This window comes from Ornithorhynchus anatinus, chromosome 5 (assembly GCF_004115215.2).
Source record: "Ornithorhynchus anatinus isolate Pmale09 chromosome 5, mOrnAna1.pri.v4, whole genome shotgun sequence".
Classification (NCBI taxonomy): domain Eukaryota; kingdom Metazoa; phylum Chordata; class Mammalia; order Monotremata; family Ornithorhynchidae; genus Ornithorhynchus; species Ornithorhynchus anatinus.
Window position 1 is genome coordinate 91820873 of NC_041732.1, and position 60948 is coordinate 91881820.

Genomic DNA, 60948 nt, shown 5'->3' on the forward strand with positions numbered 1-60948 from the left:
GGGAAACTGAGTTGAAAATAATACCACCATCACCAACAGCAACAATTATAATAATAGCATAATAGTATTTAAGTGCTCACCACGTGTCAAGCCCAGTACTAAGCGCTGGAGCACATTAAAGATTATGAAATCACAGTCCCTGTCCGACACGAGGCTCACTGTCTAAGTGGAAGAACAGGTATCGAATGATCGTTTTACGGATGAGGAATCTGAAGCGCAGAACGGTGAAGTGACTTGCCTGAGCTTGGGAGGGAAGCAAGAGGTGGATCCAGCATTAGAGCCGGGCTCCTTCCACCAGGCCACACTGCTTCCCAAACTTTCTGGTTTAAAAGCCATGGAAACACGGGAAGGGCTTACCGGAAGTCCAGCCTGGGGCTCCAGGGCCTAAATGTTGGCTGACCGGCAAAATCCCAGCCTGTTTTCAATACGATTTCCTTGTTTGTTAGAGGCTAGGATTACTGGAATAGCCTCGAGGATTAGGACCGGGACTAATGAAACCCACGTGCAGTGACTTTAAACTGGTCGTGAGCAGAGATCGTGTCTACCAGCACTCTTCCTTCCTTTCCTTCCTTTCTGTCCTTTCCGTCCTTTCCGTCCTTTCCGTCCTTTCCTTCCTTTCCTTCCTTCCCTTCCTTCCCTTCCTTCCCTTCCCTTCCCTTATCCACTACCTCGTGTTCCTTCCCAAGTGTTTAGTACAGTGCTCAGCACACAGTAACGTTCAGTTAGCACCACTGATTGATTGACACACACACTGACATTCCGGGCTGTTGGCTCGGGGTCATTGACACAGCGGGCGTATTTCCATCGGATTTATTCTTTCTGCCCACGAGAGAGGATCTTCGCCGGTGAAGGCTGGGCTCAGCAACCACGCGGCCACAGTCCTTCTGTTCCTTTGCCTTTCCTCACAGAAATTTGACACCCCCCGGGGGGGTGGAACCCACCCCCGTTCGTGGGGCCAGAGCCAGCCAGTCAGCGGTCAGGCCGAGGGGCGGGGAAGGGGGCCCGCCTTCACCCGCTCCCCACGCTGAGCCGTGCCGGTCCTACGGGCGAAGCGAACAAGGACAGCGGTGGTGACAGAGGGCCTCCGACATCAAATAACTCCCCCCCACCACAGTCCGGTTACCGAGAGCTCGCCGGGGGCAGGGACTATCTGTCTGATGCCGTACTGTCCTCTCCCAAGTGCTTGTTATAGTACTTTGCACACAGTAAACCCTCCGTAAATACGATCGAACGAATACGATCGGTCCGGGAGCTGCCGTTCTGTGGTCATCGGAGCCGTAGACTCCGCAGAGCGTCGTTCCGTCGGACGGAGGCCTACTGGTGCCACAGAATGACCCCCCGGAGATCGACGTCCCCTCTTCTTCAACAGCAAGGATCTCTAGAGCCCCTCTTTCTCTGACCCTTTTCCCACAGAGTTGACCGCTCCGCTTTGAAGGAGAGCTACGTCGGCCAAAGTGTGGAATGCCCCTGCGGATCACGATCCCTCCTGCCGTCCGAACCCGTCGATTTCACCCGCTTCCGATTCTCTGAGGTGCGATTAGTCGATGGGTTAGGACCCGTTCACTCCTGCCGCTTTGCTACTGCTGCGCGACTGGGAATTCGCTGGCACTGGCCGTTTTTAATAACAATAATAATAATAATGTTGGTATTTGTTAAGCGCTTACTATGTGCCGAGCACTGTTCTAAGCCCTGGGGGAGATAAAGGGTGATCAGGTTGTCCCACGTGAGGCTCACAGTTAATCCCCATTTTACAGATGAGGGAACTGAGGCACAGAGAAGTGACTTGCCCACAGTCACACAGCTGACAAGTGGCAGAGCCGGGAGCCTCCGAAGCCCATGTTCTTTCCAGTTTGTCCCCTTAGTGAATGGCTTAGAACAATAGTAAAGGTACCAAAATGATAATAATCATGACGGCTGTCACCTGGGCTAAATCTACCACTTAGCTCCTGGAAATTTTGACTAGGAAATGCTGTTTCCTAAACCTGACTGTTCTAAAAAGGTCCAGGGTTCAGAGATTCCATTAAGAGAGACCCATAAAAAGAGTAGTATTTCTCAGAGAGGCTGCAGGCTTATAAATGTTTAACTTTCTCTCGTTCAGTAACAGGAAAAACCGGAAGCCAAATGGAAAACATTATTCTTAGCACGAAGGTCAAGTTTCCGATGCTTGCCTCTCAACGACTCTCGTGACTGAACTTGATTAGAAAGTGAACACACACTATGGCAGACATATAGTGACCCGGCAGGCGAGGAAGGAACATTTGATCCATTTTGAAGACCCCAAAAGAGGTTTCCACCAACCTGTTTGGGAGTTGGGTTGAAAACACGGGCATTCCTGAGCAGATCCTGCCGAGGAAGCAGCGTTGGCGTAGCGGATGGAGGACGGGACTGGCAGGCAGAGGACCTGGGTTCTAATCCCGGCTTCGCCACTTGCCTGCTGGGTGACCTTGGGCAAGTCACTTCACTTCTCTGGGCCTCAGTTCCCCCGTCAGTAAAATAGGGATTAAAACTGTGAGCCCCTTGTGGGACATGGACTGTGTCCAATCTAGTAAGAATGATAATAATCGCAGTAGTTGTTAAGCGCTTACTAAGTGCCAAGCACTGTTCTAAGTGCTGGGGTAGATATAAGGTAATGAGGTTGGATGCAGTCCCTGTCCCACATGGGGCGCTCGCTCTTAATTTAACAGATGAGGCAACTGAGGCCCAGAGAAGTTGAATGACTTGCCCAAGATCACACAGCAGATACGTGGCGGAGCCGGGATTAGAACCCAGGTCCTTCGGACTCCCGGGCCTGTGCTCTAATAATAATAATGCTGGTACTTGTTAAGCACCTACTGTGTGCCAAGCACTGTTCTAAACGCTGGGGTAGATCCAAGGTCATCAGGTTGTCCCACGTGGGGCTCCTAGTCTTCATCCCCATTTTGCAGATGAGGTCACTGAGGCACAGAGAAGTTAAGGGACTTGCCCACAGTCACACAGCTGACAGGTGGCGGAGCAGGGATTAGAACGGGCTCTTTCCGCTCGGCCACACCGCTGATTAGCTTCTCTCTACCTCAGCACTTAGTACAGTGCCTGACGCGTAGTAAGCACTTAAATTCCATAATAATAATAATAATAGTCATAAATAATGATAATAAAAATCAGCCCTCACCTGGGGGCAAAACTTCCATGAAACCAATCTTATCCCTCTCCCCTGAAGTGAAGAAGCCTCTGTCCTTGCTCTCGTCCAAAGAGTTCACAGCCACAGCAAGAAACTTTCCAAGGTGGAGCCTGCTTCCTTCAGCAGGTCGAAGCGGGGTCTGTTGCCCCGGGGTCCGGGTTGAGTGAGGTGGAAGTCGGCCCCACTCCGTGAGGAGCCAAACATCAGGCTTCTCGGCTCGAGTCATCCCTTCTACGTTCCTCCGCTCTGCTGGGGGAACGAAACTTGACTTCGCAGAGACCGCGAGGGGCTGGGCTGGGTTCCCGATCAAGCTACCGGAAAGCTCCGTCTACGTTGAACTCGCGGGATGCGGTAGACAGGTCCCTTCCTCCCCTTGAGGCTTCTGATGGCAAAGCCACGACTTCATTTCTTGGCCTAAGATAAAGCGAAGGGCGGACCCGGCTCTCCCAGGATATCCTTAGCTCCCCTGGCCCCTCTCCTTTCCAGGGCCCCCGGTGGGGCTGGCGGCGGGGGGCTCCGAGGACGCTCAGACGTCGGCGCGAAGCGGCGTGCCGAAGGCGGTTCCTCCAGAGAAGCTCTTATTTCCGTTCTAGCCCGGCGATGTTTCTGATTCTGGAAGAGCCTGTACCGGGGGAGGAGTTCGGGAGAGAAGCAAACGGCAGAGGCCCCCGAGGGACTTCGGTTCCGTTGGCAACCGGAGCTAAGGGGAGCCCTGATGGGACTGAGCTCGGAAACACCTTACGGTAGGGTAGCTCCAGGTAGAGGCGGAAAGAGGTTTTTGGTTTTTCATCGGTGATCACATTAAATAAGCCGTGAAACCGGGGAATCACGATGCAGATCTTCGGGCCGGTTGAAAGGATTTTCGCCGTCCTTGGAAAGCGAGAGTGATGGTGCTGTTCCAAGCAGGTTCGCAGGCCTTGCCCCTAGGAGTTTGATGGACAGTCTTTTTTTTTTAACGGTATCCGTTAAGCACTTACTATGTGCCAAGCACTTTTCCAAGTGCTAGAAAATACGAGTTCATCAGGCCGGATACGGACCCGTCCCATTAGAGAAGCAGCATGACTCAGTGGAAAGAGCGCGGGCTTAGGAGTCGGAGGTCATGGGTTCTAATCCCGGGCCTGCCGCCTGTCACCCGTGTGACTTTGAGCAAGTCACTTCGCTTCTCGGTGTCTCGGTCACCTCGTCTGTAAAATGGGGATTAAGACTGTGAGCCTCACGTGGGACAACCTGATCATCTTATATCTCCCCCAGCTCTTAGAAGAGTCCTTTGCACATAGTAAGCGCTTAACAAATACCACCATTATTATTCGATTAGACTCACTGGGCGGGGATTGTCTCTATCTGTTGCCGAATTGTCCATTCCAAGTGCCTAGTACAGTGATCTGCACATAGAAAGTGCTCATTAAATACTATTGAATGAATGACTCCCCATTTTGCAAACAAGGGAACTGAGGAAAAGAGAAGCGAAGTGACTTTGCCCAAGATCACGCAGCAGATAAATGGCAGAGTCGGGATTAGGACCCAGTTCCTTGGACTCCCAGGCCCGTGCTCTTTCCGCTAGGCTGCACTGTTTCTCTGCTTGACTCCACTCTTTGCTTCCTGATACTTAGCGGAGTGGGTGGGTGGGTGGGACAGCCGGAACCCTCCAGAGAGGATCTCCTTCTCGCTCTGGGCCCGACGTGACGCAAGGAAGCCGGAAGGGTGCTGTTGCACCCCCAAGGCATCCCGTCCCCAGGGGACCATTGCCAAGTTGGAGCTTTGCAGGCTGGGAATAAATCATCTCCATCAAACCAACCCCCATCACTCGACAGCTGACGATGGTCAGGATCCAAAAATCCAATTTGACCAAAGATGAAAAAGTCCCCCAGTTCAGCGGTCAGTCCCAGGCCCCTGCGGAGGGGGGATGGAACCCTGAACCCCACAGGGGACTAGAACCAAGGCCCAAACTCACCGAGGTGCCTGCGGGGGAACCCCAAAAGAGATCGACTCAATGGGGTCGGACTGTGGATCTTCAGAATTTCAGCGAGGCTGAATCTCCAGCCGTGAAGTACCGGGGTGCCCCCACCCCGGCTGCGGGGAGAACTCCTCCTGGCAATCACAGCTCACCGTCCGGATGGGGGATGGCAGGAGGCTGAGAGGAGCAGAGATTCCTTTCCTGGCACCATCGTGCCAATCCTGGCCCGAACAGCTCCCCGCCGCGGTCCGCGGTGTCCTGACCGTTCCCCGCCGGGACCCTCCCGTGGCGGCTCTCCCCGGAGGTTTTCCAGGATTCCCGGCGGGCGGCCCCAGCGCCGGTGAGGAGAGCGGGGCCCCCACACTGGACGAATGGTTCCGTTGGGAATAGGGTAACTGATGCTGAAGCCACAGGTGTCGGTCTCCCCGATGAACGACGTAGCTGATTTGCTTGGGATGTTTTCCTCTCTGTTGGAACTTGCCATCTCCATGGTCAGTCAGTCGTATTTACGGAGCACTTGCCGCGTGCAGAGTACAGTACTAAGCACGCGGGAGAGTACAACACAACGGAGTCGGTAGACGCGTTCGCTGCCCACAACGAGCTTACAGTCAAGAAGCCAGGAGGCAACCTCCCGGGCCTTCGCATCAAACGTCGAACCTGCCCCCTGCTCGGCGGCTCTGGCCGGGGCCTTGCCGGCTCCCTCGTCGCCCAAGCTGCCGGTAGCCAAGTGAGCCGGGGAGCGTGGTACGGGGCTGAGGGTCAGAAGGACCCGTGTTCGAATCCCCGCTCCGCCACCCGTCTGCTGTATGACCTAGGTCGAGTCACTTCGCTTCTCTGGGCCACGGTTACCGCATTTGAGAACAGAGGACAGGCTGCCTGGGCACTCAGTTGGGGGGGGGGTCTTTAATGGACCCATCTCAAGAACTTGGAGGAAATAAGAAGAATCGGGGCAGATTAACGCGTGGCTTCCGCGGTTGCGGGCTAGTTTGCCGTTTGAAGAGAGGGGCTGTGGGAAATTGGTGTTTTTGGTAATGATAATTATGGTATTCGTTAAGCTCTATGGGCCAGCCACTGTACTAAGCACCGGGGTAGATACAAAGTAATCAAGTTGGACACAGTCCATGTCCCACACGAGGCTCACAGTCTTAATCCCGTTTTACAGATGAGGTAACTGAGGCACAGAGAAGTGAAATGACTTGTCCAAGGTCACCCAACAGGTAAGCGGCGGAGCCGGGATCAGAACCCAGGTCCTTCTGACTCCCAGGCCTGTGCTCTATCCACTGAGCCACACTGCTTCTGTTTCCTAGTTTCCCCTGCAAATGTTGTTGGTTTGGCTTCTTCTTGTCCGCCCTTCTTTCAGTCCCTTTACTTTGGCTCCCTGCTCAGTTAATACTAACAACAACAATAATAATAATTGAGGTATTTGTTAAGCGCTTACTACGTGCCAGGCACCGTAGCAAATGCTAGGGCAGAGACAAGATCAGCGAGTCCCCCCATGGAACTCACGGTCTAAGTACGAGGGAGAGCAGGTATCGATTCCCCATTTTGCAGATAAGGAAACTGAGGCCCAGAGAAGCGAAGTGACTTTCACACAGTAGACAAGTGGCAGAGCCGGCATTAGAACCCTGATCCTCTGAGCCCCAGGCCCATGTTCTTTCCACTAGACGACGCTGCTTCTCTGCCTTGTCCCCTGGGCTTTTTTGGTATCCATGTGACAACTGATGAAACTCCTAGAGGGGTCAGTTACGGTGTCTTTCATTTGCTGTATAGCCACATCTTGCTTCATATCCTGTTGTCTTCTCTGCCTGGCCCCTGGAGGTTACATGGTAACCACGTGATGCTGACGAAACTCCTAGAGGAATCGGTGAGGAATCGGTTCCAACTTCCTTCACCTCATCATCGATTGGGGACGTTACCATCAATCCAACAGCGGTATTGATCGAGCGCGTACTGTGGGCAGATCACTGTCCTTGGCACTTGGGAGTGAGTCCAGTGCAATAAAGCTGGCTGACTGCCTCCTTGGGAGACCGCTAGCTTATGGCTATATTCCCAGAATTCGAGCCCGCTGCCTTCGTTTGCTTTGCTCGTTGGTTCAGTGGTCGACGACGAGCTGCTGGGTGAGAATTCAGTGACCGCTATCCGCTCCGTGTCCCCTTTATGCCCGTTTTCCTGGTGCAGGCTGGTGTCTGGCCTCTGCCTCTCTCAGCAAAGTGGCCCTGGAGGGTGACAACCGCCAGTTCCCGAAAGAGCTGCTCAAGATCTGTTGATGTCACAGTGAACCAAACGGGAAGCATTCCTCAAGCGCTCAGTGCCTGCTTCCAGCTTCTTCGTTGTGCCCGTGAGGGGGACTAGAGAAAATACTCTGACTGAAACTGGACCTGTCATCACCACTTTCTTCTCAGGTAGGAGACCCGATTGGAATGGATTCCCCGGATCCCCCCTCTAGACTGTGAGCTGGTTGTGGGCAGGAATGTGCTGTTGTTATATTGTACTCTCCCAAGCGCTTAGTACAGCGTTTTGCACCCAGTAAGCTCTCAATGAATGCGATCGAATGAATGAATGAATTGGACTGGGCCCCAATCATTCTAACATGGCAACCCCATCATCATGTAAGAGCACAGTGGATTCACGGCGGGGAGAATCACCCACTAGTCCACAAGCTCCTCGAGGGCAGGAATTCTGTTTACTAAATCTATTGTACTGTACTCTCCCAAGCGCTTAGTACAGTCCTCTACATGCAACAGGCACTCACTAAGTGCCATTGATTGATGATTAATAATTACCAGTTGCATCAAACTACGGAAACTGTACCCAACCCTTGTCTATTTTACACCAAAATGTCTACGCTAGACTACAAGTGATAGTAACACCCTTCTCTATCACAGAACACATATTGTTGCAGTGGAGAAGCAGCCCGAGAAGAGGCCTCGAATTTCCCTGGTCCAGTGATATTTTTGCCATCCCTGCCCTAAGCAGAAAGTGGAATAGGCCTCCGCAACTGACTGCACATTTCTAATGCTGTAGGCATTTGCCGAATAAAAGAAAAGACAGACAGGCCCTTCCCGCGAGGCAAGAGTGAAAATTTGAGATCCTAAAGCGTTTTGTGAATATAATAATGTTGGTATTTGTTAAGCGCTTACTATGTGCCGAGCACTGTTCTAAGCACTGGGGTAGACATAGGGGAATCAGGTTGTCCCACGTGGGGCTCACAGTCTTCATCCCCATTTTACAGATGAGGGAACTGAGGCACAGAGAAGTTAAGTGACTTGCCCACAGTCACACAGCTGACAAGTGGCAGAGCTGGGATTCGAACTCATGAGCCCTGACTCCAAAGCCCATGCTCTTTCCACTGAGCCACGCTGCTTTTGAATATGAAATAAAGCAGTCTCAAAGTGGACCTTTATCCATCCAAGTCCAAATGAAGCCTGAGCCCTCAGAAAGTAATGCTATTTGTTGGTCCGGGCGGGGGGAGGGTGACCGGTAAGTGTGTGTTTGTGCACACGCTTGGGGATGGAGACGGGGAGGGTGGGAGAGAAGAGGAGGGTGTTCTTTTCCGTTGTCTGGTTCTTGGTAGAGTCATGCAGGCTCGCTGTCCCGGAGCCCTTTCTAATTAACCTCCGCCCTCCCTCAGCTAGGAATATTCCAGAGGCTCAGCCCTGAAAAGCTGAATGGGCACAAGCTTTCACTCCCTCAACAGCAACCCAACCGGCCAGTGGATTTACAAAACAGATCGACAAGTTCAGAAAATGCCTTTCGGTTTGGGAAAGACACCGACCGCAGCCGCGGTGCCGGGAGCGAGGGGCAGGATGCGGGGAAATGATTCCGTGGCTCTGAGAGGCACGTGGGAGAGCATGGGAGGGGAGGGAGGTGGAGAGGGGAAGGGATGGGAGGGAATGGAGGAAACATTGCTGGCTTGGTTATAAACCCCCAACTTTTACTTTGAAAACAAAATGTTGAAGAATGTCCACTCAGCACATTGTTTTTTTGGCTTCCACCCGATTCTAAAACTGTAAATATGCAAAACAGCTTGCACAAGCTTGCCTGGCCAATACTAAAGGATAATTGCTGCCATATCTATTCTTCAGTTCAGTTTTTTGCTTTCTGGGCTTTTTTTTTTTAAGGTATTTGTTAAGCGGTTATTATCTGCCAGGCACTGTTCTAAGCACTGGGGTAGATACGAGGTAATGAGGGGTTGGACATAGTCCCTGTCCCACATGGGGCTCACAGTCTTCATTCCCATTTTACAGAAGAGGTAACCGAGGCCCAGAGAAGTTCATTCATTCAATAGTATTTATTGAGCGCTTACTATGTGCAGAGCACTGTACTAAGGGCTTGGAATGGACAAAACGGCAACAGATATAGTCCCTGCCCAGTGACGGGTTTACAGTCTAATCGGGGGAGACAGACAGGAACAATGGCAATAAATAGAGTCGAGGGGAAGAACATCTCATTAAAACAATAGCAAATAAATAGAATCAGGGTGATGTACATCTCATTAAACAAAATAGGGTGATGAAGATATATGCAGTTGAGTGGAGGAGTACTGTGCTGAGGGGATGGGACGGGAGAGGGGGAGGAGCAGAGGGAGATGGGGGGAGAAGAGGGTTTAGCTGCGGGGAGGTGAAAGGGGGGGTAGAGGGAGCAGAGGGAAAAGGGGAGCTCAGTCTGGGAAGGCCTCTTGGAGGAGGTGAGCTCTAAGTAGGGCTTTGAAGAGGGGAAGAGGATGAGTTTGGCGGAGGTGAGGAGGGACGGCGTTCCAGGACTGCGGAGAAGCAGCATGGTTCAGTGGAAAGAGCCCGGGCTTGGAAGTCAGAGGTCAGGGGTTCGAATCCCGGCTCCGCCGCTCGTCAGCTGTGTGACTGTGGGCAAGTCACTTCACTTCTCCATCGCCCCTGCCCTCCTACCTTCCTTAACTTCTATTTTTAACCACTCAATCTCCAATGGCTCCTTCCCCGCTGCCTTCAAACATGCCCACGTCTCCCCCATCCTAAAAAAACCCGCTCTCGACCCCACTTCCCCCTCCAGTAATCGCCCTATCTCCCTACTACCCTTCCTTTCCAAAATCCTAGAACGAGTCGTCTACAATCGATGCCTAGAATTCCTTAACTCCCATTCTCTCCCGGACCCCCTCCGATCTGGCTTCCGTCCCCTCCACTCTACCGAGACTGCTCTCTCTAAGGTCACCCGTGACCTCCTTCTTGCCAAATCCAATGGCTCCTACTCCATTCTGATCCTCCTCGACCTCTCTGCCGCCTTTGACACCGTCGACCATCCCCTCCTCCTCCATACCTTATCTCACCTTGGCTTCACGGACTCCGTCCTCTCCCGGTTCTCCTCTTACCTCTCTGGCCGATCATTCTCGGTCTCCTACGCTGGAGCCTCCTCCCCCTCCCATCCTTTAACTGTTGGAGTTCCTCAAGGGTCAGTTCTCCGCCCTCTTCTGTTCTCCATTTACACTCACTCCCTCGGTGAACTCATCCGCTCTCACGGCTTCGACTACCATCTCTACGCAGATGACACGCAGATCTACATCTCCGCCCCTGTCCTCTCCCCCTCCCTTCAGGCTCGCATCTCCTCCCGCCTCCGGGACGTCTCCACCTGGATGTCGGCCCGCCACCTAAAACTCAACGTGAGCGAGACTGAGCTCCTCATCTTCCCTCCCAAACCCGGTCCTCTCCCGGACTTCTCTATCACCGTGGATGGCACGACCACCCTTCCCGTCTCTCAGGCCCGCGATCTCGGTGTCATCCTTGACTCGTCTCTCTCGTTCACCCCACGCATCCTATCCGTTACCGAGACCTGCCGGTTTCACCTCTACAATATCGCCAAGATCCGCCCTTTCCTCTCCACCCAGACTGCTACGGGCTCTCGTTACATCCCGGCTAGACTACCGTGTCAGCCTTCTCTCTGACCTCCCTTCCTCCTCTCTCGCCCCGCTCCGGTCTATTCTTCACTCTGCTGCTCGGCTCATCTTCCCGCAGAAACGATCTGGGCGTGTCACTCCCCTTCTTAAACAACTCCAGTGGTTGCCTATCGACCTCCGCTCCAAACAAAAACTCCTCACTCTAGGCTTCGAGGCTGTACATCACCTCGCCCCTTCCTACCTCTCCTCCCTTCTCTCTTTCTACCACCCACCCCGCACGCTCCGCTCCTCTGCCTCCCACCTCCTCGCCGTCCCTCGGTCTCGCCTATCCCGCCGTCGACCCCCGGGCCACGTCCTCCCGCGGTCCCGGAACGCCCTCCCTCCTCGCCTCCGCCAAACTGATTCTCTTCCCCTCTTCAAAACCCTACTTAAAACTCACCTTCTCCAAGAGGCCTTCCCAGACTGAGCTCCTCTTCTCCCTCTACTCCCTCTACCACCCCCCCTTCACCTCTCCGCAGCTAAACCCTCTTTTCTCCCTTTCCCTCTGCTCCTCCACCTCTCCATTCCCCTCCCCACAGCACTGTACTCGTCCGCTCAACTGTATATATTTTGTTAATGAATTGTACATCGCCTCGATTCTATTTAGTTGCCATTGTTTTTACGAGATGTTCTTCCCCTCGACTCTGTTTATTGCCATTGTTCTTGTCTGTCCATCTCCCCCGATTAGACTGTAAGCCCGTCAAACGGCAGGGACTGTCTCTATCTGTTGCCGACCTGTTCATCCCAAGCGCTTGGTACAATGCTCTGCACATAGTAAGCGCTCAATAAATACTATTGAATGAATGAATTCTCTGGGCCTCAGTTCCCTCATCTGTAAAATGGGGATGAAGACTGGAAGCCCCACGTGGGACCACCTCATTACCTTGTATCCACCCCAGCACTTAGAACAGTGCTCGGCACATAGTAAGCGCTTAACAAATACCAAGATTATTATTATGTGGCCCGGGGGTCGTCGGCGGGATAGGCGAGACCGAGGGACGGTGAGGAGGTGGGCGGCGGAGGAGCGGACCGTGCGGGGTGGACGGTGGAAAGAGAGAAGGGAGGAGAGGTAGGAGGGGACAAGGTGACGGAGAGCCTCGAAGCCTAGAGTGAGTTTTTGTTTTGTGCGGAGGTCGACAGGCAACCACTGGAGATTTTTAAGAAGGGGAGTGACATGTCCAGAGCGTTTCTGCAGTGACTTGCCCAAGGTCACACAGCAGACACGTGTCAGAGCTGGGATTAGAACCCAGGGCCTTCTGACTCCCAGGTCCATAATCTATCCGCTGGGCCATGCTGCTGCTCTAGCTTAGAGGGAAGAAGCCGGGCCTGGGAGTCAGGGGCCCTGGGGCCTATTCCCAGCTCTGCTACTTGCCTGCTGTGGGACCTCGGGCAAGTCACTGAACTTCTCCGTGTCTCTTTCCTCTTCTGCAAAATGGGGACTCGATACCTCTTCTCCCTCCCACTTAAATCTGTAAACACAGATTGATGATGATGATGGCATTTGTTAAGCGCTTACTATGTGCAAAGCACTGTTCTAAGCGCTGGGGGGGATACAAGGTCATCGGGTTGTCCCACGTGGGGCTCACAGTTTTAATCTCCATTTTACAGATGAGGTGTGACTGAGGCACAGAGAAGCGAAGTGACTCGCCCAAGGTCACACAGCCGACAATAATAATGTTGGTATTTGTTAAGCGCTTACTATGTGCAGAGCACTGTTCTAAGCGCTGGGAGAGATACAGGGTAACCGGGTTGTCCCACGTGAGGCTCACAGTTAATCCCCATTTTACAGATGAGGTCACTGAGGCACAGAGAAGTGAAGTGACTTGCCCACAGTCACACAGCTGACAAGCGGCGGAGCCGGGATTCGAACCCGACCTCTGACTCCCAAGCCCGGGCTCTTTCCACCGAGCCACGCTGCTTCTCCGCAGTCCTGGAACGCCGTCCCTCCTCACCTCCGCCAAACTCATTCTCTTCCCCTCTTCAAAGCCCTACTTACAGCTCACCTCCTCCGAGAGGCCTTCCCAGACTGAGCTCCCCTTTTCCCTCTGCTCCCTCTACCCCCCTTCACCTCTCCACAGCTAAACCCTCTTCTCCCCCCATCTCCCTCTGCTCCTCCCCCTCTCCACTTTCCACTGAGCCACGCTGCTTTTCTGGATCGGAAAGGGATCATTTCTGATGCGCTTACAGGTATCTACTTCAGTGTTCAGCACACAGGAAGGACTTGAACACCACCATTACTATTCAAGTAAAGTCTATCAGTTCAGCAGACCCGATAATGGCCCATAACGTGCCCGTCTTGGCAGTAGCCTGGGTGGCCCACTCTCCTGAAGAATTTCAACTTCATTTACGGCCCTCTCCTCTCCTAAGCTTTGAAAAATGAATGACTCCCTCATGAACTCTGGGTTGGTTTTCGCTGATCTACAATTCAGCGGCAGAGCCGGTAAACGTAAGATTTTAAAAATGAATTATTCATTACGAGAAAGATACTTCCGATGACGTGAGCCCTTAGAGGGGGTTTTTTTTCATATTTTCATACTTTATTTTTCCTAGTTTGTATTTTATATAAATATGGTTACAGGACCCAACAGAGAACCAGGGTGGCCTAGTGAAAAGAGGAGTCAGAGGATGGGGATTCTCATCCCGACTCCACCCCTTGTCTGCTGTGTGGCCTTGGGCAAGTCATTTCACACCTCTGCCTCAGTTCCCTCATCTGTAAAATGGGGATTCGATACTTGTTCTCCCTCCTACTTAGACTGTGAGCTCCAAGTGGGAACTGAGGATCCTGTAGAGAAGCAGCGTGGCCAGTGGAAAGAGCCCAGGCTTAGGAGTCAGAGGTCATGGGTTCTAATCCCGGCTCCACCACCTGTCAGCTGTGTGACTTTGGGCGAGTCGCTCGACTTCTCGGTGCCTCGGTTACCTCATCTGTAAAATGGGGATTAAGACTGTGAGCCCCAATTGGGACAAGCTTAGCCTGTACCTACCCCAGTGCTTAGAATAGTGCTAAGCGCTTAACAAATCCCAACATGATTGTTATTATTATTATTACTTGATAAGCACTTAACGAATAGCACAAATACAATTATTTACACCTTCTGGGTGAGGAATGTGGCCCTGGCCAACCCAAGTCGTTCTGTCTCTTTAAGCGGAAGGCCCTCCCTGGAAAGAGAAAATAGCGTTCGCCAAACGCTATTCCGTCTCAATTCATTTTCATTCCTCTCGCTTTTGCACAATCCTGCCAAGCTGGGTGAGTGAAATTCCAACAACATCTTGTTCCTTGAGCATTAAGCAACCTCCTGCCTGTATTTTACCCATTGTTATTCCACGGTAAAACTGCCAACTCCAAGCGGCATTGTGCTGCAGAATGCCAGTTTCCTTTGACTCAATTAAAATCCATTTCCTGCTTTGAACAGGAATAGGATACCACAAAAATGAGCACAAAAGGCCTCTAGCTAAGTCTGGTTTTTATACCCACTTATATAAGTGTTGATTTGCGAGGGGCCGTTGGACAGGGAGGCCGCTCAGTGACGCTCCGACGCCATCTCATTGATTTTAATAACTTATTTTTCTGGAAGGGAAATGTTCTCTGAAAACCGGTCTGCAGAACTGACCTAGATTTTAGTCCCATTTCATGCGCAGAGCTCAGAGCGACGTCTTCACCGTCTTAGAAAATTACGGCGACTTTAAGAGCAAAACAAGAAACGTCAAAGCCGAACGGTGGAGCAGCAGTGCGGGCCCCAAGACGCGAAAAGTTTACGTCCGCGCTTTGATTGTGCTCGGTTCCTCGGCAACCCTAAGCTCCACAGTAACAGATGCTCTCCCTGTTGTTCCTGTGGGTCACGAAGCCTCCTGAAGACACTCTTGCCCGTAGAATTATCTACGTATTCTGAAGAAGAAATGTGCTAAGAATACTAAATTGAAGTGCAGGAGTTTCTAACCGGATGTGTTCTCCTCAACTTGCCTTTTCTCTATTTTCAAGGAGAAAAGGTGATACAGGACCTTTTCGGCAGCGAAGCCTAGTGGAAAGAGCCTAGGCCTTGCGGTCAGGGGAATTAAATTCTTAATCCCAGTATCGTCACTTGCCTGCTGCGTGACCTTGCCCAAGTCACTCAACTTCTCTGGGTCACAGTTTCCTCATCTGTAAAATGGGGATTCAATACACGTTCTCCCTCCCCCATGGACCGCGAGCCCCTCGTGGGGACAGGGACTGCATCCGACCTGATTATCTTATATCTACCCCAGCGCTTAGTACGGTGCTTGGAACGGAGTAAGCATTTAACGAATTCCGCAATTATTTTCCACACCTGATGACCACGATGCTTTGGTTTGGATCTCCGTTCTCACACCCAACCCCAATGGACTTGAATTTATAGACAATTGAAAAAAGGGAAAATTTGAGCTAGCCAACTTTACTGTACGTATTTTTGAGTCAAAGGAGGCTGCTTAAAGATAAAATAATTGAGCGCTTACTGTACGCAGAGCACTGTACTAAGCTCTTAGGAGAGTACAACACAATGATAAAACAGGCACATTCCCTGCCCAAAACGAGCTCGCAGTCTAGACGATCCCACTCGGCCCTTCTGAAGCCCAGGGATATAAAAGTTTCAAGTCCCTCATCTTCATGGTGGTGCGAATCTCAGGGTGGGCACACTCATTCATTCATTCATTCATTCGTATTTGAGCGTTTACGTGTGCACCGCACTGTGCTAAGCGCTTCGGAGAGTACGACGATAAACGGACCCCTTCCCTGCCCACGACGAGCTTTCAGTCTACAGTTTTGTCGGCAGCCTAGCTGAAATTTAGGATCATCTTCCTGAAACGTTGCTCAACATACATCCCTCCACTCCTCGAAAACCTCCAATCAACTGCCCGTCTCCGAGTACGTCTTGAGTGCTTACTGTGTGCAGATGGGAATTAGACCCAAACCCTGTCCCTCAAAGGGTCCCCGAGCTAAAAAGCCCATTTTAGGCAGCGGCTTTCTTCCCCTAGTAACTCTAACCCCGCTCTCTTTCTTCACATTCTGTTCCCTTATCCAGGCTGTTCCCCTGGTACGGAATCTCCCCTATCCAACTGCCAGATCTCAGTCCGCCCCACTTTCGAAGGGCTCCCGATGATTCCCCTCGGCGACTTCCACTGATCCTGCCCAGAGTCATCTCCAAGCTGGCAGAGCAATACCATAGTGACCTCTAGTGCTAGCATTTCTAAATTTAATACTCATCCTTAGCCCTCGTGTGTTCAACTGTACACTCAATTATGTATTCTGAGTTTACATTTTGTAATTATTGTTAGATCCGCCTCCCCAGAGTGTGATCCTCTTGAAAGTACTTCTGCTGTACTTTCCCAAGCACCTAGACCAGTGCATTACACTCAGTAGATAAGCAATGTTATTAATCGATCAATGGTATTTGTTGAGCACTTACTGTGTACAGAATGCTAGGCTAAGCACTTGGGAGAACTCGATATACTACTACTACTACTATTGTGCTGCTCCTCCTTCTCCTCCAGCCTCCCTGGCCTCAGGATATTGTAAATAGAGATTAGATTGCTCTAGCACAGTTTGCTGATCCTACGGCTAGGCCAGTTATTTCCTAGAAACTTATTCATCAATCAATCCATAACATTTGAGTACCTGGTGTGCGGAGCATTGAATTGAGCACTTGGGAGAGTACAGTACAGTAGAGTTGGCAGAAATGATCCTTGCCCACAGGGAATTTACAGTCTAAAGGGGGAGATGGACATTAGAATAAATTACAGATAGGGGACGTGGGAGCATATAAGGCTTTGTCCTGAAGTATCAGGGGCTGGAGTGAGGATCGAGTGCTTGAGTGGGTACAGATCCAACAGTATATGCAACACAGGAGGGAGGGCGAGGAGGGGAAATGAGGGTTTAATCAGGGAAGGCTTCTTGGAGACGTGATTTTAGGAGGGCTTTGAAGATGGGGAGAGCAGTGTGCTGTAGGATATGAAGGGGGGGCGTTTCCAGGACAGAGGGATGACACGAACCGCGAGAGAGATGAGATCGAGGTACAGTGAGTAGGTTGGCGTTAGAGGAGTGAAAGGTGAAAATCGGGTTGTACCAAGAAATCTGCCCTCTCACAGTCGCACCGGGGGAGTTTCCAGTCCTCTACCAGTCTCAGCTACGGGAGGGAGAGTCAAGCAGAGGCCTGTCCATTCCATTCCTAGCTCGGGCAGTGGCTTGAGAGCGGAAGGCCATCTGCTACAATCCAAACTCACCCGAGCTGGACAGCAGCGGCACGGGCGAGAGTCGAGGGCGGAGACTCAAGTTGACTGCGCGGAAGGAGGCGATGGCAAACCACTTCCATATTTTTACCAAGAAAACTCCTTGGATCCACTACCAGAACGACTGCAGATGGAGAGCGGGGGCGTTCTGGGAGAGATGCGTCCGTGGTGTCGCTGAGGGTCGGAAACGACGCGACGGCATGAGACCAAGAAATCAGCGAGGTAAGGTAGGAAGGAGAGAGCTGATTGAAGACTTGCTTCAAAGCCGATGGTAAGGAGTTTCTGTTTGATAAAGAGGTGGATGGGCAACCATCAGAAGTTCCTGAGGAGGGAGGAGACGTGGACTGAAATTTTTTTTAGAAAAATGAGCCGGGAAGTAGAGGGCACTATGGACTCGAGTGGGGAGAGACAGGAGACAAGGAGATCTGCGAGGAAGCTGATGCAGTAGTCAAAAAAATAGGATATGGGAAATGCTTGGATCACCATGTTAGCAGTTTTGAAGGAGAGGAAAGGGCAGATTTTAGTTTAGACTGTGAGCCCGTCACTGGGCAGGGATTGTCTCTATCTGTTGCCGAATTGTACATTCCAAGTGCTTAGTACAGTGCTCTGCACATAGTAAGTGCTCAATAAATACTACTGAATGAATTCTAGATTCTTATGCTCGTCTAGGTATTCGTAAATGATTTAGTCATTTGTTCTAGCATCTGCCCAGGCATTAATTTTAAGCTGGTTGGCATTTAATTATATCAGGGTCATCCTTCATTCATTCATTAGTATTTATCGTGCACTTACTGTGTTCAAAGCACTGTACTAAGCGCTTGGGAGAGTACAATAGGCACATTCACTGCCTACAACGAGCTCACAGTCTAGAGGGGAGACAGATATGAATATAAACCAATTGTTGACTCTCTCATTCCTCAAGGACTCCAGTTTCCCATGTGGTCTCAAGAATCACAGCTAGGGACTTGGGTTTGGGGAATTTAGTGGGAAGGGCTTGTTGGACAAAATGGGTTTTTAGGAGGGTTTCGAAAATGGGGAGAGCTGTGCTTTGTCAGAATAACTTTAGGGGAGGGAGGTCCAGACTGGTGGGACAATATTGCCTGGCGCATAGTAAACGCTTAACAGATACCATAATTATTATTGTTATTGAGTGAAGGGTGGAGGTGAGGCAATCAAATACAAGGTACGACTAAGATGCATTGAGCAGAATGAAGGAAGCTGGAGAGTAGTTGGTGAAAAGAGTTGATAATGCTGCCTTTTTTGTTTTCTCGGCATCAGGCTAAGCATAGACATTCTTCTTTCCCCCCACCCCCATGCAACCAAAATGAGAGTTCTTGGTTATTCCAATTACATTATATTTCAGGTGTGAATTAAAGGCACTTTACGGACTTTTATTGTACTGTACAGAACACAGTAAGTGCTCGATAAAAACAGATGAATGTATGAATGAATGAATGGACAACCCTGATATAATGAAACGCCAATCAGCTTAAAATTAATCCCTGGGCAGGTTGCTAACTGGTCCTGAACTTAAAGCCTGTTTGTTCTTTCTGTTTATTTAATAATCGATAATGATAATTATGGTATTTGTTAAGCGCTTACTGTGTGCCAAGCACCTCTCTAAGCGCTGGGATAGATACAAGATAATCAGGTCGTGTCACGTGGGGCTCACAGTCTCAAACCCCATTTTACAGATGAGGTGACTGAGGCACCGAGAAGTTAAGTGACTTGCCCAAGGTCACGCAACAGATAAATGGCAGATCCGGGATTAGAACCGATGACCTCTGACTCCCAAGCCACTCGGCCATGATGCAAGTTGTTTAATATGTTCAAACCTTTGATTTGGTCAAGGTGTGGGCCTTCTGGTTGCCTCCTTGGGAGGCAATTCTAGAATTCAGTTTCGTAGTCTTCAGCTTTATACAACCGGACCACTCAATATCAAAACCGAAGGGCAAAGAAAAGAGGAAGAAATGGCTGACTCTTTGGTTTAAAAGCCCCTCAGAAAAAGTCACAACTACCTTTTGAATACAAAATAAGACGAAAGTTTTTTCCCCTCACTCTACCAAAGCCCGAAAGCACAATGTCCCAACAGTTCCACCCGCTGGAAGCTGTAATAAAAGTCTGTACAGTGCCTTTGATTCACACCTGAAATATAAACTACTTTCTGAACATCCACTGAACACCAATTTTCCCATTTTTCCATGTTAACAAGTTACTACTTCAGCCAGCTGTTTCCCCACCGGCAAAGCTTAGTCCTTCCCAAGAAATCATAAAAAGATGGAAATGTCATCCGTAACCAACCCTATCAACATTTCATACCAACTAAAAAAATCCAGTACCAAACTGGGCTCCACCTTTAGACTTTTTTCCCCAGAGGTGTGTTTCTAATGTACCTAGGGAGTCTTCCAGACCTCCATCAACAGATTGGCCCAAGGGTTAATTTCTTCCCCACACCATACCACCTTTTCCAACCCCAAGTAGTCAAATCTCGAGATGGAATATGACGTGTGAAGCTCTACACACTCTGGATTTTTTAATGGTATTTGTGCTTACTATGTACCAGTCCCTGTAACTAAGTGTGAGGGTAGAAACAAGATAATCGGGTTGGACACATCCCCTGGGGGCTCAGTCTTAATCCCCACTTTACAGATGAGGTAACTGAGACCCAGAGAAGTTAAGTGACTTGCCCAAAGTCACACTGCAGACAAGTGGCGGATATGGGTTTAGAACCCAGGTCCTTCTGACTCCCAGGCCTGTGCTTTATCCATTAGGCCACGCTGCTTCTCACCCCAGACCCTCTGCTTGGGGTGACCCAAATCCAAGGGTCTTGGGAAACCCCCGTGGGGATCGGAGGGAACGGCTTTGGACTTCAAGACCTTAATTATCCCCACGGGGTCTGTACCAAAATAATTCTGAGAGGTTAACGTGCTCAGCGAGACAGAAAGTGATCCCCTCCACTGCTCCTTCAGCACTCCTGCAGCACTTGGCTACTCACCCCTCTCCCTGCACTGCGTACGCATCATTATACTCTACTGCTTCCTCCTACCCGCATCTATTTTATTGTCTGCCCCCCCGCTAAACTGTAAACTCCTTTGAGAGCGGGGATCTTGACTACCAACTCCACTGTACTCATCCAAGCACTCAGTGCAGTTCCCTGCACGGAGAAAGTGCCCCAAATCGATACTACCGAGTGAGTACCGTGCATAAGCGCTCTTACGGAGACTGCCCTGAAGGGGTTCGAAGACCAACTCGCCAGGCTCGGAAGATGTCCGAATCTCTTCTGTATCAGAAATGGAGTTCCCTCGGAGAGGAGAGATGCGGTTTAATTAGGTCTGTAGTCCTCCGAGGCCCCACAGAATGGCCTGACTGAGGAAGTGGTGGAAACAGGCTACAAGTTTAAAGTGGTTCAGAAACCAGGAAAGGAAAGCTAATAACGAGGGAGGCGGAAAGTGGGATGGAAAATGAACATAGGCGAATTGTCCAGAACACGGGACTAACGGGAACCGGCACAACGCCATCTCCGTGAACAGACGGTGGCTTCTGTACAGAACACTTACTTCATTGGCAGACCGTAGGATTTGGCGCCTAAATATGCAAGGCTAGGAATTAAGCGCTTAGTACAGTGCTCTGCACACAGAAAGCGCTCAATCAATACGATTGAATGAATTTATTTTAGGTTGAACCACCAAAACACACAAGATCTGGGGAACAATTTACTAAGAAACCATTTATTGGACAATATTTACAGCTGCTGTTACTGAAGAACATAGGGCAATAGTAGACCGCTTCCTTTGTGATATTCCCTGGAACTGCAGGAAACAGCTGCCATTTAGATAAATGTAGTCAGGGAATCCAATCTGCTTTTAGGCTTTTTAAATAGTTGTACATAGGTACTCTCTATTTTAGAGTTCGGGGTCTCGTGTTACTCTTTTTCTACCAGAAACCATCAAAAAAGTGCAGGTGGAAGGCCACTTCCAAAAAGCAGCCTCCAAGAACTTGGTATTTTCCACTTCGGAGGAGCAGCCTTGGGATCGTTGCTCTGCTGGTTTAAACACAAAAAAAATATTAGATTTTCAATCTTTACTGTTAAAATCCATTTTCATACCCTCGAGTTCGAAAACCCGGTCTTATTCAACTCCCCTCCCGGCCCACTTCCAAGTCAGATCTGAGAGGGGAAAACAAAAAAGTGCTAAAAAAAATCCTATTCCTAAAGGGAACTGGGCTCTCCTCTTCTATGGCAACTAGAGATTCCTATACAAGAACTTGCTTCCTGGCTTTGTCTCCGAAGGGAAACTGGGAATCTCAGAGAGCTCTCATTTCAGCGTGGCTCAGTGGAAAGAGCCCGGGCTTAGGAGTCAGAGGTCATGGGTTCTAATCCCGGCTCCGCCACCTGTCAGCTGAGTGACTTTGGGCAAGTCACTTAACTTCTCGGTGCCTCAGTTCCCTCACCCGTAAAATGGGGATGAAGACGGTGAGCCTCATGTGGGACAACCTGATTACCCTGTATCTACCTCGGCGCTTAGAACAGTGCTCGGCACATAGTAAGCACTTAACAAACACCAACATTATTTCAGTCTGGTCCAAGGAAGGTTCAGCAGGCCAGACGCCTTGCTCTTTGGCAACTGGACCCATACAGAGTTGCAAAGAGTCCAAGGAGGGTGGTTCCCTTCACCAAGTCCTGGACAATGGTCGCACAGATCTTTTCGCTGAGGACTCGAGACAAATGGGACACCGTGTCATCTGGTTCAAAGGCTCAAAGCAGAGGACTTTTTACGTGCAGAGCGAGAATCAAACCACGGCCGAGCTGCTTGCCCAACCTTCCCCTCAACCCCAGAACTCTGTGGTGGGGCTGTTCGGAATGAACCACCAGTTTTTATTTTTAATGGTAAGCGCTTACTATGTATCAACCACTGTTCTAAGCACTGGCATGGGTATAAGTAAATTAGGTTGGACACAATTCCTGTCCTACGTGAGGTTCCCAGACGAGGAAGAGAAGACCCCATTTTACCAGTTAGGAAACTGAGGCACAGGGAGGTGGAGTGACTTGCCCAAGGTTACACAGCAAGCAACTGGCAGAGCCTGGATTAGAACCCAGGTCCTTCGATCCCCAGGCCCAGGCCTTGCTGCTTTGAGGGCAGAGGCAATTCCGACGGACCCACCAGGGAATCCGGGCCTCCAAGAGCAGGTACGCTCTGTTTAATAAGTCAACGCGTAGCGCGGGCCTGACCGGGTGGTCTCGGAGAAGAACCTCAAAGATTGCGGACGGATCATCTTAATGAGATCCAACCCTCACTGGGGACCGAGTCAAACCATCTGCCTACTGAGTGCAAACAGGGTTGTCTGTGCTGGACTCCGCTGCTACGGTGGATCAAGTGGAAGCCAGATACCACCGTGCCTTGTGGCTGACTGACTAATAGAGAGGCGCACACTGAAATACAGAACTGCATTTTCAACAGAGGTGCGATGCTTTCACGTCAGGCCCAAAAACTAAGTCATCTTAATTACTATAGATGTTTGACACCTATTTCTTCTCCAGCTGTTTGCCGTAAATCACATTTTTCCTTAATATCTCAAAACCAAATTGGATTTCTTTGGCTTCCCAGAAACAAAGCTTTGGTTCCAGAAGAAACTTCAAGAGTAGGCACGAATTCTTTCCCTATGGCAACAAGAGAGAATCATTGGCGAGGAAAGGTCTCATCTTGAACTCCATTTTCAAGGTTTCAATGATTTCCAGCTATGAGCAAGATTCGTGGCCAACCAGTCTTTAATGTGCAGGGACAGAAACAGAGCCCAACACTGCATGCTCCAGCTTCAATACGGTGAGAGAGCTGTAAGCCCACACGACTCGGGGAACTTCTAGCCAGCACAGCATTCATACCACTTGTGCTGGCAGGAGGGACAAAAGGGAGAAGATGCTTCGCAGCCGGATTCACCACGAGCCCCGGGGCAGTGTTTTTCTCCAATTCAGATCCTGGGGCCCTGCCCTAGAATCCAGTGGCTTTCTAGGACTCTCACCAACCCACCCCTAAAAGCAAAACATCATCTTTATCCTAGCCCCTCAGGAGGTGGAGGTGGCCAGCTCTGCCTGTTTAAATAGCCTGAGCTTCCTTCTGCTTCTACCGAATAGCTGTCTGGAGCTCTGTGACCCCTCTGGAAACCCGACGCCCTAGGCCCTGGCTTAGCTGGGAAAAAGTAAAATAAATGCAAAACTAGTAAATCAAACAGCTTTCCTGTCAACTGTCCTGCTTCCTTCTCTGTCAGAGGTATGGCTGGACTGAACTACTTTTCATGAATCGAGCCACTGCCCCAATTTATAAATGAGATTTTATATTACTAATCTCCTCGGAAGTGGCACACAGAGACGATAAATGAAGACAAACCATGCCACAAGGTCAGAGACCTACAAGAAAGAGCACTCACCGGAGTTTTGAGGACCTGCAGCCACTCATTGAGATAATTGGCCAGATCAATCGCGTCAGGGATGTTGTCTCCTTCTGAACAGAATTTCAGTAAGATAGCCATTTGTATTCCTTCTGAACAACTAGAACAAACAAACACAAACCACTCAGTCGATATTATTCCACTAACAAGTCCTCGGTGAAAATGTCTGTTCTAATCCTGGCTGTGACCCTGGGCAAGTCACTTGGCTTCTCTCTCAGTTTCCTCATCTGTAAAATGGGGATTGAGACTGTAAGACCAATGTGGGGACAGGGACTGTGTTCAACCCAATTACCCTGTATCTATCCCAGCATTTAGTACAGTACCTGGCACATAGTAAGCGCTTAACAAATACCAACCAGTCAGTCAGTTTATTTCCTTGCCTAGCCTAAGGTGTCCACTTATCTGGTTTTTGGCCACCCAGAAACTGAACTTAAAGCCACCGGGCTAAATATCTCTGCTAGCAGCTGTCCCTCTTCCATTTCAGGGAGGTGGGCAGCTGCCTGAGGGCGAGGGTGCCGTGAAGTGCTCCTCCGCTGAACCATCCGCAAAGGCAAACCTTAGGGCCGGGACCGCGCCCTGCCGGACCCTGCTTCGGGAAGGCCTGAGTGGAGGGTGGTCAGTGCCACGCTTTTTGACTTATAATCAAAAGAGGTAAGGAAGGCAAAGGAGAGAGAAGGCCAGGAGGGTGGGACTGAGCGTGGGGTAGGGAAAAAAATGGACCGGTGCAAAGATCCACCACAGACAGCAACCGTTACTGAAATCAGAACTGGGAAAATAAGTAGAAATTTATGACCTTGAAACTCCAGTGTAAATTTTTTTTTAATGGTATTTATTAAGTGCTTACAATGGGCCAGGCACTGTACTAAGCGCAAGCAGTGTGGTTCAGTGGAAAGAGCTCGGTCCTGGAAGTCAGAGGTCATGGGTTCTAATCCGCTCCGCCACATGTCAGCTGTGTGACTTTGGGCAAGTCACTTAACTTCTCTGGGCCTCACTTACCTCACCTGTAAAATGGGGATTAAGACTGTGAGCCCCACGTGGGATTACCTTATATCCCCACCACCCCCAGTGCTTAGAACAGTGCTTGGGACAGAGTAAGCGCTTAACAAATGCCATCGTTATTATACAAGATAATCAGGATGGATACAGTCTACGTCTCACATGGGGCTCACAGTCTTAATTCCTATTTTACAGATGAGGGAACTGGGGTCCACAGAAGTGAAGTGACATGCCCAAAGTCACACAGCAAACAAGTGGTGGAGACAGGATTAGAACCCAGCTCCTCTGTCTCCCAGGCCCAGGGTCTTCCCACTAGGCCATGCTGCTTCTCAGGGACAACCATACTTCACTCTGCTGCCTGGATGATTTTTCTAAAAAAATGTTCAGCCCATGTTTCCCCTCTTTTCAAGAATAATAATAATAATAATGTTGGTATTTGTTAAGCGTTTACTATGTGCAGAGCACTGGGGTAGATACAGGGTAATCAGGTTGTTCCGCGTGAGGCTCACTGTTAATCCCCATTTTACAGTTGAGGTAACCGAGGCACAGAGAAGTTAAGTGACTTGCCCACAGTTAACCTCCAGGTGGTTGCCCATCCACCTCTGCATCAGACAGAAACTCCTCACCATTGGCTTTAAAGTCCGCTCCTTTAGCCACAGTACCCCACTTACCTTAGTTTTTGTCTTTATGTTGTCTTAGTGCCTTATTTCACCTCTCTTTATATGGCTGAAACCAGTCCCTTCTCCCTCTTATTTTTAGATTGTAAACACCCCGAGAAACGGGGACCAGGTTAATTCCCAACTGTGTATTCCTTCCCAGAGCTTAGTAGAATGCTGTGCACCCAGCAAGTGCTCAATATGGTTACTACTATCAAGGAACTCTACTACAAAGTTGATATCCATTAATGCAGCTACGGGAGTGACAGGTAGCCCAGCTGCCCTGTTGAGCTTGACTGACTGTACATCAACCTGGGACACGAGTCCTGACGTGGCAAAGGTGGTCCAGAGGCCTCTTTAATCAATCAATCAATGGTATTTACAGAGTGCTTACCATGTGCAGAGCACTGTACTAAGAGCTCGGGAGAGAACAATACAACAGAATCAGTGGGCACGTTCCCTGCCCATAAATACCTTACAGTCTAGAGGGGAAGCAGTTATTAATATACAGAAATAATTTCTAATACCTGGCTTAAAAACCCGGATGCCAGGGGATTGGGCATTTTGAGTATCCGTCAAGATTCAGTGGAGGGAAATGTCACATCTTAAAAGAAAGTGCTTGTCTTGCTATTGTAATATTCTCCCAAATGATGATGATTACTAATAGTAGCATTAAAATAATAACCGTGGTACTTGTTAGGTGCTTACTATGTGCCAAATACCATACTAAGCATGGGGATAGAAAAGAGCTAATCGGGTTGGACACAGTCCATGTTCCTCATGGGGCTCACAGTCTTAATCCACAGAAAAGATAGTTGAATTGCCCAAGGTCAAATGGCAGACAAGTGGGGGAGCCAGAATCAGAACCCGGGTCCTCTGATTCCCAGGCCTGTGCTCTTTCCCCTAGGCCACGCTGCTTTTCTTAGTATTCACAGCACTTATGGACATATCTGTAATTTTATTTATTTGTTTTGATGTCTGTCTCCCTAACTCTAGACTCTAAGCCCTTTGTGGGCAGGGAATGTGACTACTGCTTTATTGCACTCTCCCAAGCGCTTAGTACAGTGCTCTGCACACAGTAAGTACTCAATAAATACGATTGAATGAATGGTCTATTATGTAATTAGGCCCTTAATAAATGCCACTGATTAAGTGATCCCAGCCCAATATTTGGTCTAAATATGGCAACAATGGATGCCTAGAAGAATGAAGTAATAGTTGTTTTTTCTTACTATGGACTCTTATTTATTCAAACCCTTTTTGAACATATTATTTGGATCTATTGGCACGAGTTCTGGGGAAAAACAGTCCGAATCTTTACTACTTTCGATGCTCACCTGAGCTTGTAGAGTAGCTTTGTGATACCTCCTCCAGGAATTTGAATACACATATCAGAATCCTGCATTTCGGGAAAAGATAATGTTTCTTCCATTTCCTTCCAATTCAGGTACTGGATCTGATTCCCAATATTCTTCTGCAATTCAGGGGTGAATAAATACCGGAATGGAGTACTGGAAACAATGAGAAAACTGATTCAGACAAACATGAACCCTCATTTACCCTCCCTTTGAGAGAGACTCAGACAATCTCTCTCCCCCATCCCCTCCCCCCACTCAGTGACATTATTTGGCCATTTTTTTTTACCTAGTCATTTTTTAAGAGGAGAATCAACAGTGTTTTCTTTAATGTGGACGCTTTATTTCTCCTTTTCAACCTCAGCCCTAATTATGTTTTGGTCTCTTCCAACCCCGACACTGCCTTTCTTTTTGGATTAATACACAATCTCAGAAAAGACTCATCTTTGAGTTTGATTTTAGGCATTTCCCATGCCTTGAGCGGACGATCGCCTGGCCAGGGCCTACGGGACCACCTTTTTCAACACCTCACCTGGCATGGGCTCTGCCTTAAAACCACAGTATGTAATATGAGATTGAAAATGAAAACAGAAACACTCTGAACTGGAGTTAAGATTAGCAAATGCTGTGAAAATTCCAGCACCTACACGTGGAAGTTATTAATGAATCAATGATTACACAACTACTACTCAAAGGCATCTCTGTTTTCCCTGATGAATCGTGATGGAATGGAAGCAAACCTTTTAAGCCTCCCATGCCTTGCTGATGCTTACCTCTGCCATCTGAAAGCCCTTGGGCCAAGTGTTGCCATTGCTAACTCTCAGGATTTAAGGGGTAAGGAAATAAATCATTTACAGATCATTTTTTTTTCACGAGGCTTCACATAGCATGTACTTAACCACTCAGGCATCCCAACTGTACTGTAAAGCAGAGTGACTGCAGTTATGGAAATGAATGCCAATGGCAGTGTAAGCCTCTAGAAAGACTCCAAATTCTCTATACACCCCGTCACAGGCCCGATTAAATTCTAAGGATCAAAACCCCAAACAACACCGGAATAATCATCCTAAGACATACGTGTGGGCACACAGACCTCTAAAATTTACTTTAATTTTTGACTTCTCCAAAGGGTGCAATAACCATTCCTAAAGAAGATGTGTGGCCTAGAAACATACCCCTGAAGCTGTTGATCGTCCCGCCGGTAAGCATGGCTGCTTGAAAGAACAAGAACTCTGGTGCACTTACTGCTCTTCACCCAGGAAAGGAGGGCTTCACAAAATGACCTGGATTTGTACTTTGAAACATCATGGAAGGAAGGAAGGATAAGGAAATACAAGGACCAAGTTAGATCTCTCTTACACTGTAAGCACAACCTCTCAGTAGCTTCAAAACAAATCACCAATCTGGTACATCCACAGTTTTTTTTTTAAAGTTCTGGATAAATTTAGTGGTTGCGTGGCATTATGACGTTTTCACCTCCAGAGCTTTTAATAAGTACTGAAAATATAGGTCCAGATCTAGAGTGAACCTATTTCTTTAGTCTGAAGTTTACCTCTGAACGAGGCACGACAAGCTGTAAATCCTAATTTTTACCTTCCCCGTTAGCCGTCGGCCCCATCACAAAAAGGAACTGCATCTAAAATCCCGTGAGATATTGCCCGGTTCGTGCATATCTTAAAATTATGATTGAGAATATGATTTTTAGAACTTAATTTTAAGCGATATTTGTTTCGGTATTTTCTTACTCTAACTTTTAATAAATTTAACAAGGCCAGTTGGCTAATATACAGACCTTAATAAATGGTGATCTTATTTGGAGAACAATCAGATTCTTTGAAGGCAACGAATACACTGAGGAAAAAAAAGAAGAGAAAGAAGCTGATTCGGAGAAGTGGGAAATCAATGACAAGGCTGGTGAGGAAATGTATTGAAATGCTTACGATGGTACAGCACTAAAGTTCAAACCCAACAATTCCTGAATCTAGCATTCTTTCTCAATTATTAAATGAAGAAAATAAGCTTGTGTGTACGCATCCTATGTCAGCACAAAGCAGCAGAGTGGCCTAGTGAAAAGACCGTGGGCCTGGGTTCTAATCCCAGCTCTGCCACATACCTTCTCTGCAAACTGGGGCAACTCACTTAACTTCTCTGTGTCTCATTTCCCTCATCTGCAATACCTAAGGGAGCTTCGTGTGGGACCTAATTAATGATCTTATCTCTACCCCAGTGTTTGGCATATAGTAAGCACTTAAGAGATACCACAGTTATTATTATTATTACTGCTGTTTATTCAAATAACCAAAATTTTCCAGAGAAGAGTGTTACTGATAACGAGCCAGAGACACTGGTCTTCAAGGCATAATGAGGCAGTGGAGACAATACAAATCCGAAGGCAGTTGTTGGCAGTCAAGAGTACAGGAGATCCCCAATGGACAGTCATCTGAGTTCAGACAAATGGCACTCATGTCACCTTTGAATTTTCCCCATTTCTGGTTTTTGACACCAGGCTGTAAGGTATGTAAAATATATCTGTGCCCCCTTCTGCCTCATTTTTCTTTTAAGGTATCTGTTAAAATTACTAGAAGCAGGCACGGTACTACCATTGAAGCAGCATGGCTCAGTGGAAAGAGCCCGGGCCTGGGAGTCAGAGGTCATGGGTTCTAATTCCGGCTCCACCACTTGTCAGCTGTGTGCCTTTGGCCAAGTCACTTCACTTCTCTGAGCCTCAATTCCCTCATCTGTAAAATGGGGATGAAGACTGGGAACCCCACGTGGGACAACCTGATCACTTTGTATCCCCCCAGCGCTTAGAACAGTGCTTGCACATAGTAAGCGCTTAACAAATGCCATCATCGTTATCATTATTACTACGTGCAGAGATAGATACAAGCTAATCAAGTTGGACCCAGGCAAAGTCCCACAGGGGGCTCACAGTTTTAATTCCTATTTTACAGACGAGAAAACCGAGGCACAGAAGAGTGACTTGTCCAAAGTCACAGAGCAAACAAGTGGCAGAGCCGGGATTAGAACCCGGGTCTTCTAATTCCCAGGCCCATGGCTTTCTTGTTTGTCTTCCCTGTCTTCCCTGTCCCTCCACACCTGCGCCTCTCCTTACTGTCACTGCTGCTGCTGGGCCCCTAAGGAGCCCCTAAAACCGCTGGCCAGAAGGGTGGGGCTGGGTAGGGAGCTGGTGGTGACTCTGAGATTTTCCATGAGACCCCCTTCCCTTCCCCATTGCTGCTGGTGATGGCCAAATCAGTAGCAGTAGCTGCAGAGCTCTCCGAACCAGGGGCATGGGAGTCAGAGGACCTGGGTTCCAATCCTGGATCTGTCACTCTCCTGCTGGATGACCGCTACAAGTCATTTCACACCTCTGTGCCTCAGTCTGCTCATCTATAAAACTGGGATTAAAGAGCTCCAATTTAGGAGGTGAGCCTGATGAGGAAGAGGGTGTCTGTCTGATTGGATGATTCTGTATAACCCAGTGCTGGGTGCAGAGTAAGTGCTTAACAAATTCATCCATTCAATTGTATTTACTGAGCACTTACTATGTGCAGAGCAGTGTGCTAAGCGCCTGGAAAGTACAATTCGGCCGCAGATAGAGACAATCCCCGCCCAACTACAGGGTCACAGTCTAGAATACCACAAATATAATTATTCTCTTCTGTGGGTCAGCTGACAGGAACCATCAGCTAACGGGGAGGGGGTGGGCAGACACAGCAGGAGCTCCTGGCCGGACCGGTGTTTTACTCACTGGGTGGAGGAGGCATTTGATTGAGAACAGTGGGCTCCAAGGCTCTCTCCTGCCACATTTACAAGCAAGAAAACAGCTATTTTGCTGTCTTTCGGATCCACAGGCTGTCCTCCTACCTCACCAATCACCTCCTCAGAAACCTGAGCTTCTCCACTTTCCCCTGTCCCCCACCCCTGTGCCTTTCGGAAAATCGGCTCCAACATCCGCCCCCGACCGTCCTGGGAGTCACCAGGAGCAAAGACAAGCGAAGCCTTTTGATTGACTCAAGTGGTAGGGGGTGATAAGAATCCCTTTAGTGGGTGGCCAATGGTGCCTGGCAAGAATGGAAGCAGAAAGAACACAGGCCTGGGTGTCAGAGGACCTAGGTTCTGGGTTCAAATTACGATTCTGCCATTTGCCTGCAGTTTGACCATGGAAAGTCACTTCTCTGTGTCTTGTTTTCTCATCTGTAAAATGGGGAATCAACACCTGTTCTTCCTCCCACCTAAACGGTGAGCCCCACGTGGGACAAGGACTGTGTCCAAGCTGATTAACTTGTATCTACCCCAGTGCTTAGTACCTCCCTCAACTCGTATCTACTCCAGCGCTTAGTTCCACCCTCAACTCTGGTTCCCCAGAACCTGCCCTCTCTCTCAACTTTCTAAAAAACACAACCAGGAATAAAGCTCATTTTTTATTACTAACACCACACATTCACACACACTAAAATGATGTAGAAAGAAAAAGGATGAATGAGTGAAACAAATCCAGGTCAGAAAGAAATCTCTCTCTCTCTGAAGTGCTGGACACTTAAGGGGGTTTCTCCCCCTCTTTTCTGCCTTCTCACCTCACCCCCCCCCCCAATGCTCTAGCTCCCTCACCCAGTAGCTAACTACTCAACTCTTGTGAAAGTACACAATATCATTACCCTGTGAGATGGGATTATGGTGAGATAATAATAGTAATAATAATGTTGGTATTTGTTAAGCGCTTACTATGTGCAGAGCACTGTTCTAAGTGCTAGGGTAGACACAGGGGAATCAGGTTGACCCACGTGGGGCTCACCGTCTTAATCCCCATTTTACAGATGAGGGAACTGAGGCACAGAGAAGTGACTTGCCCACAGTCACACAGCTGACAGGTGGCGGAGCCGGGATTCGAACTCATGAGCCTTGACTCCAAAGCCCGGGCTCTTTCCACTGAGCCACGCTGCTTCTTGAGCCACACTGAGTCTTATATCATCTTCCCCTTTAGACTGTAAGCTCCATGTGGGCAGGGAATCTGTCTACTAACTGTTGTATTCTCACAAGTGATGATGATGATGATGATGTTGGTATTTGTTAAGCGCTTACTATGTGCCGAGCACTGTTCTAAGCACTGGGGTAGACATAGGGGAATCAGGTTGTCCCACGTGGGGCTCACAGTCTTAACCCCCATTTTACAGATGAGGGAACTGAGGCACAGAGAAGTTAAGTGACTTGCCCACAGTCACACAGCTGACAAGTGGCAGAGCTGGGATTCGAACTCATGAGCCCTGACTCCAAAGCCCGTGCTCTTTCCACTGAGCCACGCTGTACAGTGCTCTGCCCAGAAGATACCTCTGATCTGACTGATATCAAGCAGGCCACCGCTCTCCCCACCTTCAAAACCCTTCTAAAATCCCATCTCCTCCAAAAGGCCTTTCCTGACTAAACCCTCTTCTCCCCGACCTGCCCTACCCTACATGTCACCTACACCCTTGGTTGAGTCCTCGTTAAGCGATTTGATACTCACCATAGCACTTCTGTGCAAATCCTTATACTCTATCACTTCACCTGTCTGTAATTTCTTTTCACGTCTGTTTCTGCCTCTACACTGCGGGCTCCTCTAGACTGCCTACCAATTTTATTGAATTGTACTCTCCCAAGCACTTAGTACAGTGCTCTTCCAACAATAAGCACTTAATAAATACTACTGATTGACAAACAGACCTTGATTCAGATTGACGTCTCAAATTAAGACATAAATTCAGGAACTAATTGTAAAATAAATCCAAGTAATTACTGAAATCTCTTTGTATCACAATTAACATTCACAAAATGTGAGTGGGACTCATTTCTAACTCAGTGCTTGGCAATACCTAACACGTGGCTGGCGTCTGAAGCGTAACAGTGACATCTTAACAAATACCATCATCATTATTATTATAACCGAGACATTCACGCTGGGAACAGTCTCACGTACCTTCAGCATTTATACTCAGCTCTGCTGAGTTGTTTTCTGTAGTGGCATATGGATTGTTTCCAACCATTGGCACGAGGCAATCTGTGTAAAAGTAACCCACCTTGGGCATGTTCAGTGTAGAAATAATTAGATCCGTCGCAAGCTGGCCAACATTCCCCACTGACACAGCCGGCTGAAATCACAAAAGAATCATACATTAAAAACCAGCTCGCAAATGAACAACGGCTCCAATGACAAGCAAGCGAGCCAATCATCTGAAGTCAGTAAGTAACAATAATTAAGTACTTGTAATTAGTGAAACATTAAGTATAGGATATAACTCAGACAAATCCTGGGCTACAAAGTCTTCTCTCAGGTTGGGATGGGGAGGTGTTCAAGAGGGGTGGGGTGACTGCTGGCAGCGTGGCCTACTGGAAAGAGCACAGGCCTGGGAGTCAGAGAACCTGGGTTCTAATACCACTCCGCCACAGACCTGCTGTGCGACCTTGGGCGAGTCACTTAACTTTCCTGTACCTCCATTCCTTCAACTGCAAATTGGGGACTCAATAATGTTCCCTGTCCTACTTAGCCTATGAGCCCCACGTGTCATCTGCATAGAGATGGTAGTTGAAACCATGGGAGCGAATACTTCTCCAAGGGAGTGAGTGTAGACCGAGAATAGAAGGGGACCAAGAACTGAACCTTGAGGGACCCCCACATTTAGGGGATGGGAGGCAGCGGAGAAGCCCACAAAGGAGACTGAGAATGAACGGCCAGAGAGATAAGAGGAGAACCAGGAGAAGACGGAGTCGGTGAAACCACGTTTGGATAACGTTTCCAAGAGAAGGGGCTGGCTCACGGTGTCAAAGGCTGCTGAGAGGTTAAGGAGGATTAGGATGGCGTAGGAACCGTTGGATTTGGCAAGAAGGAGATCTTTGGTGGCCTTTGAGAGGGCAGTTTCAGTGGAGTGAAGGGGACAGAAGCCAGATCGGAGTGGGTCCGGGGGAGAAATGGAGGAATTTGAGATAGCGGGTGTAGACAACTCGTTCAAGGAGTTTGAAGAGGATGGGTAGGAGGGAGATGGGGCAATGATGGAGGGAGCTGTGGGGTCGAGAGGTTTTTTTAGGATGGGGGAGACATGGGCGAGTTTGAAGGCAGAGGGGAAGAAGCCACTGGAGAGTGAATAGTTGAAGACGGCTGTTAGGGAGGGAAGGAAGGAAGGGGGGACAGTTTATATAAGGTGTGGAGGAATGGGGTCCGATGCACATGTGGAGGGAGTGGCATTTGAGAGGAGGCAGGAGATCTCCTCGGGAGATACTGCTGGGAAGGATGGGAAAGTTGAAGAGGAGACCAGAAGAGGGGAGGGACTGAGGAGGGTCAGGGGCGATTTTGAGGAGCTCACACCTGATGGGGTTAATAAAATTCTTAATAAAGTAGATGGCCAGATTGTTGCGGGTGAGGGACGGGGGAAGCCGGGGGCCTGAGGAGGGAGTCAAATACCTGGAACAATTGGCGAGGGCAATGGGCATGGGTGTCAATAAGGGATGATAAAAAATTTTTCTGGGCAGGGTAGAGGGCAGAATTAAAGGAAAAAAAGAGAAGCCTGAAATGGACAGGGTCGACCCGATGTTTAGATTTCCACCAGCGGCGTCCTGCGGCTCGAGCACAAGAGCGAAGGAGGCGGACGGTGCAGGTGATCCAGGGCTGTGGGTTAGCGGTACCAGAGCGACGAAGGGATAGGGGAGCGAGTGAGTTGAGTTCAGTGGAGGGTGATGTTGAGAACATCTATTTGGACATCAAGAGTGGGTTAGATTGGGTATGGAGGCTAAGTAGGGTGTGATGAGTTGAGAGAGTTGGATGGGATCAACAGATCGGTGGTCTAATTATCTGGTATCTGCCCCAGCACTTGGTACAGTATTCATTCATTCAATAGTATTTATTGAGTGCTTACTATGTGCACAGCACTGTACTAAGCACTTGGAATGTACAATTCGGCAACAGAGAGAGACAATCCCTGCCCGAAAACAGGCTCATAGTCTGAATGGGGGAGGGAGACAGCAAAGCAAAACAGAACAGAACAGAACAAGCAGCCTAGCGCAGACATCAAGATAAATAGGATCATTGAGATATACACCTCATTAACAAAATAAATAGGGTAATAAATAATATGTACAAATAGACACAATGCTGAGGGGAGGGGGGAAGAGCAGAGGGAGGGAGTGGGGGGAATGGGGAGGGGAGGAAGAGCAGAGGGAAAGGAGGGGCTAAGTCTGGGAAGGCCTCCTGGAGGAGGTGAGCTCTCACTTCACTTCATCCCATCCTGAGGCCACGCAGCAGGGCAGAGTGAGGCCCTCCCCTCTATCACGGCCCGGTCACCCAGTGACACAAAGTAAGTCTCACCTTCAAAACGTCGCCGAGATCCGCCCTTTCTTCTCCATCCAAACCGCTACCTTGTGAGTACAATCACTCATCCTATCCCGCCTGAACTACGGCATCAGCATCCTTTCTGATCTCCCAACCTCCCGCCTCTCCCCACTTCGGTCGACACCTCACTCTATAGAAACGCTCTGGGCATGTCACCCCACTCCTCAAAAACCTCCAGTGGTTGCCTATCAACCTTCACACGAAACAAAAACTCCTCACTCTTGGCTTCAAGGCTCTCCATCCCCTCGCCCCCTCCTACCTCTCCTCCCTTCTCTCTTTCTAGTGCCCACCCTGTAGGCTCCGCTCCTCTGCCGCCCACCTCCTCACCGTCCCCCGTTCTCGCCTATCCCGCCGTCGACCCCTGGCCCACACCCTCCCCCGCTGTCCTGGAATGCCCTCCCTCCTCACCTCCGCCAAACTAACTCTTCCCCTCTTCAAAGCCCTACTGAGAGCTCACCTCCTCCAGGAGGCCTTCCCAGACTGAGCCCTCCCTTTCCCTCTGCCCCTCCTCCCCTCCCCAATCCCCCTACTCCCTCCCTCTGCTTTCCCCCCCTTTCCCGCCCCACAGCACTTGTGTGTATATATATACATGTAGAATAATAAACATGATGTGTATATATCTACAATTCTATTTATTTTGATGCTATTGATGCCTGCCTACTTGTTTTGTTTCGTTGTCTGCCTCCCCCTTCTAGACTGTGAGCCCGTCGTTGGGCAGGGATCGTCTGTTGCCGAATTGTCCATTCCAAGTGCTTAGTCCAGTGCTCTGCACGTAGTAAGCACTCAATAAATATGAATGAATGAAATGGGGCTGAAGAGTGTGAGCCCCACATGGGACAAGGACTGGGTCCAACCCGATTAGCTTGGATCCACCCCAGTGCTTCGACTAGTGCTTGGCGCCTATTCCAAGTGCTTAGTCCTTAAATGCTTAACCAACACCAACATCATTCTTCCTCTTCTCTGGGCCTCAGTGACCTCCTCTGTCAAATGGGGATGAAGCCTGGGAGCCTCACGTGGGACAACCTGATGACCCTGGATCTCCCCCAGCGCACAGAACCGTGCTCTGCACATAGTAAGTGCTTAACCAATACCAACACTATTCTTCTTCTTCTCTGGGCCTCAGTTCCCTCATCTCTAAATGGGGATGAAGCCTGGGAGCCTCACGTGGGACAACCTGATGACCCTGGATCTCCCCCAGCGCTTAGAACCGTGCTCTGCACATAGGAAGCGCTTAACAGATACCAACATTATTATTAAGCAATCCCAATATTATGATTATTGGGTGGGGGGGGGGGAGGGCAGCGCAGACTGACCAGGAGGAGGGTGAGGCCGGTGAAGTCGGGGGCGGGGGCGCCGGGCCCCACGCAGGGGACGAACATCGTGCCCGGGGGGCGGTGCGGAGCGCGGGGGGCAAGGTGGGCACGGCGGCGCCTCACGAGGACCACGAGGACGACGAGGACGAGGAGGAAGGAAGGGAGGGAGGGGGGAGGGGCCGGGGCCGGTCCTTCCTTCTTCCCCCTCCCCCCCGGCGCCGGTCCTGAGGCCGCGGCCGCCTGGGGATAGGCCGGAGGACCGCAGTTCCCTCCTTTTTGCGGCGTCAAATGGAGTTAGAGAGGCGGAGCGGGAGGCGGAGGGGAAAGGACATGCTGTGGCCAGGCCGCGGGGGAGGCCGCCGCCGCCGCCGCCGCCGCCGCCATTGGGCGCGAGGACGGCCAGCCCCCCGCGCATGCGCGCCGCCCTTCGGCGCCTCCGCTGGCGCGCGCGGACCTCGAGCGCCGGCGCGCGCCGGCGAGGGGCGGGGGGGGAGGGGGCGGTTTCCGGGGTAACGCGGCCGGGCTGGCGCCGCGGCGCGCGGGCAAAGTCCGGCCGCCGCCCCACCCGGAGCCCGGAATCCGGAGCCGGAAAACCCGGAGGCCGGAAAACCCGGAGGCCGGAAAACCCGGAGGCCGGAAAACCCGGAGGCCGGAGCCGGAGCCCGTCATGGCGCTGCCGCCGGAGAAGGCGTCCGAGTTGAAGCGGCTCATCCAGCAGCAGCTCAGCAAGGTCAGGGGGCGGGGGGCGGGGGGCGAGGGCGCAGAGCACCCGACTAAGCGCCGGATCGTTTATTGAGCGCCGACGGGCTGCGGAGCGCTGTGCTAAGCGCTGGAGAGAGCGCCACAGTTAGAGCCCGGGCCCGGGAGCCCCAAGGTCTTGGGTTCTAAACCCGCTCTGCCCCCGAATAATAGTGCTTACCGTGTGCCAAGCCCTGTTCTAAGCGTTGGGGGGAGATACAGGGTCATCGGGGGCGGGGGGGGAGGGGGGGTCCACGGGGGGCTCACGGTCTCCATCCCCATTGTGATGATAAGAATGATGCAGCGTGGCTCAGTGGAAAAGAGCCTGGGCTTCGGAGTCAGAGGTCATGAGTTAATAATAATAATAATGTTGGTATTTGTTAAGCGCTTACTATGTGCAGAGCACTGTTCTAAGCACTGGGGTAAACACAGGGGAATCAGGTTGTCCCACGTGGGGCTCACAGTCTTCATCCCCATTTTACAGATGAGGGAACTGAGGCACAGAGAAGTTATTCGACTCCCAGCTCTGCCACTTGTCAGCTGGGTGACTGTGGGCAAGTCACCTCACTTCTCTGGGCCTCAGTTCCCTCATCTGGAAAATGGGGATTAACTGTGAGCCTCACGTGGGACAACCTGATTCCCCTGTATCTCCCCCAGCGCTTAGAACAGTGCTCGGCACATAGTAAGCACTTAACAAATACCAACATTATTATTCATGATGGCATTTGGTAAGTGCTTACTCTGTGCAAAGCACTGTTCCAAGCGCTGGGGCTGTCCTACGTGGGGCTCCCACTCTTCATCCCCATTTTACAGAGGAGGGAACTGAGGCCCAGAGAAGTGAAGTGACTTGCCCAAAGTCACACAGCTGTACAGATAATAATAATGTTGGTATTTGTTAAGCACTGACTCTGTGCAGAGCACTGTTCTAAGCGCTGGGGAGATACAGGGTCATCGGGTTGTCCCACGTGAGGCTCCCAGTCTTCATCTCCATTGTACAGAGGGGGGAACTGAGGCCCAGAGAAGTGAAGTGACTAGCCCAAAGTCACACAGCTGTACAGATGAGATAACTGAGGCCCAGAGAAGTGAAGTGACTCGCCCAAAGTCACACTGCTGACCGGTAGCGGAGCCGGGATTAAAACCCACGACCTCCGACTCCCAAACCCGGGCTCTTTCCACTGAGCCACGCTGCTTCTCTAATAATACAAGGTTGATACAAGGTGATCAGGTTGTCCCAAGTGGGTCTCACAGCCTTCATGCCCATTTTACAGTTGAGGGAACTGAGGCCCAGAGAAGTGAAGTGACTCGCCCAAAATCACACAGCTGACCAGTGGCGGAGCCGGGATTAGAACCCACGACCTCTGACTCCCAAGCCCTGGTCCTTTCCACTGAGCTACGCTGCTTTTTGTCGGCTGAGTGACCTTGGGTAAGTCACTTCACTTCTCTGGGCCTCAGTTCCCTCGTCTATAAAATGGGGACGAAGACTGGGAGCCCTCTGTGAGACGGGGACAATGGCCAACCCGATTATCTTTTATCTACCCGAGCGCTTAGAACAGTGCCTGGCACATCATAATCCCTTAACAAATACCATAATTATTGTTATTGCCTCTTCTGTAAAATGGAGACCAAGACTCTGAGCCCCACATGGGACGGGGATTATGTCCATCCCAATTTGCTTGTGTCTAACCCCAGCGTGTAGTACAGTGTCTGCACATAGTAAGCGCTTAGCAGGTACCATTATTATTATTATTATGACATTAAACAGACACATTTCCTACCCACAACGATCTTACAGTCTGGGGGAAGGGGTGAGTCCATTGCTTGATCTATTTATAAACAATATAAATTATGAAGCAGCGTGGCTCAGTGGAAAGAGCCCGGGCTTGGGAGTCAGAGGTCATGGGTTCAAATCCCGACTCTGCCACTTGTCAGCTGTGTGACTTTGGGCAAGTCACTTAACTTCTCTGTGCCTCAGTGACCTCGTCTGTAAAATGGGGATTAAGACTGTGAGCCTCATGTGGGACAACCCGATTACCCTGAATCTATCCCAGCGCTTAGAACAGTGCTCTGCACATAGCAAGCGCTTAACAAATACCAACATTATTATTATTAATGCCCGTCTCCCCCTCTAGCGTGTAAGCTTGTTGCGGGCAGGGAACGTGTCCTCTAATTGTAGTATCCTCTCCCAAACGCTTAGTACAGTGTGCTCTGCACATATCTGTAAAATGGGGAGTGAGACGGTGAGCCCTATGTGGGACAGGGACCGTGTATCCACCCCAGTGCGTAGCCCATAGTAGCTTCCTAACAAGTATCATCACTGCTTTTGTTTTTGTTACTTTTACTGTTATCCTAGTACGGGTTCAGTAACTACCACTGATCGATTAATCGATCAGCCCCGCCCCATATTTGGAAGAGGGGCCAGAGCGGGGTGTTGGGCGAGGCGGGGGGGCACGTGGAAGCCAGGGAGGGTGGGGGGCACAGGACTGCGAGCGCTGAAGGGGTGCATGGACTTGAGCCAGCAGCTCCCTCAGGCAGCCCGCAGACAAAGGAGGTCAAGAAGAAACTCCAGGAACGGAGCTGACAGTTGGGAGCTTGGAGGTTTAGGACGGAGGCGAAGCCGAAAGGATCCCTTGGTTGGAGAGCGGCACTTTGGGGTCTGGAACCCTTCAGCGAAGCCAGCCGAGAAAGGCATCAGCAGCGAACTACTGTGTGCGCAGCACTGCCGGCCGCTTCCGAGAGCAAGAATGCAAACACCTAATAAGGATTCCACCCTGAGACTGACGCGCGCTCTGCCCGCTGAGATGGCTGGGCAAGAAGACAAGAATTTTTCAGATGTCCAGAGGCAGTGTACGGTTGATATTTTCCTGCATGGGAATTCTAGTAAAGCCTTGAAGGTAGGCAAGTGCTTAGTACAGTGCCTGGCACATAATACGCACTTAAGAAATACCATAACTATTACGATTATTATTATAGAAGTGGGAGAGAGCGATACTTTTTTTCTTTTCGAATCAGTGAGCGTTGCTTCTTTTATCTTCAACGCAGTCTAAGGGTGTGGTAATTACTGTCTTATATGTGTGAGTTTTGAGCTGGGTCTGGGGTTTCGGAGGCTTCAAGGCTTATTCTTGAGGTTATTTTTGTTTCCCTAAAGAGAAGGCGTGTGATCTGGGGACCCTGAAAGTGACTATGATATTGCTTTTTACAGACTGACCGTTTGCTGTGTAGGAAAAAAGAATACACTGTAATAACAGAAGGTTTTCCTTTAGATGGACGTCCATGGCAGGATAAGAGAAGTCCTCGCTGAAACGATACGGGAGGAGTTGGAACCTGAGCATCAGCAGCTATCGGCGGAAGACTTGATGAAAGCTCTTAGACGTCGAGGCATCATAGATGATGTAATGAAGGAACTTACGTTTGTTAATGTGAGTAGTCTTTCAGCAGAGGAAGCTGAGCCCAGGAGAACTTAGGTTCCATCTTGAATTTCCATAATGCTTCTTCCATAAAAGAAGCCAGGGCATTTGGTATTTACTGAAATGTGTTTAAAAAATATCTTTTTTAGTGGAGGTTCATTTAGAAGACTTTTGTGGTTTTAAAAAATCACTGATAGGCTTTGTACCAAAGAAGTGCTGGAGAATCATTCTCTTTCCATTTACCTCAGCTATTGGCGTGAAAGAATTCTTTATTATGCGGCCGTTCTGATCATTTGAAATGCCGCTGTTGTTTTTCTTTGGCTTAAGTGAAAAAATCAGTCACCGACTTTGAGTTCTGTGTACTGGTACAACTAGGTCACTGGTGATATAATAAACTCCCAGGGCAGAAATAATGGTACCAGGGTCTTTTTTAAGGCATTTAAGTGAGAAAATTTGGCCTGAATACTGGGTTGATAGGGTTGCAGAAATTGAGATGATTATAACAACTCTCTAGAGAATCGATGCTTTCATACATCATATGCCTTTAGTAACTAAAACTCACAAACCCATTTATTGTAATTAACCTCGTAATAGCTCCTTATTATCTAAGTGTCACCACTTCAGTATAATTAGCAAATTAACTCATCTATTTTATCTGCAATGAGTGTAAAAGCTCTCTATGTATAAGAATGGTATCTATAAAATGTAAAGCGTATGACATGTGGAATTTCTATTTATTCAGTGGATTTGATCGATTTTTGTTCTTCCTTGTCAGAACACTCATTCGAATAGATGTTTGTATGATGGGTAGAAAGATTATTTATTTATTGTGACTACAGTAGAGCAAGACCCCCCTCAAAAAACCCAGTGGTTCTTTGGTTTGAGAATGATGAAGCCTCTTTACCAGAATAAATTTGAATTTTGAAAGGAGACCCTACTTTCTTCCTTAATGGGAGGAGTGATATCCCTGTGACTTCAAGGATTGGGGTTTTCTTGCTTCCTCTGACTTATTTTTATGTATATATATATATTTACTGTCTTTCTAGGATGCTGCTGACAGAGAAGTGATTTCCTCTCCAAAGCCAACTCATTTTAACGATAGGCCACCAACCCTTTTGAAAAAAAGTATGTGTTACTATTTAATGTTAATTATTCAAATAAAGGGAGGTGGCAGTGGGGAGTGGGAAATCGTGAGCCATGGCGGGAAAGGGTTAAGAGGAGATGGGAAATTTCGGCGGGAGAACTAGCTTTGGGATTATGGCTCTGCTCGCTGGCCTCTCCCAGGTCCTCCTGCCGCTCCTTGGTTGATGGGAGAAGTAGGATAAATTGAGCGGTCACAGATTTATAAACAAGGAAGTTTTGTAACCAACCAGCATTCTTGCTGTGTTACTTTAAAACAAAATTAGTAAGAGGTACAGAGAAGTTAAATAATGAAATCTGATCATTCATTGATGATGTAAAGAATATTGCAAGCCACGAGTTTCGTACTCAATGGAACGAATTCGGCTCCTCTTTGCTAACTACCTTAGAAGCAAACTACTGGGTAAAAAGCAGATGAGATTCTGCATAAGAAGCAAAAGAATTGGATGCTCCATTACTCTGTTTTAAACCAGCAAAGCAATTTGCTTTAAAATACGTATTCCCTTGCCTTGGGCACGTTTGCCTGCCTAGGGCTACTGACAGGCTGCGGAAAGGTTTCAGAGTTGTGGAGGGGTTCTTGGATGCTAAAAAAGCAGGAAAGTTTCCAAATTGTGTTTCAGCGGCTCCAGTTCCCTCTCACAATGCAACTAAAAAATGAGTGTTGAGGAAAAGGAGGACGTGCCTTCCCTTGGTTCCTTATCATTTGTGAACAAGTGACCGCCAGTCATTTAGCTACTTAAAATGTCTCTCAGTTTCTTTGGTATTATTCCTGTCAAGTATTTCCTGTTGTCTTAATCACATTCCTTAAAATGTGCCGGCAGTTTCCTCATATGTATCGCTACACTTTGCAGCTAATGTTGATCCAACACGGAGGTATCTTTACCTTCAGGTTTTGGGTGGAAAAGCTTTCTTGGAACACCTTCAAGAACCAGAGCCATTACCCGGACAGATCTGCTCTACCTTCACCTTATGTTTACATTTTCGAAACCAACGTTTTCGCTCTAAGCCTGTCCCATGTGCGTGTGAACCTGATTTTAATGATGGCTTTTTGCTTGAAATACACCGAGAAAGCCTAGGTAAGGAGCCTTAGTAAATGGTCACTTTATCCAGCAAATACCGTGCGTTTTATATACTGGAGTGATTCTTTTTTGACTGTGCGATATGCAAAATTCGGTAGCTTGTTCTTTGAGCCCAAGTAACATCACTCTTGAACCTTTACCTCATTCTCCCTAAGTTCCCAATCTTGTATCGCTCCTACTAATTAGTAGTCACTTTGAGCTCTGCTTCTCCCTCCCACGGTGACCATCCAGTCTCTTTGTCCTCACTTTGTCCACCTGTCTGTTTGCCCGCCTATTCATCTGTCAACCCTGAAATTTCCTTTCACCATCTTTAATAGTTGCATTTGTCATTTCATTTTTAGTGGGCGTTACTCCTGCCAGAGTAGTCTTGGTTGAGGGTATGCAAAAGTGAATAACGAGTGACACATAAGCAAAGTATGTAAGAAATACGTACCTAAGTCCTAAGGTTGGCTGTTGGGTGAGATGAACTGTGGGAGAGGACAGGACAGCGGTTATACAGTTGGAGAAGAAGGGGTGTTATTTGAAACCGACTGTGCCCAAGTCAAACAGTGTCAAAAACAACTGGGAGGCAACGTTTGTGATCCCCACGAGGGACGGGGACCGCGTCTAATTCCCACCTTTGTACCCCCTCTGGACTGGAAGCTTGTGGGCACAGAATGTACTTCCCAACTCTGTTGTAGTGTACTCTCGCAAGCACCTAGTACAGAGCTCTGCACAGAGTAAGCGGGCAATAAAGGCCATTGAATGAAAGAAGATAAAAGAGAGTCGGGCAGAAAAGACCTGGCTTAGAGGAGATCACTGGAGTCTTTGGTGAGCTACGTTTTGGCAGACTGAAGGGGGTGAAAATTGATTGCAAGGGTTGAGAGAGAAGTTTGTGGAGAGGAAGTGAAGAGTTGATGGCGTATGGAATGTGTATTTAGAAAGCTTAAAATTATGTCAACAGTCCATTATGATACTACTGTCTTCCACTGTATTCCCCTTTCCTTCAGAGTACTGTACAGAATTTTATTTGCCAGATAAAGAAGTACTCTGACGATTACTGGTTAAAGCTCTAAAGATCGATTAGTAATGGATTATAATGTATCTTGATTCTCCTTTATAACTTTCAGAAGCAGCAGGGCCCAGTGGAAAGAGCTCAGGCCTGGGAGTCAGAGGACTTGGGTTCTAACACTGGATCCACCGCTTGTCTGCTGTGTGACTTTGGGCAAGTCATTTAACTTCTCTGGGCCTCAGTTTCCTCATCTGCAAATGGGAATTCAGTGGCTGCCCTCCCCACATCTAATACTTAAAGCCCATCGGGGACAGTAACTGCGTCTGACCCAATAGTGTTGTATCTACCCCAGCAGTTAGTACAGAGCTTGGCCTTATAGTAAGCACTTAATAGTTAACCACGGTTATTTTTATGATTTGGTATATTTCAAAATTAAGGTGAAATCAGTCAGTAATAGTTATTGAGTCCCTGCTGTGTGTTTCCTAAAAATGATAGCTGATTTAACAAAGGATGTTTTAACAGAAGAAAATTAGATGCAACTTGATTTTTGGATTAATTGCTACTTAGTAGTTGTTATTTCTGGACTTCCAAGCAAGTCATGGAAGTGTTATTTTTGGATTAGATTTTGGTAAACTAATTTACCATTACCATTTTTTGTATAGGAAGTGTGTTTAGAACTTGAAGCATAATATAGTAGTTTGTAATGTTGCCCTAGTATTTTGTGCCTTCAGTTTTGTGCAGATAGTATTTGGCCAGTCCCCTAAATTCTTTTTTATTTCATTTTTTTTTTTTTGGTATATACTAGCTAATCAGGTTGGACACAATCCGTGTTCCACATGGGGTTCTCAGTTTTCATCCCCATTTTGCAGATGAGGTAATCGAGGCCCAGAGGAGGTAAGAGACTTGCCCAAGGTCACATTGCAAACAAGTGGCAGAGCCAGGATTAGAACCCAGGTCCTCTGACTCCCAGGCCCGTGTTCTTTCCACTAGGCCAGGGTGCTTGTACATAGCTCTACAAGGAGATAGTTAAGAGGTGTTTTATTCCCACTGTGTAATGTGATTACGGAAACTCGAAGTGGTCAAGAGACCTTGTGCCTCGAACATGGTGCAGGACAGTGTTAGAGGCAGAAGTCGCGGTCCTGCTCTTTCCGCAAACCTGTGCTCATTTTTTATGGGCATCGCTCAGTGATTTTATTTAGTCTAATTATTTTGTGTAAAATGTTAAAGAAAACAACTTGGGCTAGAGGATCTCAACCGTTGTGCTAATTCTTGTTTTCGACAGGTGATGGAACCAGAATGGCCGATTCAACCACAATGTTATCGATTTGTGATCCCGTGCATATGGTTCTAATCAAAACCGATGTGTTTGGGGAGACCTCTCTAGTAGCTTCCTACTTTCTGGAATGGCGAGGTGTTCTTGGCTCAGAGAATGGGGTGACAACTGTAGCTGTGGAACTTTTGGGTATAGGTATGATTACACATCCAAGTTTTCATTGCTTTTTGAAAGGCTTATTTTATACATTACCTACAGCTAAAGGTTAGTTTTTTAAAGTCCTCTACCAAGTAAGAGCAGCATAGAAATGGGGTTTCAGTAATTAAGCGGCATTTGAATCCTTTCAAATGTACCCTGGGACTGGGAAATAAGATACCCAAGTTTAATTCCATGGAGAAAATTTGGTCTGATGTCTTGATTTATATCCTTTCAGGTTATGTAAATGTGTCAGCCTAGTTTCAAGTGAGGATAAGTTGCTTAAAAAAGATTTATGGGGACCGTAACTTTTTAGTATTCACTTTCAAGGCTGATATCAGAAGTATTCACTGTGCACTTACTCTGTGCAGAGCACAGTGGAATTAGTAGACATGATCCCTGCCCTCCAAAATCTTGAAATCTAGCAGAATGAAATATTGAACCTCTACTGAACATCAACCAATCAGTGGTATTTCCTGAGTGCTTATTGTGTGCATTCCACTGTACTAAGCGCTTAGGAGAATACAGTACCACCATTTGGTAGACACGTTCTCTGCCCACGGAAGCTTAGAGTCTTGAGGGGGAGACAGTAATATAAATAAAAAAATGGATATATGCATGAGTCCTGTGGGTCTGGGGGTGGGGTGAACATAAAGCTTAAAGGGTTCCGATCCAAGTGCATGAAAAAACCTTCCTTGTTTAACTTTTTAAAAAGGATCACAAAATAATAATTATGATGGTGTGTGCGCTGGGGTGGATACAAGCAAATTGAGTTGGACCCAGTCCCTGTCCCACAGAGGGCTCACAGCCTCAATCACCATTTCACAGATGAGGTAATTGAGGCCCAGAGAAGTGAAATGACTTGCCCACGGTCACACAGCAGACCAGTGGTGGAGGCAGGATTAGAACCCATCACCTTCTGACTCCCAGGCCTATGCTCTGTGCATTACTTTATGCCGCGTCTCATAATTGTGGTATCTGTAAGGGCTTCCTGTGTGCCCAGGCACTGCTTTAAGAGCTGGGGTGAATACAAGCAAATCCGGTTGGACACAGTCCCTGTCCCAGGTGGGGCTCACAGCCTCAATCCCCATTGGGGCTCACAGCCTCAATCCCCATTTTAAAGTTGATGGAACTGAGGCCCAGAAAAGTGAGGTGAATTGCCCAAGGCCACAGCAGACAGATGGCAGAGCCGGGATTAGAACGTATGACCTGACACCCAGGCCCATGCTCCAGCCACTCCACTATACCTCTAAACCCCTACGCTGACAGAATGGGCTGAAACTTTTATAACAAAGACCCGAAATACATATCCCCTTGAGGTTTCATATGAATGTTGAAGTATTTGGAATTCTTTTATTTGGAAGATTTTAGGGCGAGAGGGCTTTATTTCTCAAGTGTCAGCGTGGCTCAGAGAAGCAGTGTGGCTCAGTGGAAAGAGCACGGGCTTTGGAGTCAGCGGTCATGGGTTCGAATCCCGGCTCGGCCACTTGTCAGCTGTGTGACTTTGGGCAAGTCACTTCACTTCTCGGTGCCTCAGTTACCTCATCTGTAAAATGGGGATTAAGAGTGTGAGCCCCACGTGGGACGACCTGATTCCCCTGTGTCTATCCCAGTGCTTAGAACAGTGCTCGACACATAGTGAGCGCTTAACAAATACCACCATTATTATTATTGTTATTATATCGCCACACCTCAACACTCTTCATTGACTACCTATTCCTTTCCTCATCCAGCAGAAACTCTTGACCGTTGGCTTTAAGGCCTTCCTCAAGTCTCTGTCTTTGCTTATCCATTCCCTGAACATTGTGCCTCATTCTCTTCTCACCTCTGACCCCTTGCTCCTGCTCTTCCTCTTGCCTGGAATTTCCCCTCCCCTCCCTTCATATCTGATAGATCACAGTTTTCTCCATCTCCAGAGCCCTTCTGAAATCTTGTGTCCTCTAGGAGGACTTCTTTGATTAATTTTTCTTCACCCTAGATCATATCCCCACCAACTATCCCCTCAGTACTTCTGTGACATGCATGAGTATATACACTCACACCCACCCATAGTAGCACTTGGGTACATATCAATCCTTGTTATCTATTGAGTACTTGTTGTGTGCAGCACACAGTACTAAATGCACAATGTGTAGCGACCCATATACCTTACTAAGCTTTAACTCATCTATACTTCCCTTTTTCCATTCTCCTCTTTGATGTGTAAATTATTTTGTCTCCCCCCCCCCAGGGTAATAATTGTCTTCTAATATATTTTTTCCAATTGATTAGTGTAGTACTCTGCACACAGCAGTTGCTCAATAATGCTACTGATTGATTTGTTGATTAGGGATTTTGAAACCTCTGTAGATTTTAATACCAATTTTTTCCACTTCCAGGTACTGAATCAAAAGTTTCTGTTGGAATTTTAAATGTAAAGCTTGAGATGTACCCACAGTTGAATCATACTTTGTCCCAAGAAGTAGTAAACACTCAAGTAAGTAATTCTGAATGTTTTTCTTGACTTCAGTTTTGTGTAACAGTTCATTTAAGCAGTTATTCTTTGAAGCGGTCTTGATTGCAAATGGATGATAAGTGAAAAGCTTGGTGTAATTTAGATTAATTTCATTTTTCTTCAGGAGAACCTCCTCCCTTCCTTTTCTTTTCCCCAAAAAACTCCCAGGAAAAATTTTAAAGAAATTTTCTGGCAGATCTAGGCTAATATTTACTGCACTTCCCTGCATTTCCTTTAGATTTAAGTTCCTCATTCTAGACTGTAAACTCCCTGAAAAAAAGAATTGTGTCTACCAACTCTTTTGTACTCTGCCAAGCACTTAGAACTATGCTCTGCCCACAGTAAGTGCTCAATAAATACCACTGATTAATTGACTGATTTTACTACTGCCTTCAGGCTGTAACGAGAAACCTTATCTTCTGTTGGGAAGTGGATATAATAATATTAGTAATTATGTTGGTATTTGTTAAGTGCTTACTATGTGCAGAGCACTGTTTTAAGCGCTGGGTAGATACAGGGTCATCAGATTGTCCCACATGAGGCTTACAGTTAATCCCCATTTTACAGGTGATGTAACTGAGGCCCAGAGAAGTAAAATGACTTGCCCACAGGCACACAGCTGACAAGTGGCAGAGCCGGGATTCGAACCCATTACCTCTGACTCCCAAGCCCGTGCTCTTTCCACTGAGCCACACTGCTTCTCTATAGGGCCGGGAGATGAGAGACGAGTCAGGGGAATGCCTTGTGGAGGAGTTGTGAATTCAGGAGACTCTTGAGAAAGAGACATCAGTGGTTTTCCAGATATGAAATGTGAGGAAGATCCAGTCAGGAGGGAGGGCATGAGCCAGAACTCAGCAGTGGGAGAAAGGAAAATGGGTCACAGCGAGTAGGTTGGCTTGAGCGGAGTGAAGCGAGCAAACTGGGGAGTAATGGGAGAGTAATAATAATAATCAGAAGAGTGAGAAGGCTAACTGGGGGAAGGGAGCTGGTTGAGTATCTTGACGGTGTTGGTTCGGACTTTCTGCTTGATGCAGAGAGGAATGGGAAGCAGCATTCTGAGGGGTAGGAGGAGAACAAGGTTAGTACCATGCCACCAAAACCAAAGCCTGATAGTTTCAGTAAGTGCTCAATAAATATGATTGAGTAGATGAATGAATAAATGACTGAGTAGAGCCCATGAGATTTGCCTATAAAGCGAACACTGTTGAAATTAGAGAGTCCGGTACTGATGGAGCGAAAGGGTTGGAAACCTGATTGTCTTGGGTCAAGAGGACAGTTGACCTAAAGGAAATGAAGGCAGGAGGTGTTTATTCCTTCATTCAATCATATTTATTGAGCGCTTACTGATAAGCACTGTGTTAAGCCCTTGGAAGAGTACAGTGTAACAACAAACAGACACATTCGTGCATACAATGAACTCAGTGTACAATTTGTATATGTTTATTACTCTTTCCAAGAGTTTGGGCAGGAAGGACCTGGGTTCTGATTCTGGCTCTGCCACTTGTCTGCTGTTTGACCTTGGGCAAATCACCTAAACTTATCTGTGCCCCAGTTACCTCATCTGTAAAGTGGAGATTAAGACTGTGTCTTAATTGGGACATTTGGGACATGAACTATATCCAACCTGATTAGCTTATATCTACCCCAGCGTTTAGTATCTACACTGTAAAAAAAGAAAAAAAATGGAGGCCAGTAGATGGGGAGATAGCAGTTTGGTTTGTGGGTTTTTTTGGTTGTTTTGTGTTTTTTTTTGTTTTGTTTTATTTTTGTACTGGTATTTGTTAAGCGCCTGCTATATGCCGGACACTGTTCTAAGCACTGGGGTAGATACAAGGTTATCAGGTTGGACACAGTCCATGTCCCACATGGGGCTTGCAGTCTTAATCCCCATTTTACAGATGAGGTAACCCAGGTACAGAGAAGTGAAGTGACTTGCCCAGAGTCACACAGCAGACAAGTGGTGGAGCTGGGTCTAGAGCATAGGTCTTTCTGATTCCCAGGCCTGAGCTTCATCCACTAGGCCACACGTTATTTCTTCACTTTGTCTGATCCCTGCCTCTTAGAGAGAAGAAGCTCTGGGTCAGCTTTGCCCTTCATTCATCATGTAATGAGCACTCAGTAAGAACCACAACTTAACATCTCATGGAATGGAGTTCTCCCTTTTCACCCGAGCACATTTGCTTTCCCATCCCTCCTGCCTCTCTGTTCTCCTGGAATATAGGTTTGGAGCTCACAGCTCAATTTAAAAAAAAGTTATCACTTGGTTACAAAGTGACAATTATTTTCCAGTCCAATAACTACTACATTTTTTCTGAAATTTAATTTGATTTCCAAAACCATACCAAATGCTAAAAAGAGGCAATATACAAGCCTTTTGTGTTGCTTTGTTAGGATAATTTTCTCTTGAATATATAAAGGATAAATTGAATGGTTATATGTCGGAATGGAGATCACTCTAAAGCATGTTTCCTTACACTGCAGATTTAAAACTTTAATTGTATTTTTTTCGGCATCAGTTTACTGGAATTTAAATAACTACCTTGCTCTAATGAAACATTATGTTGTTATTTTAAATGGAAGCTTGCTTTAGAACGCCAGAAAACTGCAGAAAGAGAACGTTTGTTTCTTGTATACGCCAAACAGTGGTGGAGAGAATATCTACAGATCCGATCCTCACACAACTCAAGGCTGGTAAAGATTTTTGCACAGGTTTGTAAACGGCAACAGAAAATTTTATATTTGCTAGGTTAGTTCACTCTTGCAAATATCAATGGCCTAGTTTGTGCAAAGGAAATAAAGAATGCTCACTTTGTTGCTAATTGTGTTGCTACGTAGCCAGACTTGTTTTCAGTAAGCATGCCCTGCCCCTTTCCATTTTTTTGCCATAGTTCCACACACGCTCACAGAAATAAGACCAGGGAGAGGCCACAAAGTTAATGTTGGTATTTGTTAAGCGCTTACTATGTGCAGAGCACTGTTCTAAGCGCTGGGTGGAGGCCCATGAATCTGCCCACCGTTTAGTCTTCTTCAGGAACGCTGACAGGTCTAAATGGCAGAGGGTATTTCTGGATTTATCACCTTGGCAGCCTTGTATTTCTGTCCTGTTGCCAGCCTCACTGACCTCAGAGTAGCTCTATTTATTTTAATGTTATCTGCTAAGCACTTAGTATGTGCCAGGCACTGAATTAAGTGCTGGGATAGCTACACGATAATCCGGATGGACACGATCTATATCCCACATGGGGCTCACAGCTTTAATCCCCTTTTTACAGATGAGGTAACTGAGGCACAGAGAAGTTAAGTGACTTGCCTGAGGTCGCACAGGCAAATGACAGAGCCAGGATTAGAACCCAGGTCTTCAGGCTCCCAGGTCCGTACTCTCTCCACTAGGCCATGCTGTTTCTCTATTATAGTTGACCTGAGTCATTTGCTGGGCACTTGTGAACTTTATATTCTGATTGATACCGAATACGGGTTTAGGGTTAGAAAATAAAACCGTAAATTGAATTTATTTAGCGTCTTTGAGGACCTCAAAGTATATTATATGGATTGTCTTCACATTCGCTCTCGCATCTCCCCGAATATATTAAAGCACAGATGGTCTTGCGTCATTATACAGAAAAGGAAATGGAAGCCTAGGGAATTGAAACTTCCCAAACAAATTCATATAGCAAGTTTAGCAGAGCCAGGACCTGTTTTCCAGACTGATTTCCCTCTACCAGTTGATCACGATCCTTCCTTCCTTAGACATAAGCTGAATAAAATGCCTCTCCTTTTTAAGCTTCAGCAATCGTCACGGATGTGCTGCCTCCATATTATCTTCATTGCTTAACAACATGTAGCTAAATGAATGCTCCCTTGAAAATATCAAATCCTGAGCCCACGTTCACCGATGTAAATTGATGTGACCTTGTTCTCAAGGCCACACCTGCTGCAAGCCATTTTTTTGAATCTGAGCAGAGTTGGCTTTTTAGTTGCTATCGATTTGGCCTTTTGATTTGGCCTCGGAAACCACCCAAATGGCCAGCTAATGCCTGAGCTTGGTGGGGCTGCTCAGCTTCTCCCCTCCCCTTCCTCCCAGGCAGCTTGGACTGTAGAGACTGCTCCGAACTCACCCAGGATGGAAATGAGATGGGGAGACGGAGCAGGCCCGAAAAACCTGACATGTTCAGTGAATGTGCTAACGTTAGGATCCCCTGGGTGAAGTCTGGCAGAACTAGAGATCCGTAACTTCACGAAAGAATATCCCTGCTGCCTGTGCCCGCTCCAGAAATTTTGGTTCGATGCCTAACGTTAGTCGTACCGTGCGGGTTCTAATCAGGAATTCTTAGCACGAAGTTCGGCTTTACTCTTCCCCATGCAGAATTGACCAGCCTGCTTCCTTTGAACCGTAGCTTGTCCTTCTGCTCCCTCTGGTGCTCAACTATTCTAGCAGTGGGAGAAATTTTGACCCTTAAGACAGCATTTAGTTTTTGGGGGTTTTTTTGAAACTTTTAATTAAAGAAAGAATTTAAAGTCAGCTCCTTGGAATTAGCTTTTAAAAATCATCCTCATTAGGTAAAGTTTTAGGGCATATCATTAATCACGTTCAAGCTACAGCCAACAGTGCCCCTTTAAGTGCTTTCGGAGCTGCACGTTGCGTGTTCCCAGTGTTATTTAATTCCTGGTCCCGTAACAGTAATTCAGACCTGAACTTGGCCTTTTTAGAGATTATCAGTAGAGAAGTAATGTCAGCAGGCCCATCTGGCCCTAGGGGCTAAGATACAGTTGTCCACTCGCTGTTCAGACGTCCGAGCCCCAAGAAAGAACAGGGTACAGTGGGCCTGCCTGGGTTTGGGTCACTCTCTGGGGGCCTCAGGTGTCCCAAAGATCTGATGGCGGGGTTTTCCCGTGTTTTACCATTCCTTGCTTGGGCCAGCTTCTCCCGGGACTACCTACAGGCTCCCTGAGACCATCCCAAGACCAGTGGCACGATGGGATGCCGACCCTCCGTCACTTTGATTGGCAAAGAGGCATGCAGGAAACATAAGGGGCTCATCTTAGCCGTTTTGCATCAGAAGCGGAGCAGGGTAGGTTAGACTAGACTGCGAGCACGTTGTGAGCAGGGAATATCACTGTTAATTGCTGTACTTTCCCAAGCGCTCAATACAGTGCTCTGCACACAGTAAGTGCTAAATAAATACGAATGAATGAGTAGAGCAGCTACGTGGGCCTACAAGAGCGCTGCGGATTCCGCCATAGGCAAGTGGGAGCAGTCCGTCTATCAGTATAGAGCTTAGCTCTTACTTTGAAAACTCATTCTAATATCAACTGGCGTGTTTTTATTGAAAGACTCCAAGCTTCAAGCTCTATGAGAATTGATTTTTTTCCATTGCTGGATTCACTGATGGGTATCTTGAAAAGCTGCTAGGTCGTAATCGACCAGTGAGCACAACTAACGGGAGGGCCCTCTTTGAGAAAAAAAGTTTTGAGGTAGAAGCCACAGTTTAGAGATGAATAATGGCTCTCGTTGATTTTTTTGCAGGATGAAAATGGGGTGAACAGACCGGTGTGTTCATATGTCAGACCACTGAGAGCCGGCCGACTGCTGGATACTCCCAGGCAAGCGGCAAGATTTGTTAATGTCCTTGGTTATGAAAGAGCCTCTGTTATTGGAGGAGGTGGTAAACAGGAACAGTGGTGCACTCTCCTGGCCTTTCTCTGTAGAAACAAGGTATAGGATTACAGCAGTCCATTATAGTTGGAAATTTTGTGATTTCTTTTCTTTTCCTATAGAATGATACACAGGTGGAATGCACAGACTCTTCAAAATCTTATTAATGATGACAGTAATATTTGCCGTATGTGTTAAGTGCTCTGCTAAGCCCCAAGCACTGTACTACGCCCTGGGACTTGTTTTAATGTCTGTCGCTCCACTCCTAGACTGTGAGCCCGTTGTTGGGTAGGGAATCTCTCTATCTGATGCCAAATTGTATTCGTTCATTCATTCAATAGTATTTACTGAGCGCTTACTATGTGCAGACTGCTTGGAATGTACAAGTCGGCAACAGATCGGCAACAGATAGAGACAATCCCTGCCCAGTGACGGTTTGACAGTCTGAACGGGGGAGACAGACAGCAAAGCAAAACAAAAACAAGACAACCATCATCAAGATTAATAGAATCAAGGAGACATACACCTCATTAACAAAATAAATAGGGTAATAAATAATATATACAAATGAGCACAGTGCTGAGGGGAAGGGGAAAGAGCAGAGGGTGGGAGGGGGAGCAGAGGGAAAGGGGGGCTCAGTCTGGGAAGGCCTCCTGGAGGAGGTGAGCTCTCAGTAGGGCTTTGAAGAGAGGAAGAGAGTTAGTTTGGCAGATGTGAGGAAGGAGGGCATTCCAGGACAGCGGGAGGACGTGGGCCAGCGGCCGACGGGACAGGCGCGAACGGAGGACGGTGAGGAGGTGAGCGGCAGAGGAGCGGAGTGTGCGGGGTGGGCAGTAGAAAGAGAGAAGGGAGGTGAGGTAGGAGGGGGCAAGGTGATGGAGAGGTTTGAAGCCAAGAGTGAGGAGTACTTGTGAATTGTACTTTCCGAGCGCTGAGTACAGTGCTTAGTACACAATAAGCGAAGCGCTCAAAAATAAGATTGAATGAGTTAATGAATAGATGATAGTAATAGTAATGGTATTTGTTAAGCACTTACTATGTGCCGAGCACTGTACTAAGCGCTGGGGTAGATACAGGGTAATCAGGTTGTCCCATGTGGGGCTCACACTTTGAATCCCCATTTTACAGATGAGGTAACTGAGGCAAAGAGAAGTGAAGTGACTTGTCCAAGGCTGGACATGTCACTCCCCTTCTTAAAGAACTCCAGTGGTTGCCTATCAACCTCTGCTCCAAACAAAAACTCCTCACTCTAGGCTTCAAGGCTCTCCATCACCTTGCCCCTTCCTACCTCTCCTCCCTTCTCTCTTTCTACCGCCCACCCCGCACGCTCCGCTTCTCCGCCGCCCACCTCCTCGCCGTCCCTCGGTCTCGCCCATCCTGCCGTCGACCCCCGGGCCACGACCTCCCGCGGTCCCGGAACGCCCTCCCTCCTCACCTCCGCCAAACTGATTCTCTTTCCCTCTTCAAAACCCTACTTAAAACTCACCTCCTCCAAGAGGCCTTCCCAGACTGAGCTCCCCTTCTCCCTCTACTCCCTCTACCACCCCCCCTTCACCTGTCCGCAGCTTAACCCTCTTTTCCCCCCATCTCCCTCTGCTCCTCCCCCCTCCCTTCCCATCCCCTCAGCACTGTACTCGTCCGCTCAACTGTATATATTTTCATCACCCTATTTATTTTGTTAATGACATGTACATCGCCTCGATTCTATTTAGTCGCCATTGTTTTTACGAGATGTTCTTCCCCTCGACTGTATTTATTGCCATCGTTCTTGTCTGTCCGTCTCCCCCGATTAGACCGTAAGCCCGTCAAACGGCAGGGACCGTCTCTATCTGTTGCCGACTTGTTCATTCCAAGCGCTTAGTCCAGTGCTCTGCACATAGTAAGCGCTCAATAAATACTATTGAATGAATGAATGAAGTGACAAAGTCGGGATTAGAACCCATGTACTAGGACAGACACATGCCCTTTCCCGCCTGGGGCTCACAGTCTAAGTAGGAGGGAGAACACGTATTTCATCCCCATTTTCACAGGTGGGAAAACCAAGACACAGAGAGTTAAGCGACTTGCCCAAGGTCATACTATAGGCAAGTGGTTTTTAATATGCTCTTCTACCGTCTAGTCTTTACCTAGGAAGAAGACAAGTGGACATATTATCTTCCATTTAATAATACCTTTCTCCTGAAGGGCTCACCTGGCTTTGCAACATCCCTTAGAGGTAGGGAGAAACAGGGACAGGCAGTTTTTTTGTCCAAGGTCACATTCATCTCATGGCAAAGTTCAGTGTAAAATCCAGACTTCCTAACTCCTAGTCAAGTGATCCATCCTCTTAAGTGGTGACCATCTTTTAAAAGGAGATATCAGTACATTTTTACAAAATTATATTTTATATCTGTACTGTATATTTTAAATTAAGGATTTATATTGCAGTGTGTGTTTATTCAAAGCCTTTTAAGGTATTATTAATATTATTGGTGTGATGTCCTTAGGAGACCTTCAGCTTTTCTGGGTTTCCAACCTCCAACAGCTATTTCTAAAATATAGTTCTTGGTGGAAGTTCTAGCATTTTCAACCTTTTCTAAACAGAATGCCAAAGTAAAATATAGAAGAGTTCTCTCAACACAAAAAATGCTGTTATTTTTGAATTCATCTCTTTGTAGAATGTGGTATATTTGCATTTGTTTAGGTATATGTAAAACAAGAAGCCACACTGGTAGATTACTATCTAAAAGCTTTTCAAGCTAACTGACAAATTAAATTATTGTTGGAAAAAAATCAATTCTCATAGAGCTAGAGGCTTGGAGTGTTTCACCAAAAACATGCCAGTTGGTATTAGAATGAGTTTTTAAAGTTCCTAAATTGAAATTATCACAAAAAAAATATTTTTAGAATAAAACATAGATGGGAATGACTCCACTGATTAAAACAGCAGTTAAGGAGTCCTTTTAATTTGTGAAATGGGTCTGAGTATGTCTGGGTTTGACCCAAGGTCAGAGTCTTGATCATGTTTTGTGACGTGATATAAAGGAAATAGGTCATTTTAGTCCTTTCTCTATAAGCATGTCACAAACTGTCACAACAAAAGCCCATTGGTTGACAGTGTCAGTCATGACACAATAGATTAAGTGGTCATGATTAGTTCCCTCTCTTCTCATAACGGCTTCCTTACCCAAGCAGGGTAAGTGACTTGACAATCCATAATTTTTCATATTCTAGAATTCTGAAATGCCTCCCAGGAGTTGCCAGAACCTTAAGTCAAGTTGGGTAACTGGAAGATAGTATATCCCTGTGAAATATAGAAATGGAAGGACAGAGAAGGATTGTCGCTATTTGTTGCTGAATTGTACTTTCCAAGCGCTTAGAGTGCTCTGCACACAGTAAGTGCTTAATAAATGCAAAATATTGAAAGAATGAAAAGGACCTGTTTCAGGTCTCCTGAAAAGCTGGACTAAGACCCAGGTTTCCAGCTCTCAGGATTTAACTCTAAACATTTAACTCTAAGCCAAGTTGGCTCTCGAGGGGTTCATTTTCTACGACTACCAAGATCACTTCTGAGAGCATTAAAGTTACTGCACAGTTAAAAAATATATATATTTTCTGGTTTTGAACTGTTTCATTTTAGCTGTGATTTTAGACTGGGAATTAATTAAGCAACTAGAGTTATAGGTTCTTGTCAAGTTTGAATAAACACTACACCTTTATTTCCTAGGGTGACTGTGAAGATCATGCTAACCTTTTATGCAGCCTACTCCTTGGCTATGGATTAGAGGCCTTCGTTTGTGTGGGGACGAAAGCAAAAGGAGTTCCTCACGCATGGGTTATGACATGCGGGACTGAAGGAACCATCACCTTTTGGGAGAGTTTAACGGGACACAGGTCAGTAAACTAAACCTTAAAACTCTCTAAATGGTGCTTGAAATGTTATACTATTTGGAAAAACACTCCATGTTCCTGTTACTGATCGATGGTAAGGATTCATTGGCTAGTGTAAGTTTGATCAGAAACGTGGGCTAGTGGAAAGAGCACAGGCCTGCTGCGTGACCTTAAGGCAACGTTTTAGATTTAAATAACATGCAGTGGTTGATCATTCTGTTACGCTAAAAGCTGCGGGGGTTTTTGTTTTTTTTTGGATCTTCAGGTACATTCACAAACCCGTTAATCCTGATGACCCTCCACTTGTTGAACAGCCCAAACCAATATATCCTTATCGGACAATAGGCTGCGTCTTCAATCACCAGATGTTCTTGGGAAACTGCCAGCCCTCTGATTCAGTGGAACTCTGCGTGTTTGACCTGAACGATGAATCCAAATGGAAACCCATGAGCGAAGAAGCAATTAAGTCTGTGTGCGCTCCGGGGGCCACAACTTCTCTTCCTCCCTTCCCACCTTTGTGTGCTTCCGTGATAGATGCCGCAGTCACGAGTAATGAACTCGAACTGCAGCTAAGAGTACTAGTGTCAGAGCACCGGAAGGTAATTACGGTTGGGACTCATCACAGTCTCGCAGAGTATTTTTTCTTTTTCTTTGGCCTACTGAGGCTTTGTAGCTAACTTTGGCTGCTGTTGGAATTTTAAAAAAAAATCTCTAATTTGCTTTCATTTTTGATGTTGAAAACTATGCATTTGCCTAAATATTTGATTTGTACCATGTCGTTTTTGTGGCCTTACCCAGCATTTGGAAGCTAACAGTTGACTTTTGTGTGATTCCTCTCTTAGGATCTTGGCCTCACTACAGTGTGGGAAGACCAGTTGTCCTATCTTTTGTCACCAGCTTTGGCATCTTATGAGATTGAACGCACAACTAGCATATCTGTGGGAAATGAAGAATTTCAGGATGCCATAAGGAGGGCTGTTCCTGATGGCCACACTTTTAAAGGATTCCCCATCCATTTTGTGTATAGAAATGCAAGGCGAGCATTTGCTACGTGTCTTCGGTAAGATGCTATTTCAAAAAACATTAAGATCCTGTTTTCGCATCTGGCCAGGGTAGAGGGTTGGAGACAAGCCTTAGATTTCTGAATTTCTTTCCAAAAGGCCCCTTGTTTGGTCAGGTCTTCTACTTTCCCCTCCTAAGCTATTGTTCTTGCTGTTAAGGGTACGAAACCTTCAGCCTCAAAAGAGCTTATGTAGCTTTTGGCTTCTTCAACAGCACTGCTCTTACCTCCCTTCTCTAATTAGCTTGATTATGGTTTATAAGCTGTCCCACCTGTTCTAAATTTTTCATTTAATTAAATGTTATCTATCTAGGAGACAAGTTGGCTCTTAGGTAGAGAGAGGCTGGTTTCTGTGACAGTAATTTTGTCCAATTAGGTTGGCCGTATCAAAAGTTTAGAAAAGTAGATGCAAGGTAACTTTCTAGGGTTTTTTTTCCTGCTTTTATTTTTGTAGTGGCCTATGTGGAATATGTTCTTTGGCTAGATAAGGGTCTTTGTGATCACAAAACATTGTACTTTTGGAAGAAATGTCACTCATTTTCATTAGCCTTATACTAACTTCCAATTCTTGATACAGCAGTTTAGCTAATGATTTTTACCTCGTGCCATAATTTCTTATTCAAAAATACCTTGGTAGATGTAACACCAGTATTTGAGCACCTCCCTTTTCTTTCTGTGTAGGTCTCCTTTTTGTGAAGAAATAATCTGTTGTCGGGGAGATCAGGTGCGACTTGCAGTTCGCGTGAGAGTGTTTACCTATCCCGAATCTGCCTGTGCAGTTTGGATCATGTTTGCTTGTAAATACCGGTCTGTTCTGTAAGAGAAGGTCTTTAAGAACCATATTTTGTCATTTTTACAGAGATTTTACACATTGTACATTACTAGCCATTCAAGGGTGCACTGTTACCAAAATCACATAATGGCTCAGGTGTCATTTCCTTTTGTATATAAACCTGACTAATAATGTTTGCAAATATTGGTGTTTGTATTTTTAAAAATTAAGGACAAGAAATACTTGTATAAACTGATGTGAAGTGTAGTATACATTAAGTGTAAATTTTATTTTAATAAATGCTACTTGTTTTAAAGCTACTCAGCAGTTTAAACATGAATCCAAAATCTTTTCAGTTCTTACTCTGTAATTTACAAAAAAGGGCTCAAAATCGGGTGTTTATATAAAGGCAGTAATCTCTATCGAAAATGAATATGACCACAAAATACTGATTTATAATGCTTAACGTACTCTGATTTTGCTTAAGGCATGAAATAATATGCTTAAATTAGCAGGATACAAGAATAATCCCTCTTGTAGCCGAAACAGATGAGTAAAATACAAAGCCGTGTATGTAGTTTAAGAACGTTACCATCTTCCTCGCTTCCAAGCTTTTCGCCCTGGCAGCGTCCCCGGGACCTAAGGCATATGTATAATTAGCCCAAATGAGTAACTCATTTGGTATGACCTTTGAAAATAAGGTGTTCTTATTCCAGACTGACATCCGTTGGGGTTTGGTGCACACTGCAGTAGCAGGTAGTTTTAATAATCCAAATGGCCCCTTAAGCAGGAGTCCTACATTTTCAGATTTTTTTTTAGGTGGCTGAATGGTGAATATGCTAGTTATGGCTGCCCACTGAGCCCCCATATTTCCTCGGGGGCAGAAATGCATGGCGAAGTGCATAGAGCAGGGGCCTGGGAGCCAGAAGGTCCTGGGTTCTAATCTCAGCTCCGCCACTTGTCTGCTGTGTGACCTTGGGCAAGTCACTTCACTTCCTCTGTGCCTCGGTTCCCTCATCTGTAAAATGGGGATTAAGACTGTGAGCCCCATGTGGGACAAACTGATTACCTTGTATCTACCTGAATGCTTAAAACAGTGCTTGGCACATAGTAAATGCTTAACAAATACCATCATCATCATTATTATTATTATCAGTCCAGTCATTCACAATTGAGTCTTCTTAGGAACCATATTTAGATTGCATTTCAGCCTCGATGGTGAAAATCTTTTTCCAGTGAGAGTGACACGGTGGAGCGATAGGTGCCACTGTTTTTCCTCCACTCCCATCCCCTTACATTCTCCTCTCAGACTTAAGGATACGGGGGGTTAGGGAGCAGTGGCAGATTGGACACCACATACTATTGAGCCCCCAACGTTCAGGTTTGCAGGGCTGCACTTCTAAAGTAAAGAAACAAAGACACGCCACTGCTCCCTAACCCCATGAATCCTTAGTCTGATGGGCACCAAGGGTCCTGGAGAGGAGGGTGGTGGTAGGCACTGCTGCCTTGCACCCGCACTGCTCAATAGTATGTGGTGTCCAACCTGCTGCAAAGCCTACAGATTGTCATAAATGACATTGTGACACCTCAGGATTATCCATCTAGAGGTAAATTTTACTAATGGTTCACAAATATGGATGTAAACAGGCCCTTGTCTTAGCAGATATAACTTACCTTCGAAGACTTCCAAACTGAAAAAAAAAAAGATTTCCATGGCAACCCAAGTATGGAATAAGAAATCTTAAAACTGGGTTCCCCTGTGTTCCTTCCCAATCCTACAATACCCAACACGAAGATTAAGCATTTAGGGTTAATAAAAATTACAATTTTTTGGTTCCCAAGCTGTATTTTTGATAAATGTGATTTCATCTTTATATAATGATCCACGGTCCTCTTTAAAAATCTTTAT

At 47.3% G+C, this 60948-nt stretch overlaps 2 protein-coding genes and 1 long non-coding RNA gene across 8 annotated transcripts; 2 read left to right on the forward strand and 1 right to left on the reverse strand.

The window, feature by feature from the left end:
- Positions 1 to 20952: 20952 nt before the first annotated feature.
- On the reverse strand, positions 20953 to 36519 carry PSMG2 (proteasome assembly chaperone 2). 4 transcript variants are annotated; one of them, XM_029065903.2, is made up of 8 exons: positions 36371 to 36519; positions 32655 to 32826; positions 28491 to 28549; positions 27874 to 27992; positions 26681 to 26854; positions 23671 to 23791; positions 22772 to 22906; positions 20953 to 21292 (listed from the first exon to the last, which is right to left on the reverse strand). In XM_029065903.2, the coding sequence occupies exons 1-7, from the start codon at positions 36434 to 36436 to the stop codon at positions 22772 to 22774; spliced, it is 846 nt and encodes a 281-aa protein (XP_028921736.1). In that variant the 5' UTR covers positions 36437 to 36519; the 3' UTR covers positions 20953 to 21292. The 4 variants fall into 4 exon arrangements, with proteins under 4 accessions (XP_028921736.1, XP_028921737.1, XP_028921738.1 ...); XM_039912132.1 differs by having other exon boundaries at positions 21205 to 21289; XM_029065904.2 differs by lacking the exon at positions 22772 to 22906 and having other exon boundaries at positions 36371 to 36517.
- On the forward strand, positions 26849 to 28516 carry LOC107547491. Its single transcript, XR_001604261.3, has 2 exons — positions 26849 to 27532; positions 27828 to 28516. It is a non-coding gene; the product is annotated as an uncharacterized LOC107547491 (long non-coding RNA).
- Positions 36520 to 36997: 478 nt separating the features above from the next.
- CEP76 (centrosomal protein 76) lies at positions 36998 to 59359 on the forward strand. Of its 3 annotated transcripts, none has more exons than XM_029066678.2 (12): positions 36998 to 37100; positions 40369 to 40524; positions 41559 to 41637; positions 42504 to 42728; positions 45005 to 45190; positions 47569 to 47666; positions 50265 to 50393; positions 53209 to 53397; positions 57044 to 57210; positions 57473 to 57806; positions 58050 to 58267; positions 58949 to 59359. In XM_029066678.2, the coding sequence occupies exons 1-12, from the start codon at positions 37038 to 37040 to the stop codon at positions 59085 to 59087; spliced, it is 1983 nt and encodes a 660-aa protein (XP_028922511.1). In that variant the 5' UTR covers positions 36998 to 37037; the 3' UTR covers positions 59088 to 59359. The 3 variants fall into 3 exon arrangements, with proteins under 3 accessions (XP_028922511.1, XP_028922510.2, XP_039768067.1); XM_029066677.2 differs by lacking the exon at positions 36998 to 37100 and adding an exon at positions 39596 to 39999; XM_039912133.1 differs by lacking the exons at positions 36998 to 37100; positions 40369 to 40524 and having other exon boundaries at positions 42542 to 42728.
- Positions 59360 to 60948: the final 1589 nt, after the last annotated feature.

Bases quoted from the DNA above. Each gene is read 5' to 3' on its own strand.
- CEP76 (XM_029066677.2), top strand. From the start codon at position 39,610: ATGGACTTGAGCCAGCAGCTCCCTCAGGCAGCCCGCAGACAAAGGAGG. The intron at 45,191-47,568 runs GTATGATTACAC...TTCCACTTCCAG, and splicing joins TGTGGAACTTTTGGGTATAG to GTACTGAATCAAAAGTTTCT. The intron at 50,394-53,208 runs GTTTGTAAACGG...ATTTTTTTGCAG, and splicing joins TGGTAAAGATTTTTGCACAG to GATGAAAATGGGGTGAACAG.
- PSMG2 (XM_029065903.2), bottom strand. From the start codon at position 36,436: ATGTTCGTCCCCTGCGTGGGGCCCGGCGCCCCCGCCCCCGACTTCACC. The intron at 28,550-32,654 runs GTACGTGAGACT...TTTTTTCCTCAG, and splicing joins GCTGAGTATAAATGCTGAAG to TGTATTCGTTGCCTTCAAAG. The intron at 26,855-27,873 runs GTATGTTTCTAG...CATTGTTTCCAG, and splicing joins GACGATCAACAGCTTCAGGG to TACTCCATTCCGGTATTTAT.